This window comes from Diadema antillarum, unplaced genomic scaffold (assembly GCF_040938485.1).
Source record: "Diadema antillarum isolate AM-2024a unplaced genomic scaffold, OU_Dant_1.0 scf00000133, whole genome shotgun sequence".
NCBI classification, from domain to species: domain Eukaryota; kingdom Metazoa; phylum Echinodermata; class Echinoidea; order Diadematoida; family Diadematidae; genus Diadema; species Diadema antillarum.
The window spans coordinates 311,151-379,964 of NW_027271022.1; the positions used below are offsets into that span (position 1 = coordinate 311,151).

At 38.0% G+C, this 68,814-nt stretch overlaps 1 protein-coding gene across 1 annotated transcript; it reads right to left on the bottom strand.

The window, feature by feature from the left end:
- Positions 1-24,891: 24,891 nt before the first annotated feature.
- On the bottom strand, positions 24,892-57,028 carry LOC139720754 (centromere/kinetochore protein zw10 homolog). The gene is made up of 21 exons (XM_071632106.1): positions 56,924-57,028; positions 51,968-52,164; positions 50,947-51,054; positions 50,042-50,122; positions 47,788-47,853; positions 46,041-46,176; positions 40,748-40,825; positions 39,807-39,886; positions 38,476-38,653; positions 37,341-37,420; positions 37,032-37,095; positions 34,538-34,611; positions 33,513-33,608; positions 32,033-32,169; positions 31,502-31,580; positions 30,208-30,393; positions 29,717-29,821; positions 28,619-28,750; positions 27,676-27,768; positions 26,534-26,644; positions 24,892-25,297 (listed from the first exon to the last, which is right to left on the bottom strand). Exons 1-21 carry the CDS (start codon positions 56,958-56,960, stop codon positions 25,187-25,189), a joined length of 2,229 nt encoding a protein of 742 aa, XP_071488207.1. The 5' UTR covers positions 56,961-57,028; the 3' UTR covers positions 24,892-25,186.
- Positions 57,029-68,814: the final 11,786 nt, after the last annotated feature.

The window sequence follows — 68,814 nt, forward strand, 5'->3', positions numbered from 1 at the left end:
TCTGATGCCTTGTGTATTGTTTCAATGTGGAATGAAAATTTTTCCATATACATGTGTCACATTATCCAAAATCCTCCATTATGACCGACAACATTTCACTGGATTTTATACTAGAGTGGCGTGTTCTACCACCCTGGTAATCCAAGGGGCTGATGACTGTATTAAAATCAATCCCCTCCCACAATTAACGATGAACCAAATTATATTTTCATCTTCACCAAACACTTCTAATAAAAAATTGGGATCGTTATTATTCGGAGCATATACATTTACCAAAATTACAGATAAACCATTCAACAGTGCATCAGTTATCAAAAATCTATCATTAGGGTCCCTAAGAGTTGACCTTGACAGATCCAGAATTTCTTATTAATGTGGCAACCCCCTTCTCTTTAGATGAAAATCTTGAGAACCAAGCAGATTCCCCCTAATGACATTTCCAATAATTCTCATCATTTTTTTTTTCTGAGTGTGTATCCTGCAAAGACATAATATTGCTATTAATACTTTTCATAATATTAAAAACCTTCCTTCCTTTCACATGGTCTTGCAATCCACGGCAATTAAAAGAGCGCAATTTCAATTACATTTTGCTACCAAATGAACTCCATGGTCACAATATCTGAAAATTACTGCTTTACAAACACAGAAGTACCTGTGCATTTAAATCCCCAACAGAATGTATCCTGTAACCTCATAAAGCATACAATATCCGTGTACGAAATACTACAGCTGCCATTATACAAACGTAGCATATCAAAATCAGTGTCATAATGAATTAAAAGAAAAAAAAGAGATGAAAAAAGACATATTGAGACAAACATAATATATAATACAGGAGGGAAAGCACAAGATGAGATATAGGACCTAAAATCAAAACTCGGTCCTGAATGCGTGCGCTGAAAACCCCCACTGAGATCACGACAAAACATTGAGGCACCAAAAGACTGTCCAGAGAGTAGAGACTCACATGTTGTTGATCAAACAATATCAGTAACAAATCAATGTAGTGCAGTAACGTTGGTTGAAGCTAAAATAAAGTTAAAATAAACGGCCTCAGGGAATGATACTATACAAGTGAAAGTCAACATCCGTTTACACCTCTTGGGGAGTATTCAGAGGGAAAAAAAAGGAATTAACGTGCTGAGTTAACCAACAAAGTGCAGCTTTCCATCTCGATCCCTGAAGGCCACTCTGTCTGGAAAGAGGAAGAAGGGCCTCTTCCCCTCATCTCTCAAGCGCTAGATGAGATCCAACTTGTTTCTCCGATTTTGTAGAACACGCTTGAAAAAAATCTTCTGACACAAAGATCTTCTTCCCCTTAAAATTGCTCTCCTTCAGTTTGACAATGCATGCCTTCCGTACTTTCTCCTTCACGGTGTATGATGTGAAGGCCACCTGTTTGGCTCTCGGACATGTTTTCTGATCTGGAGACGGGTTCTTTGGTGAGGTTGGTGTGCGATGGCATCTCTCGAATGTAGACTCATCTGGAGATAAGCCCACAAATCCATGGAGGAAATCCTGTAGTACCTCGTTGCAGTTTTTTCTAGGGCTTTCCGGCACACCATGAAAAACAAGGTTATTGCGCCGGGATCTGTTCTCTAAGTCATCTATCTTGGCAATCATGTCTTCTCTCTCTGATTTAAGCTTTTTCACTTCTACAATCACATCATTAAGATGGATAGTGCATGCAGTGATTATCTCTTCATTCTCAGACACTTTCAGATTCACTTCATATTCTCCTAATTGCACATTTGTTGACCACATACAAAACCGTAGTCATGGTCAAACCATGGAGCTACAAGTAGCTCCATGGTCAAACGGACCCCTTGCTAGAAATAATGCATAGCAAAAATCACAAACATTAAGGGAACCACATTCCGTCGAGCAATAATGCATGTTCACGCGGGCACGTTTGTTATCGCGATGATTTTTTGTTGCTCTTTTCTTTTATTTAAAAAGGGAAGACTGACTTTATTTGCAAATGCAATGTATCACAATCCACAGACCTTCTCCCTTTTTTCATAACGCTTAGAGTTTATTCGTTCGTGTTCCAGGTCCCCAAGAACCTACCGGTGCTCCCGGTCGCGATTCTTCTGGTTCCCCTGGTGCCCCGTCAAGAGAGAGGGGTAAGTCTGTACACATTGGTTCGTATTTTCTGTTAGCTTATAATGCAGGGGCGTCACCAGCTTTTTTTCAGGGGGGGGGGGGTGCGTTTTGACACTAAATGTAACGAGATTTTTTGGACAGACATTATTTTGGAATATAGGAAGCTCTCAATCCCTAGACTTTTACTGTGTTTTGAGGGAAATCAAGCGGGGGAAAGGGCACCGGCGTAGCTAGAATATCATCTGGGGGGTTGTTAGTATGCGAGGGAGCGAGCAAGGGGGGGGGGGGGGGAGGAGGGTGTGGAAGTGCCTGTTGTCCCCCCCCCCCTCCTCCCACGGTGAGAACTTTTTGCATTTTCATGTTGTAAATATACATTTTTTGCGTGTTTTATCGACTTGAAACAGTCCCACTTGTTTAAGGTATCAATACATTTTGAAGTAAATTGTTATTCAACAATTTGCCTATAAATGGTATATAAATAAACTTCTAGTAATAATTCTTACACTGATGTCATGAACGCTACCGAGCCCGAGCACCCCCCCCCCCACCCCCTCCGCAGTTACGCCACTGCTTTTAGGTGAAATAATTCATGATTTCTTGAAGTGTTATATCTGCGATAATATGTGGGTAGAAATTAGATAAGAAGAATTTTTTTTTACCCATTCATGCGGAGAGGCAACCCGATTATCAGGTAATTTTAATGTGCATTGGAACTGATTTTGACATTACTATCCCATTAAACTTTCAACTTTCAACTTTATTTTCACCTCCATCAAAATGAACAAAGAAATTATGTACATTGCATATACACGGGATATTTGTGATACAGAACAAAATTTGAAAAGGTACATAAGAAAATTATGAAAATGAAAAGTAGATGCGATTACATCTTTGTTAAATACATAAAGCGTATAATGCAAGTCAACTAAGGATGAGGATGGAAGTGGAGGGTCCCACTAAGAAGCAAAGCTTGTACGATATGGGACCCTCAGAAAATACACAAAATAAACGGAGTACCCGTTTAAGCGATACCCGATTACGCGGAGAGTACTGTAATACGATTCACCGAGGAGAACACATTTTCAACTATCGTGAATATTAGATTGAATGACAAAAATATAATGGTGCACTTGAAAACTGTATATAAGTCCATGATGTGTGCATCATTTGCTAGCAGTCTAAGCAGTGTTTAAGCCATTGCTTCTTCTCTCTCTCTCTCTCTCTCTCTCTCTTCCTATCTTTACTTGAGCTACAAGAGGTGCCGCATTACTTATCAGATTAGTGAGAAAAAATCCTAATGAGCGCAAAGTGTGGTATGCACAACTTTTAGTATATATACACGTACTGACTGGCAGTTATTATCTAGAGAATCTAGGGTTCATAGGTCAAAGGTCGAGGTCAAAGGTCAAGTGCAACACTTCAAATTTTTACTATTTTCCTCATACATGTATTTATGTAATGCCAGCTTTTTTTTTTTTACACTTGGTGTATGCATGTATAACCTAGATTATCGGGAAATTTTCTTTTTCTCCTTATTTTTTTTTTTTTTTGGGGGGGGGTTTGCCTCAAAGGTCAAAAGGTCAAAGATCAAGGGAAAGTGCTGAACTAACTTTTTCCTCCATATCTCAGAAGTTGCTCAAGTTATCTTGAAACTTACTACATATTTATGCATGTTCCGCCTGACAGTGATTATCCTATGAATTTTAGGGTCAAAGGCCAAAAGAAAATGGTAACAGTGTACTTTTCAATACAGAAATTACACTTTTTCTCCATACCTTGAAAATTACAGTATTCATACACTTACGAATGGGTCAAAGTCAAGTTAAAGTCCTTGAATCCCCAAATACATGCTCTCCTATTCAGCTAATTAAACCTAGGTAAAGGAAGGTGAACATTCAACACATTTGTGACAAACATGTGATTTCAATATTTTGCCAATATTGTGAAAATGTAATTATACATTGTCCACATGTACTATAGACCTATTAGGAGAATCATGCATTATGGCGGAGGCATAGCAGTCGCCTTAGCGACATTTCTAGTTGATGTTAAAACTTTCATGATAGTTTCTCTATTTGTTTCGTCCCTGCAGGTCTGAACGCTCAGCCTGACCAAGAGGCTGTGTTTAAGAGGGAGTGTGATGAATGTCCACAGCTAATGCAGCAGATGCGGATGTGTACTGGTAAGTTGGGCATAATAATTATTCCAAATATATAATCAAACATTAGCTGTATGCTACTGTAACTGGTATTACACTGTTTGCAACTCGGGAATGAGACGATGGAGGGTGGATGTTCTTCTACTGTCATGTGTGTGTGTGGGGGGGGGGGGATTAAAAGGATAGTAAAAACTATTTTTTCTCTGTTACTTTCTAATGTTTGGAGTGTTAGTACAAGAGGTCGAAGTGAATAAAAGACACATCAGGGAGTTTCGATGGGAGACGCAGGATGGGAGACGCAGGATATGCAACCAACCTGGAACGACCGCGTTCTTCGGTCCGTCGCCCATTCGTAAATGTGCGACGCAGTAGTTAGTTTGGTGGGCTGTCCCAGGTGCAGATGTGCGTATGACATACAAGTTTGTAGTAATTCTTCGACTTCGTAATGAGAAATGTATGACTGACAACAGACAGACCTTAAGCACTTTTGTCTGTGACCGCGAGCTCAAACTTCATTACAATAATTTGATATCATACAGAAGTTAATCGGGGAGCAAATTACGGGTATTTCGCGTAATTTGTGAGCACGGCAACTGTCAAATGTGCGTACTACGTCTTAAACAGCATTGTTCCGTCAGCTATGTCGGTGATTCTCGAACTTATTTTGGCCTACTATACCGTTAGAGAATCGAGATGACGTAGGACTTCAAGCTCGTAACTATGCCAACGGCAGAAATTTGCATCCGACACGCAAAATTATCGTCTGCGTCCTTAAAAGTAAAACATAGTTGTGGTACGCCTGTAGGATTGTCGAATTTCGTTCCAAAATGTGCAGGTAGGGCCTATGCCTAAGAAATGTGTGGAATAACCAAAGAGATTATAAAATCTTTTTTTGGAATAACGCTGTTAACATACAAAATGAACGTGCGCCTATATGTATAAAATATGGCGATTACGAACTGAGTGCATTATTGTCTGAAATAGGGCCGAGTTGACTCTGAGACCGAGTTAGCCTCGATCGTTCTGGAATAAAAGTCGGTATACCGGCGACCTTTATTACCTCCACCAAGGGGGGAGGTTACTGTATATTTTCGTTACCGTTGGTTTGTTACCTCCGCCAGGGGAGGAGGTTATGTTTTCGTTACCGTTGGTTTGTTCGTTCGTTCGTTCGTAACTTGTCTGTGCGCAAAATGCTAGTGAAGTATTGAACGGATTGAAGTGAAACTTGCAGGAAAGGTTGAGAATGACACAAGTACCAAACGATTAACTTTCGGTAATAATCCGAGACTTTTTGGGGAATTTATGACGGATTTTTGATATTTTGGCAGGTAGGGTCAATGAACTTGGGAGTTCAGGCTGGGCGTATTTGAGGTTTGTATGCACGCCAGCGTTGCCAGGTCCCAACAGAGCAAAATCACCAAAAGGCTTGTAAAAAATCACCAAACGCCATCAAATATCACCAAATTTGGAAAAGCGTAGGTAAAGCTTCAATTTCAAGACAAAATTATATCAATAAACCTTTATCAAACACTGCGCGAGTCTCGGTGCAATTTTCGGCGCACCGTAGTCACACACACTAAGTGCAAAATGTGTACGATGTGTATGGATATATGACTATGAGTGTTTGTGTGTGTCGCTGTGACCAAAAAAAAAAAAAAAGGGGGGGGGGCACATGTTATGTTTCTGCAGGAAATAAGGGGAAAACTTTGGGCAAAATGCATTTTCGTTTTCAATTAGTGTGATCATTTTTTATGGGTCTAAAAATCACCAAAAAGTTATCAAAAATCACCAAATTTTGATTTGGTTACCAGGCTAAAATTTTGTCACCAAACAACTTCAAAAATCACCAAATTTCACCCTTTTTGGTTCCCGAAATCACCATCTGGCAACACTGATGCACGCACTAAAGTGCGTGCCCTAGTTTCTGTTATAAAATGGGTTCAAGAACGTACCTTACGAAAAAGTCCTGTGGTACTCCTGTGGTAATTACCACAGGACGGTACCACAGGACAGTACCACAGGGCAGTACCACAGGACAGTACCACAGGACAGTACCACAGGAATTGTCCTGTGGTATTTTGGGACATACCACAGGACAGTACCACAGGAATTCCTGTGGTATTTTGGGACGTACCACAGGGCAGTACCACAGGAAAGTACAGGACCGGTACCACAGAACAGTACCACAGGAAAGTACCACAGGAATTCCTGTGGTATTTTGGGACGTACCACAGGGCAGTACCACAAGAATTCCCGTGGTATTTTGGGACGTACCACAGGGCAGTACCACAGGACTAGTACCACAGGAACTGTCCTGTGGTATTTTGGGACAGTACCACAGGACAGTACCACAGGTCGATCATTACCACACAGCATTACCACAGGGCAGTACCACACAGCATTTCCATGGTACCACAGGAGAGTACCACACAGGATAGATCGAAAAAAAAAATCTGGGAGAATTTTAGCCACATATCAAGGAATATTCCTGATAGGTGAGTGATGGATTTCAGGACAAACATGGCCGTACTTAATAACCTGTCCTACTCCTAACATATAACCTCAAACGAGAGTCCAATGGCCAAGTGCCAATCTAGTCCTATAATAGATCTATATAGTCATATTCTATTCCTAGGTAGCCATTGACCGTATCAGTACATATATATATGGCCGCCTATCCGTAAAGCATTAAGGCATGGTTACTAACTCGATTATGCTTTATTATCAAGATATGAAATTACACTTTCATAACAATATCTATGATATTGGGAATGACATAACATAATTAGACAATCTTTCATAAAGTTCAAAGTAAGTTCCATCATTAATACTTTCACTTTTTAAGTCATATATGTATTTTCTAAAATCTAGAGTGCTTTTTATGAATATTCATGAGCTATGTAAAATTTGTACCACAGGAGTACCACAGGAGTACCACAGGAGTACCACAGAAGTCCTTATGAAATTTCTCATGCTTTACATCAGCACTTTCACTAAATAGGTAATACTGTACATAGGAGTATAGGACAGGATAAGTAATGGCAAATCAATTGCTATAATTCACAGCATAACTCATCTATCAATTGATTGAGGAATATTAATATGTACTTTTTTGTTTGTATTTTTGTTATGAATTTCAGTTGATTCTGCCTTACAATTTTCCTGTGTGGTACTCCTGTGTGGTACTGCTGTTTGATATTCTCTTGATGTGATAGTCCTCTGGTATAAAATGCTAAGAAAAAAAAAGAATATCCTGTAGCATTTTTCTGTGGTACTTACGAATTTAATTTGCTGTGCGGTACTTCTGTGTGGAATAGCACCATATTATGATTTTCCTGTGGGATTTTGGACAGTTCCTGTGGTACTCTCCTGTGGTATACATCGAAAATTACCACAGGAATTCCTGTCGTACTGTCCTGTGGTACGTCCGAAAATTTCACAGGACAATTCGTGTGGTATTGTCCTGTGGTACGTCCCAAAATACCACACGACAAGTCATGTGGTACTGTCCTGTGGTATACTATCCTGTGGTACTTTCCTGTGGTACTGTCCTGTGGTACTGTCCTGTGGTACGTCCCAAAATACCACAGGACAAGTCGTGTGGTACTGTCCTGTGGTACTATCCTGTGGTACTGTCCTGTGGTACTGCCCTGTGGTACTGTCCTGTGGTACTGCCCTGTGGTACTGTCCTGTGGTACGTCCCAAAATACCACAGGACAATTCCTGTGGTACTGTCCTGTGGTATGTCCCAAAATACCACAGGACAAGTCGTGTGGTCCTGTCCTGTGGTACTTTCCTGTGGTACTGCCCTGTGGTCCTGTCCTGTGGTACGTCCCAAAATACCACAGGACAAGTCGTGTGGAACTGTCCTGTGGTACTATCCTGTGGTACTGTCCTGTGGTACTGCCCTGTGGTATGTCCCAAAATACCACAGGACAAGTCGTGTGGTACTGTCCTGTGGTACTTTCCTGTGGTACTGCCCTGTGGTACTGTCCTGTGGTACGTCCCAAAATACCACAGGACAAGTTGTGTGGTACTGTCCTGTTGTACTATCCTGTGGTACTGTCCTGTGGTACTGCCCTGTGGTACGTCCCAAAATACCACAGGACAAGTCGTGTGGTACTGTCCTGTGGTACTATCCTGTGGTACTTTCATGTGGTACTGTCCTGTGGTACTGCTCTGTGGTACTGTCCTGTGGTACTGCCCTGTGGTACTGTCCTGTGGTACTGTCCTGTGTTACTGCCCTTTGGTACTGTCCTGTGGTACTGTCCTGTGGTACGTCCCAAAATACCACAGGACAAGTCGTGAGGTACTGTCCTGTGGTACTATCCTGTGGTACTGTCCTGTCTTACGTCCCAAAATACCACAGGACAATTCCTGTGGTACTGTCCTGTGGTACTATCCTGTGATACTTTCCTGTGGTACTGTCCTGTGGAACTGCCCTGTGGTACTGTCCTGTGGTACATCCTAAAATACCACAGAACAAGTCGTGTGGTACTGTCCTGTGGTACTATCCTGTGGTACTTACCTGTTGTACTCTCCTGTGGTACGTCCCAAAATACCACAGGACAATTCATGTGGTACTGTCCTGTGGTACTGACCTGTGGTACTTTCCTGTGGTAATGCCCTGTGGTACTGCCCTGTGGTAATGTCCTGTGGTACTGCCCTGTGGTACATCCCAGAGTACCACACGAGCCTGTGATACAGTACCACACAGTTCCTGTGTTAACATATATTTGTGTGGTACATTGTGTGGTACCAACCAGTACCACAGGGAGTACCACATGAGCCTGTAAAACAGTACCACACAGTTCCTGTGGTAACATTTATTTATGTGGTACATTGTGTGGTACTGACAAGTACTACAGTGAGTACCCTACAAGCCTGTGGTACAGTACCACACAGTTCCTGTGGTAACATTACAAGTGTGTGGTACATTGTGTGGTACCGACAAGTACCACAGGGAGTAGACTTTTTTGTTAGGCAATAGGAAGCGCTGAAATGAGTCACGTGGGCTTTGATTACTTAAGTACCATTGCACTGCAGTACCAGTGCGCACTCAATCAGTTGTTACAAGTGCGTCGCGCGCTACTATACGCGCTGTCAATCCTGTAAACAACTTCCAGTTCGGGCTGCCGGCCGGCCGGCCTTTCTTGTGTGCATGGTGGCGTACGTATACAGTACTCTTATACGTACAGTACTTCCATGTGCGGGATTTCCGAGTGCGACGTGCTTGACTCGACTCTCTCGAGCGAGTGCTACATGTAACTGATTGGTATTGACCCACAAAGGTAAGTCAAAAATGCTGTTAGTTTTCGACCCATTTTATAAAACAATTGATGCATAGGATTATTTCGTGGCGTTAGTGGAGATGCAGCTCACTCTCGGGTATTTACAATGTAGTGCAACATGCACTCGGCTTCGCCTCGTGCATGTTTCACAATTGTAAATACCCTCGAGTGCGCTACGCCTCCACTAACGCACTCTATCCTGTGCATCATAAATTTGTATACTAGGGCGAGGCGCGCCGCGCATCTGAGGGTTTATGACGTATCAAAGGCTTCTATATTGGGGATCTCGGGCATTTTTTCAGTGGGTCGAAATCACTTATCTCCATATGGAAGAGCAAGATCATCGATGGAAAGTAAGTGCTTGGCGGAGGTCTGCGCATTCGGAGTGCTTTTCTGGTTAGTGAGTTCGTTCGTTCGTTCGTTTGTTTGTCCGTGTGCAAAATAACTCAAAAAATAGTTAACGGATCTGGATGAAACTTGCAGGAAAGGTTTAGAATGACACAAGTAACGAACGATTAACTTTTGGTAGTGATTCGAGAATTTTTTGGGAATTTATGAAGGATTTTTGATATTTTGGCAGGTAGGGTCAATGAACTTGGGAGTTCAGGCTGAGCGTATGCACCTGAGGTTTGCATGCGCGCACTAAAGTGCGTGCTCTAGTTTCTGCTAGGGCGAGGCGCGCGGTGCAGCTGAGGGTTTATGACGTAACAAAGGCTTCCAAATTGGGAAATCGGGCGACTTTCAGCACACAAAGTACGTATGGATGGAAATCACTGATAGTGGGGCAGATATGTGAAAAAGATGCTCACATCCGGCGGAAAGTATGAAATTTTGCATATAGGGGTATTTTGAGGCGCTGATTTCAAAAATTGCCGGATCCAAGAGGTCTGACAATGGGGTCGGCTGCCATTTTGAATTCCAATATGGCCGCCGTCAAGATCCCTATCTTCAGTTCTGAATGACATTAGCCATTGGAATTTGATGTATTAAAGCATGGTGATATGATGACTTCAATAACAGACTTATTTTATATGTCTGACAAGCTGCACGGCAGCCAATTTGAATTTTTATACATATTTGCCATGTTGGAGTGTTGAAAATCTCTATCTCGGGTTTGTAAATTTAGGCTACCTGATTGAGCGCGCGTTTGTAACTGATAGAGTGCGCACTGCTGTATTTACATTGTGACGTCAGTGAAAGGTGCATTATGCTTCCTTTTTGCTGCACTTTTTGACATGCCCGTGAATGTTAGTCATGATGTTTGTCTTCGTAGTCACATTGGAATTCAAAATAGCAGGCATTGCGTTTGTCAGACACATCACATCAGCTAAAATTTTAACTCAGTATGTTAAAATACTTGTTTACCCCTAATTTCAGGGTCACTCACCACTGAGAAATCGAGATAGGGATTTTGAATATTTCGTCGAGGCGGCCATATTGGTATTCAAAATGGCGGTCATTCGATGTTTGCCAGACACTCCAAATCAACCTGTCATCAAATTCAATGTGTCAAAACGCTCTTGTGTACGAAATTTTAGTGCCACAGGTCATTCACAACTGAAGATAGGGATCTTTGAATTTGTTTTGTGATGTCGGCCATATTGGAATTCAAAATGGCGGCCAACCCCGTGATCAGATCTCTTGGATCCGACAATATTTGAAATCAGCACCCCAAAATACCCCTATATGCAAATTTTCATACTTTCCGCCGGATGTGAGCATTTCGACCAATTTTTGTTACATATCTGCCCTACTATGATATCTCTATGGAAGAACAAGATCAGTGGTGGAAATGAGCTGCATGCTTGGCAGAGGTCTGCGCTCTCAGAGTGCTTTTCTAGCTATTATTATTATTTTTTAATCTTAAAACTCCAAAATAACTCATCGTCCCGGCAAATCGCGTCAGTCAGGTAAGTTTCTTGGTAGACTCTTTCGATACATGTATATTGCAAGCAAATATGAAATGGTGCAAGACGGGTTTGGCATAATCGTGATATAGTCCCCACCGCTGCGTGTCCCATCCATCGTAACGCCGTGATCCATGTGTATGGGTATATGAGCGTAGTAGTCCATGGGCCAAGACCCGAAAATGGGTTATTGGTACCACCTGAGGGGGCAAAACCTTTTTGGTGTCGTTTTGTTTGTCGGACATAGATATGCTTATCAAGCTATGATAGCATTTCCAAATGAGTTATATTATAATAAATTAATTTTTAACCAATTTGGTCTCGTTTTTATATCCCTATACTTCTGAATCGAAACTGACCGGTGTTCTGGCAGTGCACTTAGTCTTTATTCAAGGCAGCGAAGGGAATATCCAAAGGGTTATGATGTTCACAGCTGTCATACGGTACGCTTAGTCTTTATCTAGAACAATGTTTCGTTATCATATCTAAAGTTCCTAATAAAAGGGATTATCTATGCTGTTTTTCATACTATTCTCTCGACAAATACATCAGTTTTAAACAAAAATCACTCTATTCATTTACAATATTATTACCTCCGCCAAGGGAGGTTTATGTTTTCGTTACCGTTGGTTTGTTTGTTCGTTCGTTCGTTCGTTAGTTAGTTAGTTAGTTTGTTAGTTAGTTTGTCCGTGTGCAAAATAACTCAAAAAGTAGTTAACGGATTGGGATGAAACTTGCAGGAAAGGTTGAGAATGACACAAGTAGCAAACTTTTGGTAGTGGTCCGAGAATTTTCTTTTGGGAATTTATGAAGGATTTTTGATATTTTGGCAGGTAGGGTCAATGAACTTGGGAGTTCAGGCTGCGCGTATTTGAGGTTTGCCTGCGCGCACTAAAGTGCGTGCTGTAGTTTCTGTTGGGGTATATAAAGGCGCGCCGTGCAACTGAGGGTATATGACGTAACAAAGGCTTCTATTTGGGAAATCAAGCAACTTTCAGCACACAATGCTGTAAGTACGTATGGGTGGAACAAGATCAGTGGTGAAAATGATTTGCATGCTTGGCGGAGGTCTGCGCTCTCAGAGTGCTTCTCTTGTTTATTATAGTGTATTGTGTACCGGTACACTGTTTTTGCATTATCTTTCATTGTTGGATGGAAATAAAGCGACATTAGCATGGTATTAGCGTTTTCAACGTAGCGCTTTCACCGGAAAATTATAAATAATTTAAAAATACGGTAAAACTCACGAGGAATTGCTTTTTTTGTTGTTGTTGTTTTTCGATAAAGGGATATACACCGTATTATAAGCTTTGGATATATCCTTCGCCGTCTTGAATAAGAGTAAGCGCTGTGGACATCATAACCTTTGGATATTCCCTTCGCTGCCTTGAATAAAGACTAAGCGCTCCACGTTTACAACGGAACACCTGTGAACATACAGAGAAGACAGTGCTCTTCTTTGTATAACGGTTAGTTTCGATTCAGAAGTACAGGGATCTACAACAACGAGACTAAGTTGGTTAAAAATTAATTTATCATGACTAAGCTACTCATTTGGAAATGCTATCACAGCTTGATAAGCATATCTATGCCAGACAAACAAAATGACACCAAAAAGGTTTTGCCACTTCAGGTGGTACCAATATCTGGCCTGGCTCATGGAATATAGGTGTCGGTGCTTGTGCGTGTAGGGCCTTCATGTTTTTCTATATTATGAAATCAGTGGTTACATTTTCTTTATTCCGAAGATTTCATTATTCCAGAAGATTCCAGAAAATAAAATAAGGTTACTTTTTCCGAATGTTCGTTATTCTAAAATTATGGCTGGTTATGCCAAACAAGATTAACGATAACTATAACAAAAAGAGAGAGGTATTTTCTCTGTGGGGTATTCAAAGCCACAGGGAATAATTATGTAGAGGTGGGAAAGGTTTATTTGCAATGGGAGTACGGCGTATACTGGAGTAGAATAACGGCCAGGTTCAAATTTGTCGTTGGTATAATTCTCTGCCACTCAGTGAATGCCTTTTTTTCATTTTTGTTGTTTGTTCTTCATTATTTTCTGTCTTTTTTTCTTTCTTTTTCGACTTCAGAACTGCAAACGCCTCAGCGTAATGAGGGGCTATGTTTGAATGAGAGCCTGTTAATGTTTCCATTCGTTATGTTTGCGTGATAAACATGATAAATACCCTTCGGTCAATTATCCTAAATGAGTGAACAGTTCACCATGAGGCACATTTTGTTTATTAGTTCTCTCTCCCTCCACCTATCTATTTTTAAATCTATCTATCTCTATTTCTTTCCCTCCACAGGGTTCTGCGCTTGGTACGCTGATATGTCTAAGCGTGACCACGGGGTTGAGTTTGAAAGACAGCTTGGTAAGTCAGCGCACATTAATTTTGTACGTCCTTCCTCATGACCAATACAAAAAATATATTTTTTATGTGTCTATTGTATTTCTCTCAATATGTGATTTTGGTTACATTGGTTCTAATTTCTATTTACGTGTATTTGTTCGACTAGATATGACTTTTATTATAAATGCTTTGGTTATGGTGGCAGCCGCTCATAAAACTTTGTTTTCTTGCTGTCTCCATCACATTCTATTACATTTGTATTGTCAATTTAAATCTATATACACTGTATCTACCTTGTCTGAATGTTTTCATATGTTTGAATGAAACAAACACAAATTGATTTGAACTTTTTCATTTTTTTTTCTCATTTTCAAATGAGATTTAAACTAATGTAGTAGACCTATATCATATACTTAGCCGGGACTATGCTAAGAGGCACTCTAAAAACAAATGCACCTTTTGTGCCTATTCAAAACTATTTTGGCTTTATAAGTTTGAATGACCAAGAATGCCTATTTTGTAATGCCCATTTTTGAATTCCCATTTACTTAAAATTGCTTCTTATCTGAATTAAAAGAGACTTAGAGAAGAGACTTAATTTTCTTTTGCACGGATAATATCAAATTCGAATGAGGAAAAATCATTAATGTTCAATGGACATTTCTAAGCTTTAACGAGTGCTTTCAGTCTGACTTTGGATGAACCATGCATTTGAAAAATTTCTTGCACGGAAAACAAATTCCACTAAAAGAAGATGGAATAAAAAGTTAATGTCTAAATTATAAAAGTGGGATTATATCGTGTAAAGATTTCTTTTGGAAAGATAACACATTTGAATGACATGTTTGAATGTTGAATTTGAATATTCAAACATAAATTCCTATGATCATTATCTGGATTCGTTGACTCCTTAATATCGAATTTGAATGAGCAATGAATTCGTTAAGATTTAATAATACAATAACCGTATGAATGAGAAAGGTGCAATATTTCCCTGAAAAACCTATAAATATTCTCAAGTCCATGATGTGTGCATATTTTGCTGGCAGTTTAAACAGTGTTAAATCTATTCTTATTTCATCTCTCTCCCTCTCTTTACTTAAGCTTCAAGAGGTGCCGCATTAGTGATCAGATCAGTGAAAAAATCGTATTGAGCGTAAAATAGGTTACACACAATTATTTTTATTATTATTTATATTTATTTATTTATACATTATAGCAGTAAACACTCTTCAGACCATTAACCCCAAAGAATATGCAATGCATCATTTTGTCGGCAGCTGTAACAGTTGAAGCCATTCCCTTTTCTTTTTCTCTTTATCACTTTAGCTTTTTGAGCTGCCACAGCACTTGTCAGATCGATTAAAAAAATCTTGATGAGCGTGAAATGGGATGCGTTCAATTCTTTGTTGAAAATGTGATAAATTTCAGTGATTACGTGCTATCATTGATTCCGTTTGTGCAGGTGAGAACGATGCCATGTCTAAACGTGACCAAGAGGTTGCGGATGAAAGAGAGCTTGGTAAGTCTGTACACATTGGTTCGTATTTTCTGGTAACTTATAATGCAAACTGAAACAAAAATGAAATTGGTAGGGTAGGCCTTATATCTCTTTGAGCTGTTTGAGTGAGAGCCTGGTAATTGTTCTCTTATTGTATATTTGGTGTGTCTTGGTGATTATTTCAAATATATCTTCTATAAAACTTGCACATCGTATGTTTAATACAACGTTTACAAATCATAAACGTGATGATGTAGGATGTGTGCTCTTCCACTCGGAAGGGGGAGTGGATGGGACTATAATGGGGCTGCAGAAAAACGTTCTTTGTGAATATATTCATCTGCGTGTTTTTTGTGTGTGTGTATGTGTGTGTGTGGGGGGGGGGGTGGCAAATGCATGCATGTGTGTGTAGGTATCATACATAATATATGTATTTACTGGGCCCTGTTTCATAAAGTTGTTCGTAAAGTTACGAACGACTTACGAGCGACTGGTGATCAGTTCTTGTGGTGAATTATTAAAATTCTGGGAAGCATAGCACATCGCAACTGATCACCAGTCGCTCGTAAGTTGTTCGTAACTTTACGAACAGCTTTATGAAACACCCCCTGTTGTGATTTTCTTTTTCAACATCGTTCTGTTGGGTATACACGGCTCAACAAATAATGCCTGCAGATTGAGCAATGTTAGGTTAACCTGACTTTGCATTATTTGTACTTTGAAAATAATTGTTTATAGGAGGAAGTACAGTTATTATGTGTTTGAGTTATCCTATGTGTTGCAAGCCTTGCTTTCACTGTTATGCCATTATTTTCCATACTTATTTCTCTCTCAACCTTTAAAACATGCATAGGTGTTTTAATTTTCAATATCATTGTTTTGTGCATGCTTTGTATTCTGTTACACTCTTTGTTGGTTTTAAAAGTAAAATTGAATTGAAGAAGGTGAATAAGAGCGTATCCGGGCAATTACCCCCTGAGGGCAATTATACCCCGGGTAAATACTGGTTAGTGGTAAGGTTAGAGTAAAGATTAGGGATAGGGTTAGGAGTTTGGGTTAGGGTTAGGATTAGGTTCAGGATTAGGATTAGGATTAGGATTAGAGCCAGGGGAAGGGTTCGGGGTAATTGCCCAGGGGGTAATTGCCCTAGACCCGAATAAGAGAGCTAACAGGGAGCAACATCATGGTCATTGCCTGCGATGCATGTGCAGGGTCTGTGTCAGTATTTGGATACACGTCTACTACATTTGGCATGGGAAATAACATGACTATATCAATGTTATGATGAATGTTTCACAGCCCTGGAGTATCTGAAGGAACTCCTCGAGAGGAGCGGGCTGTACGAAAAGTGATCAGGTCAGTAAGCTTATATGGCTGCCGTGTAACGTTTTTGTTTGTTTGTTTGTTTTTGCGATCACACAAAGTATGACAGACCGAACTTCGAGCCATGATTTTTATGCCAAACTAGTAAGGCCCGTAACAAGAAGAGGGGGGGGGGGGGGAAGGGGTCATAGGGTTCCGCGGACCCCCCCCCCCCCGTTTGCCAGCAGTGAAAAAAATTGTAAATGACATAAAATAAAATGAAATAAAATGAAAAGAAATAAAAAAAAACAATGAGTCGCTGAACCCCTCCTCGTTTGCTAGCAGCAAAATGTAATGACAATAATGAAATAAGTAAATGAATGTATGAATGAAAAAATAAGAGAAACGAAAAGAAGGAGTAATGAAAGGGGCTTTTTTTTTTTGCTTGTCAGCCGATGAAACCCGGAAGTGAAGCTTCTTTTTTTTATGTCAGCCGATGAAATGGCACGAGATATGAAAAAAAAATGCATGTGTTCTCCAAGTTAGTAAACACGGTAAATGGGGAAAATGAGAGAGCGTGGTTTAATTTTCAATCATTTCAATCGTACTATTTTGTACTTCCTCTCTTACTCCAGCTGATCCACCTCGCTCCATCAAACCAGGAGGCCAAATCGTTTCAGCCTTGAAAATCCTTTAAAATCTGCCATTGGCAATCCAATCAAAATATCAAGTTTCATAGCACGCATTTTCTTTCTTGAAGAGATTCTCTAATTTGTATTTTGCTCTACACCGCTCTTTATTTCGTTCATCAATATCAAGCTCAAAGTGGTCATACCGTGACCAACGGCAAGCGGGAGCCAGATAACTTTCCATCCTTTTTAAATTCAGTATTTATGACAAGTATTTTTCAGAAAATTATGAAACGACAAGGAAAATACATTGTCAAAGTATGCATCACCTACATTACGATGTGTTTCTTTTCTTTTTCTCTCAATCCCTACCTCAGCTTCAAGTGGTGCTGGGTGAAGAGAGTTTGTACACAACCGGAAGCGTATGGATTCTACACGACCTACTCAGCGCATTCACACTTATAAATCACTCCAATTATATTCCTCTCTTTAATGTAAACGATTGAAATTTAGAAATGATCCGATGGTATGTAGGCCCTACACTTGTTTATAAGATTTAATGACTTTTGCTTATTCCGAATTTCATTTTAAAGTAATGATAATAATAATACTGCATTTATAAAGCGCATAGTGTACAGTCATGCTTCTCTATGCGCTGTACAGTTCAGATACAAAATACAAACAAAAGACTAACAGATGTAACAATCAACATAATAGATACAATAATTAACAAAAGGGGTAATGAATATTCATCCTAATCAAGGAAGATGGAAGAGGTGGGTTTTAAGACTGGATTTCAAAAAGAGAGATGAGCAACATTATAATTTTTTCCAACTAAAAATATTACATGTACCTACACATGTAGGTCCTATGTCTAAAAATTTTGATTTATTTCGGAGAAATCCGGTATGAGACTCATAATTGCTTGAAAGTAATCTAGCACATAGACTTATTGAGATTGGTAAGATAGAAAATTGAAATCACCTTCCTTTTGAATTGGCTTAATTTTGGCAACTTTTAATGAAGTGAAAACCCCCCTTCTCGAGAGATAGATTAGAAATACTGCACGGTCGTTTAGCAAGATATTGCATTGATCGATTCGACTCCAAACAACAACTTTTATCACTAGACTCTTGTCATGATTTTGAAGGTTTGAAAAAAAAAATGATTATATATATATATATATATATATATATATATATATATATATATATATGCATAGGCCTATTAGCTTAGCGGGTTTCATGTAAGAGGAATCGGGATACTTTCCAGCAGGTGAATAATCATATTTTACTGGGTGTTCATTGTATTAAACACTTTATGTACCAAGTATTCTGATGGAAAAATAGATAAATGCAATTCAAAATTTCTCGAGGGTTGTATAGACCCTACCTTTTATATCATGTTTTAAGATGTAAATATTGCACTTTGGCCCTAGTCTTACTAGTATTCAGAATGTTTTATATACACGTCATGTCCTTTTCTATCCTTACCTACTTTACAGAAACGGTTTTTATGGTTCTGTAGGTGCAACAGTTGTTTTCGTTGACGTATAGAAGTGGAAAGTATATTTTTGTACGAATTGATTTAAAGCAGGTTCCCACAATCACTGACGTTCTTTATGTATGTATGTATCGTACGATATGTTATTCTTTCTACAAATTTCTCTAAACTCTTTTGTAAACCATGGCTTTTATAACGTCTTTTTGATGTATTATCTCTTGGCGCTTGGTATAAGAGAAACACTCATTGTAGGTAGTGGTCATAAATTGTTCAGAAACATATCAAATCTTCCATCAACAACATTTCATTAATATCCTATTCTATAGACTGCTCCAAACTATAAGATTTATCAATACTATCATCATGTTTGTAACACTAATTCTAGTGGAATGCATTCATTGTGGAATACATCACATAATTACATAATTACAAACATCAGTCGCAGTTCATACCATTACTTTGTTTTATTATCAACATTATTAGTAAAAATGTTATCAATAAGAGCAGTAGTTTTTGTTTCATTTTTATTTTATTTGCATGGGTTTGAAAACCAGTAATGTACAAGAGAAGATGTTCAAAGTTCAAATGAAACTACTGGGTTGTATACGAGAAGTGGCTGAAAGATACATGCATCATGATAAAATCCCCTTTCATAAAGCACTATGGTATTTTCACGACTTATTATTGCAGGTAGTATTTTTCCGATACACATGAAAAAAAGTCATAAACATTTCTCCCAGGGTACCTATTAGCGGTGACAAAAACAATATCATCTGCTTTAAAGTACACTTTGATTAAAATCGTTTCCATTCAGGTGCTTAAAAACGTTTAGATCTTTATGTTTGGTTCGTAAATCTTGTCCTTTGAGACAACCAACTCCGCCATATACTTCCATTATTTTTCCCCGTTATTTTCCATGAACTTATAGCTAGGTACGTGAATAGCTTTGATTTCTGTCAACCAGGTTTCTGACAAGCTATACATGAAAATAGGAGAGAAATACTTATGTCGATAAAGGACAAGATAATTAGATAATTGTCATTTACTTGAAATAAAAAGGTTTATCTTTTTCGTTTGTTAAATAATAACGATGGAAATAAAATTCAACGTAATAATCATATTTTCATTTTAACATTCTGTTTTACCAGCCTCCTCAGTGAATGACATATGCATACTGCCATGAATAAACACACATCAAATAAACGTAATGTGTAATTTCATCAAGATAAACATATAATTCAAGAAATCTGTGTTGCTCTTCAGTGTACGGTGAAATGTAGTAGAACTGATGATGTAAGAGTGTAATACTGGTGACATAGAATTGACGACTGGATGGTTACTACGTGTATAAGTGTGATAGCATTGGTTACTGATTACTTTGTTCATTGTGTAATGACAATGTGCCGATGTTGACGATGACAAGTGATGCCCATCCTTATGCTACGAGTGAGTTGAATATCAATACTGTAGTTACTTGACTTCTCATAATACATGTACAATGTATAAAGTTTCAGTGACTGCATGCTTCCATAAATATAAACAAGCTAACACACATAGGCCTACATACACAAACACTGCTTACCCACATACACACACACACATTGATACAACCATACATACGCTCAAAGACATATAACCACACACTTGCACCAACACTCTGTGCTACATGTATATACAATGCACACACACACACACACACACACACACACACACACACACACACACACACACACACACACACACACACACACACACATACACACACACACACACACGCACACACACACTCATTGTATAAATGTATAATCATTTGTATCAAGTACTACACACGATTATCACCACACATCAAAGGAAAGACAAACACATGGTATCTTTATATGACAAAGCTTTCGGGTAGATTTGCAAACTTGCAGTATTATTTACATCTCATTTGTGCTTTTTCAAACACTTGCGAACATCCATATCAAGCAAAAAAATGTTTTGTCAAAATAAGTTTGCCTTTCTTTTCAAAAGCAAAAACAAAGGATAAACAACTGGTTAAAAGCTCATTTTCCATCACTCTTCAGGAAGTGGAGGCCACTGTTGATAATTGTGACAGTCACAACAGCTCACTTCTAGGTAGAACTACAGGTTGGGATTTGAACAAAGGAAATAAGATCAGAGCACAACAGGATCACTTGGCAAATTGTACCCAATAGGTTAGCACTGGAGCTAATAAACACTTGCCATCTCAAAGGAAGAGCTCCTCTTTTTATGATGCTTGCGTGACAATTAATCAGAATCTGAGATATTGACCAGATTACAGAATCAATCCTCTGGTTTCAGAAATGATAATGGAAGACTGCAATGCACAAATAATTTTAAGAGTTAGTGCAACATTTCATATACATAAAACAATCCTGACAGTACTTCAGACATGAACACGCCACAAAATGAAAAGAGGAACAATACATATCTGACATAAAACATGAACAGCAGAACAGAGCACTGCATCTGGCATGGTAGGTTTCCGACAAAACATTTGACATACACAATATGTACATCCGATCTCATGATTTCATGTTGGATTTGGACTTCTCATACATCAACTCGTGAGGAGAAAAAAAAAGAAAGAAAGAAGAAAACCTGTATTGGCAAGAAAGTCCTATATGTCATGTATAAAATATCAATCACTAGGAACATGGAGCAATTTAATGATGACTAAAATACCATTCACTTCTCTTTTGTGATGTTGTGTGTACTAAATTTGTAAGTTTAAGCAACTTTGTACCATTAGTCAACCTCCCTCCGGCAGAGCTGATGGTTGTGTCAAGGGAACCTGGATGTTGAAAGCAGCTCACGCCAAAGATTATCACTACGGGATATTCGTATTTATAAAATTGCACGAAATCACACAATGCGAACATGCATACACTTTAAACAGGCACGGCTAGCCTCTACACCATTATAGTTGCCTGAGCATACCAAATAGTTTTCTTTTGTGTTATCAACACTTCTTTGCAGCCAAACAATATGGTCTGTATAGTTATAGAAGCTGCTAATTTTGGGACCTGAATTTTTACTTCTCTGGAAAGAGAGTTTCATTATAATCACGTTCATTATAGCGGGATTCATATCTGTATTCTTACTGCCCATTGAATGCATGGTGACCAATTGACGTGTTGTGGAGCTTCAGTATACTGTAAAACATGATATTTTCATGGCATGAATTTTTCGCGAATTGGAACCGACAGCCTTTTTTGTGGCATGAAATTTTCGCGAAGTGCCACTGGCGTTCAATGCATATAGTGTAAACAAGGACTTTCGCGTGCATTTTAATTTCGCGAATCTTGGCGCTCGCGAAATGCGCGAAATTAAAGTGCACGCGAAAATTCCTCGTTTTACAGTAGTTGCCACACCCAAATCTTTCCCCCCCCAAAAAAAAACAAAAGAAAAAGAAAAAACAAAAACAACAAAACCGTCAAACAAACAAACAAAAACAAAACAAAACAAAACATAACAACAAAACAAGCCCAGTCAAGGTACCCTCAAAGGCAGGATTAGTATCAAAAGATGTATGGCACATCACTAGCTTTAATCATTCACTTGCCCCAGGCAAGCAGAAAAATTAAATTGGATCTGTAGTATCTTATATGCATATTAGGGCAATTACGAGAGTCCACTGTATCCCCCCCCCCCCCCCCCCCCCAGCTAAATAGTGGTTAGTGACAAGGTTAAAGTAAAGATTAGGGTTAGAGTTTGGGTTAGGGTTAAGATTAGGTTAAGAATTAGGGTTAGGGTTATGTAGGGTCAGGGAAAGGGTCTGGGGTAATTGCCCAGGGTGTAATTGCCCTAGACCCCATATATGCACAAGACTATGCTCTCTTAGCCTGGTGGAGTACATGCAGAGTAGTTTTGACTCAATAACAGCATCAGATCCAAATGCTTCAGTACTTCTTCACATGATTTTAGCTTTTGGTTTGGAGGAGATTTATCAGTGGTGTGTGTTTGAACAAAACTTGATAGTCACCATGAATACAGTGTACTGTATTCAAAATAATTACTAATATTTAAACTGTGTGTCACATCTCGTCAGCTGCTGAGGTCTTCCACCTTATACTTCAGTACATGACACTGTACTAAGATGAGCTTGTACATGTTACATGACTTTTAATACATGACAACATTCATCCAAGAAATACAGTACGAGTGCAAAGATAAGTGGTATCTCCCATCTGTCCTCAGGAATACCTGGTATGGGTTTATTGTATGTCACATGAAGGTCAGCTAATCACACTAATATTGTATTTGTGGAAAAGTGAGCAAAGAAAATGGGATTCCATCTGGATCATTCGAACCCGAGATCTCCAGATTGCAAGCCTGGCACTCTACCGACTGAGCTATAGAAAGCATTAGTACAGTGTTGACTCCAGAAACCCATACATAGTATTTCTCAATGCTTGAACGGTCAGAAGCTATACATGTACATGTAGCAGTGTGTATGAACTTGACATAATCCCGAAGGAAAATGCAACTTGGGGATAAATGCGAGGGATTCACAGAAGTGATGCAGCTTTTTGAGTATGTAACAAAAGAAACTAACGTATTTGGTACACTTGGATGTACAATATATACAGATAAATTGCTTGCAAAATTTTAATATGTTATACAAATGAGCATAATTTCAAAGTAAGTTGGAAGACATTTCAAGCTAAATAATGACTGATAATGCAACAATGGCCACTCTATTTTCCCCATGAGTGTCTGATAAAAACAGAAGCTCATGACTTTTTGCAAAACCCAAGAACTTTATATCTTTGTCGAACTTTCTTGTTTTCTTTCTTTCCCTCACTATTCCCTAACTTGCCTACATGTACAATCTGACAACTCCATGAAAACTCTGATATAGTACTGTCACTACACCCAAGTTTGTCTCGATGAAATGATATTCACATGCAGAATATCACACAGACAGCAGCCATTTTCATCAGCCCATGACGTGCCCGAACTCGACAACTTGTCATCATATGATAGTTCCAGCTTTGCCACAGAATATACATCGGCTGTGCCCTGTATGAATTTGTAAGATTTAATACTTCGTAAATGACAATTGACCATGCTACACTTGATCAAAAAAAAAAATAAAGACAAAATAGGCAAGCTGTTCAAGGTACTGAAAATAAGTTGGTATGTATATTCCATAAATGTCTGCTCAAGCTCTTAGAAAAAACCTTTGAGGTAAAACTGATAGCACCCTGAAATTTAGAGAGCATAAACCAGTACACCTGTATCTATTGAAGTCAATTCTTTTCTTTTTTTTTATGGTTTGGCACATGTAAAGGCTGACTTCTACAATATACGTACAGTACATAACAAATCATTTCTCACTAATCTTCCCAATATTCATTTTCCTTTCATCCTACAACCGTTAGGATGTCTCTTTACCCAATGAGGTCGGGCTAATTTAGCTGTAACACACATTGCTCATTGACAGCTACCCAAGTATACTTGGAACTAGTTAACTCTTTATGTGCCATGGTGGAAACCCCCTATGTGCCACGTTATTCTGCGACACGAAGGTAATCATGCTTTGAGAAAGACTTCTGTTTTTCCAATCTATATAACTTCTACAAATTTCTGTTAAGCTGGTCATAATAGTGAGCAAAGTTGAAGAGGAATGCCAAGCTTTGCTTTGATATAAATTGTATGACAAATCTATTTCTATTTATTTTCTTAATGACCAGTTGCTACATTACTGTAAAGGCATGACTTTTGCACATGAAACCGTGAGAGAAACTAAGAATTTACACGCAAATTTAGTTTGGAACACCGTTTGATAGTCAATCACCACATAGAATGCAAGCTGTATGTAAAAGGAACAAAAGCGCGAGAAATGCTTTGATTGTACCGCGGGATTAGGCGATTTATCGATCGGTTTAAGCGGATTAGTGCATTTGAGCAGAATATGCGAAGTTGGCACGTCGTCGATTGAGTGGGACGCGCGAACATGGCACATAAAGAGTTAATGAAAGAATTAAAAAAAACAACAAAAAACCTGAACACATCATTTGCTGTAACTAACTTTTAATATGATAAGAGATATTCTAAGTAAGACATTACATGACTGAATGGTTATTAAAGACCTGCTTCTTTGAGCTATATTCTTTTATACACAATCTCTTGTTCACTTTAACTCCATGCTACTATTGAACCAGTATGACACAGTGGAGATTACAACAAAAATGGTTGGATATCTTTTACATCACGGCATTGTGGTGAGAATCTTTGGGTTGGTGTTTGTCCTTACACACTTACAAAAATCCAAAAATTATTTCATCTGCTGAGATGTGATGGAGGCTTGCCAAAAGGTCAGATGAAAAGAAAATGAGAGAGAGAAAGAAAAATGTCATCTTGGGAGGCTTCCCTTAGTCCCATCCCTGTCTGCCTGTGTTATGTTTGCTTGATCTTGCTGAGTGCATTGGCTCTCCTGTCTGTGTTCTGGAACAGGGCCCTGATGAGGCTCTTGACGGTAGTGGCAGGGAAGACGAGTGCTAGAGGACCCTGAAACAACAGACGAACAGAGAACCTGATGAAAATAACTTAAAATAACATTACAAAGATCAATCTTAAACAAGTACTGACTATCTCACTTGATTGTGCAGAGCCGTACAGATGTTTCTGCATGTTATCAAACTTCTCATTCAAAAGCCCATCTCTCCTCATGCTCTCTCAAACTATGCACTTGCAATTGTTTCGATATCTCTTTCAAAGATTATGCCCTTCAAATACACACAAGAAAATACACTCATTAATCCATTGAAGACTAGTCCATGAGTATACTCAGGCAGGTGTCCATGGGAAACTTGTAATAGCAGAATCCGCTTGTTCTCAATGGGCTAAACTGATTTCAACTGCTACATTTGCATTTACTTGTACCCAGTATCTATGTGAGCCATGAGTCTAGACAAACATAAGAAAAATATTGGAAATTCTTTCAATAGCAAGAATAACCAATATGTAACAAAGCCTCAGTTTAAAAACAATTGACAATTAATGGATATACTGTAAAACATGATATATTCGCGGCATGAAATTTTCGCGAATTGGAGCTGACAGCCCTTTTCGTGGCATGAAATTTTCGTGAATTGCCACTGGTGTTCAATGCATGTAGTGTAGACAAAAACTTTCGCGTGCATTTTAATTTCGCGAATTTTGGCGCTCGCGAAATTCGCGAAATTAAAATGCACGCGAAAATTTCTCGTTTTACAGTAATACAGTTTCTTCCCATAATCAATGTCGCATATCTATAGTATGTCCCCAAAAATTACAATTGAATTTTTGCATTAATAACACCCAAAATCATTAAACTGTGCAAATGCTACCTTAGGGTCTTAAATCTAACAATTTTGCAGAAACCCCATTAAGTTTGGTTAAACGGTTACATAGTAATGTGGATTGTTGTAAAGCATGTCATCAGTCTGATTCTTCCAAATTTAGCACTTGGATGCTCTTGGAATTGCATATTAATGTGTAAACACAGTAGACAGAACTTGGAGGGAAGAGATTCCTGGCACGCTCTACAACATTCCTCATTTCTCTTTGACCAGTAAAGCAAATCGAATGGGGTTTACTGTACGACGTGGGCTACGAGATATAGTTTCATACCCTGTAATTCTATTTGGACTGATTCTCTACTTTTAAAGTGATCATTGTGGAAGGTCCCATTATAATTTTGTTTTGGGGGACAGACAGTAGTGTGAAAGTTGTTGCAATAATGTCAGGTGAATTATCTCATACCTTGCCATCTGCCCATCTGTCCACTATAGCCTGCATGCTAGCCTCCAGGATGAAGAGAAGCTCTGTGAAGGCAGTCCACTCCTTCACCACCACTTCCACTGTCACTGGTTCCTATGGCAACAACAAAGTGTTCTATTCTTAAGGACAAGTTCATGCAGCAATAATAGTAGATAGAACATGTCAGTGAAAGGCACAGTGGCCCATTGGAGCAAACTGGCAAGTAATTTCAATTGAGATGTCTGATTTCAACAAGTGAAAATATCATTCTTTAACCTTAACCAGGCCGGGCTTTTTGAGGTGTTCTGTGGCCGGGGGAGGGTTGATTCAACCCCCCACCCCCCCAGATCTCGGCCGTCGATTGCGCAATCGCCATGAAAATTGGCACATGCATTACCTGCGACGTAATCTACCAAACTGTACAAAAAGAAATGGAAATTTTCATTACATCAATTAATTATGCTAATATACGCATAAAATCATACATTTTGCTCTAAATCAGAAAGTAAAGCTCCTAGAATCCTATTTTTTGGTTAGGTTAATAACATTCTTTGTAGCATTCCTAACAATGTGCTTGAAAAAAAAATCTGGTATCAAAATCAATTTCTTATGTATTTTATTGTTTTATGAATTTCTAATGTATTTCTTTGTTTTTTGACCTTTTGTTTTACTTTTTTTTGTTGCAAAATTTATGACAGAACCTATTTCTAGCATAATCATGCTGAAATTAATTGATTTCAGCCTATGGAAGTGAAAATAATCATATCTTTATGAATAAGGTGAGAAAACTCCATTTGCATAGACTTTATACACAAAATCAAGTTTTTGAGCCATTTTTGGTCTGACAGGCATGTATAAAAGGACGGGCGCGAAACTTGAAAGTAAAAAGTCAGCGAATGGCGCGGTCAAAAAATTTCGTTGATTCAAACCCCCCGCCCTTTTAGGGTTAATGACTTACACCTCATCACGTCACATTTCCTATTCTTCAGTCTTGCTGAAAGGTGAGCCAAAAATTTTGATAATATTTCCAACACATTTATCTCAAACGTGTTTGCTGCCAACTTCTGCCAATGCCACCTCTCTCCACGATGACCCCGAAATGACTACTGACCAAGAGAAACAAATCACAGAGTGTTGACTATTACCTGAGATCCAGTTGGTGTGAGGAGGTCTGGTGTTCCATCCTTGAGTTTGACAAGGATGAGGTGCAATTGGAAGGCATCATCTGCCGATATGTCCTGAGGGTGGAAGGAAGAATGAATGAGGGAATGAGAGAAGGAGGGATGAGAGAAGGACAGATGAGAGACGGCAGGAAGGAGAAGGGAAGAGTGATGGGAAGGGAGAGGAGGAATATGAAGGAGGAGGAGAGGAAGAGAGGGGAAGGGAGGAGGAAAAAGGGATGAGGAAAAAGGGGAGGGATGATGGTAGAAGGAAGAGGGAGAAGGAGGAACGATAAGGGGTGAGGAACAGGATGGAGAAGGGAAGAGTGATGAAGGGAGGGAGACGAGGGGGTGGGGAAAAGGAGAGATAAAGGAGGAGGGATGAAGAATGAAGAGGATGAGAGAGAAGAGATGGAAAGTGGTAAAGAGGATGAATGTGGGTAAAGTTTGATAGTAAAACTTTTGACTCTTGAAAACAATTCAGATACTTGGTACACTAAAACAGCATGTGGAGGATAAAGATTGTTTCCGTGGTAGCTTGGAATCATAGGCCAAGGACCAGCTCTACTAAAGCTAATAGTTTATTCTGTTTAATCCACTACCATAACACATCTTAGATATACTTCCAGGTACAATTCATTGATTCACTCATCAATCTCCAGGTTCCTCTTATAGTACTTTGGAGGATGCTTAGCAAAGTCCTAAGGAAACACAGAGTGGGTGTCCTTTTTCCCAACATGTACAAAAAAAAAAAAACATACTTCAGAAAGTTACCTTTTGACTTATCTATTTTCTATACTTCTGGTGTATCTCTCAACTATACAAAACAGTCTAATTTGAAAATATCAATTAAATCAATTGCGCCCTACATGTTCAATGCTTCCAAACTTGCAAACTACAAAAGTTTTGGCATTGCGTTTTGGCTTACCTCTAAAACACAAATCTGCTCTACTATATGCATCAGGACTGTGTTGATAAGCGTTGCCATGGTTTTGGTGTAGACACTTGCTGGGAGCACCTCACCCCACACTGCCTTGAGATGATTCAGACGATGCAGAACCTATCATGGATTATGAAATATGCCAAATGACAATACCCTTGGTGTCTGTATTCACATTATGACGGGTGATTACCTGTTTGTGGTGTATATCTTTTGTTTTGCTTTGCTTTTTCACATCCACAGCAAAATGCATTGATTGATGAAGTCATTGCATCTTCATTGATTCATAAATTTAGGGCATTAATGTATTGATACCTGTAGCTTCTTAACAACAAACAGTACTCAAACATTTTCGTCCTATAGATGCCGATGAATTTCTCAATATGTGCTATTCGATAAAGTCATTGCAACTTCCTTCAATCAGAATCACTGCATGAATGTTGCATACTTCCTGTTGTCTTACTGCAGGTCACTCATTTTGAGGAAACAGATTTTATCTTTCTCAATAAATCCACTTTTTCATATCTGCTTAATGTCGATCACATGCTCAATTCACCTTGCCCTGTGATCCTTTATCTGTGAGACAGCACATCCAAGATCATTAACGATTTCCTTTCATCAAAACAGAATGAGCCATTTCTGGCTCTATCTATGAGATGGTAGATCACAAGGAGCTTATAGCTCTCAACACTGGCACTGCTTCCCACAAACTTTGTATAAAGCAAGTTGATCGAATGTTGTTATACCTCATTCACCTCACCACAAAATCAGTATGATTTCAGAATCTAGTAATTCTCACTCTTGATGAAATACACATCATATGAATATATACCTGTTCCTACATGCACAATTGCTATTAAACTCATATATATCTACTTTTCTCTGGTTAAAATCCTTTCAGAAGTGTTAATGCCAGCCACATTAACAGCTCTGCATGCCCTAAACTTCAAAAAAAAAAAAAAAATGCCTAAAATACGTATAAACAACACACAACGTGATGCAGACAGTATCATTGACTACACCCTTCATTCCCACTACTCTTCTCTTTGCTCAGCACACATCCTGTGTCTGGCATCATCCCCATACCTGTTTGATGGCCTGGTTTGAAGAGGTCACATTTTCACTCTCCGCTACTCTCGCAAAACCACCAGCTCCCGACAAGGACTCCAGTAAGAGATCTCGCTGTGACCTCTGCAAGAAAGACAAGGCAGCAAAGCTTGATTACAATGTACGTCTGCTATCACGGCAATGTGTGTTTTTTAATTCATACAACCAGAATTGTTTTGTGTGGTTTATGGACAGATCCATTTCGATTTCAGTATCTGTATCAGACAGATAGACAAATAGATAGATAGATAAGCAGGTAGATGGACAGATAAATGGATAGTGAAAAGGAAAAGGAAAGAGAAGTAATGAAAGAAAAATAGACAGTAAGCCACACAAATTGATGAATTTACATTTTAGCTGCTGGTACTTACATGGATAAATCATAGATAGGCATATAAAGATTGATACAGTAGATAAAGAGAGAGTGAGAGAGAGAGAAAAAAGAGAAACTGAAATATCAGAGGACATACCATTTGGGCAAGGAAGTGTGATACTGCCTCCTGTCTGAAGACGGGTACCAGATCCACGAAGGTTGATGCACCGTCTGAGAGAGGGGATGGGAAGGTGTGTCGGTAGCGGTGTCCCAGAGTGAGGAGATGGTGGCTGATGTACATACAGTTATTGTGATGGAGGCCGGCCACCTGGGGTAGCTGAGACTGTGGAAGGGTGGAACGAGCAAGATGGATGGGTGGAGATTAACCCTTTAGGGTGCCCAGGCACATAGCTTGACCTGCCAAGCTGTTTTAAAGGGATTACCTTTTATTACGGTTGCTTTGTTTTACTCTGTTTTTTGGACGTCTCAGCTACTCCACAACCAATATTCATCAAATAAACTTTGAATGCCTCTTAAAACGGCATGTTCTGTACTATTTCATAGGTGGTTTCTTGGTATCTCGCACAAAGACAAGAGCCCAATTCTCTTCTTTACCAATACTATACCATCCCTTTAACATCATTCAGTAACCCATCAAAACATTACCTGATGGTAGATTAGCAAGCCCATGCAGGTGTAGCAATATGTCTCAGACTAAAAGAGAGACCATGGTGACAAAATAGAGATTTGGGGATTAGGTAATCTCTATTCACTGACAGTCAATTTTTAGACATCTGCTCGGGACAGAAACAGTTACTCTGGAATACTTGCCAATTGGTGAACAAATTAAGGCGTAAGGGTGGGAAGTATCTTTGCAATTTACTCTAAGATATTGAGTTAAAAGCTGACGATGATATCATAATCATGCTTCAACGATGCAAACTTGTTTCGACACAATGCTGATTCATAATAGAGAAATATTCTGTTCTACATCTGAATTACAATCAAATGGGTCATTCTAAGAAAACTAGGGAGTTAAAAGTAAGTGGTAAATTGTCTTGCTTTGAACTATTAAACACTCTGATACATACGTACCACAACCCCCCTATAAAGCAATACTCACATTTTTGCAAGACCATTCCCCTCTCTCTTCTGTGTTTATTCCTTTTTGTTTGTTGTACATACCAAGTGTTGTGGTATTTTGCAGAATATGCTGCATGCAGTATGCCACATTATTTTAACTACAAATTTTGGAAGTATGAAAACAACAGAACCTTGAGAGTTCAACAATCTAAATTCTGGACATAGCTTTGGTTCACACAAACCTTGGGTATATGTGTGAGTGTATGTACAGCGTATGTATGTATGTATGTATGTATGCATGTATGTACAATATCTGTATATATATGTGTGTGTGTGTGTCTATTAGTCTGCCTACATGGACTACTCACCAAGCTGCCTTTGTGATAGTGAGGGACTGCCTCACAGAAGAGCTCCAACATGTTCCTGACAGTGTAGAATAACTGGAAACTGGAATGAGACACAAAAACAGAGACCGAATCATAATCTGATGATGCAGTCAGCGTGAAAACGACACATGCATACAGGAATTGATTATCTGGTTGCTGAAGAAACATCTCTGCAGGGGGCGATAGGAGAACATACAAAAGACAAAATCAGGATGTTAAAGGAGTTCTTCAACATCACATCTGTCACTGTATAAAACTGACCCCGTATCTCCCAACACTGAAATTCAAAATACTGGAATAGACGAGAGTTGCTAAGATATTGCATGCATATGGATTTTTACCCATATCCTATAAATCACTACTAGCAGTGCTCACAAAAATATAAAATACAAGGTTGAATGAAGATCCTTCCTTTGAAAAAAAAGAAGAAGTGAGAATATCTTGTATATGGAATAGGAATGGTTGGAAGGCTTGTGTATCCATACAGTGGACAAGAGTCCATTGGTCACCTACCAGAGTTCCTTGCTGGACGAGGCCTCATGCAGTGTCTCATAGCACAGGTTGACCAGTCTCTGGACACTCTGACTGATGGAACATCGTGGGAAGGCAGCTATGCCAGGGCCGAGGGGGTTCTTCTCATCGGGGGAGCCCTGCATATGGATGCATAACATGACTATATTTTGTTAAAAATGCACCAGGAAATTTCATACATGCAGAAGTATAACATACATGTACATAATAATTCTCATTAGGCAAAATGATAAAATAGAAAAGAAATTTTCATAATTTCGAGGCAATTTTTAAACTGGAAAAATCTCTACTCCCATTATGACTAGGATTAGCACTTAACCCTATTCTAACTGGGGGGGGGGGGGGGGGTCAAATTGACCCCCCCTCGACGTTTCGCGCCACGATTTCGCAACGCGTTGTTTCACAACTTTTTTCATTGAAGTCTCCCGCATATTTTGAGACCAAATTTGCGACGTCCGGGTACACCGTTTTGAAGTTACGTAATGTTTTGCATATGCATGTCAACTAAAAAACAGCTAAAATTCATGATAATGTGTGAAATCCAATGCAAATTGTGTTTTTTGGTTAAATTGATATAAATTAGATTATTTCAACTTTTAACAAGTGAAATTAATCAATTCTAGTTTAGATAAGCCTGAAAAAGTGCCTGCAACAAATTTTGGCAAAAAAACAATAGAAAACAAAAGATCGAAAAAACAATAAAATACATAAGAAATTAACAAAGCAATAAAAAACAAAAGAAATTGATTTCGATTGTGCTATTTTCTTAAACAAAAATTGTTTGATGTGTCTTGAGGAATTCTGACACAAAAATTTAGCAATCCTCCAGTCTTTTTAATGGAGTTATAGGTGAAAATATGATTTCATGCACAAATTTGCATAATTAATTCATTAAAAATAGAAGGGCAATATTTTTCCATTATATGACCATGTAATCTTGTAGTTGACATCCAGCTCTATCTTCAGGCAAAATTTCGCGGCGATCGCGCGATCGGCGGCCGAGATCTGAAGGGGGGGTCAAATTGACCCCCCCACAGTAAAAACTTAGTCTCAAATAGCCCAGTTAGAATAGGGTTAAGCCAAAACCATCACACACAATGCACAAACAAAAACATTTTTGCATTTGAACAAACTGACTGTCACCTTGAAAAAACTGATAAATATCATTATTTCATCAGCAAAGAACATCTAGCTTCATAAAGTTAATGATAAATCTTTTATAACGCAACTGATTGAGAAATTGCCCTTTATTGACATAAGCACATGCCGATTATACCATGATCTTGAGTAATAGCAATTTGATGGTTTGAGTAATAGCCATTCGAGTATGTACAGCCATAATTTTTATCATGGCAATTATTCAATAATAAAACTGCCAATCAGTTGCAACACCCAGCTTGCTGATTGAATTGTGACTTCTTTGGGACCCAGTAGAAGAAGTAGAAGAAAGTGAGAATCATACCGCCTCCTCTGCCGCTGGCTTCGTCTGCCCAACCTCCACCATGTTGTGAAGCTCCTGCTGCAGCAGTCTCCTGGCTTCAACCAGCAACTCTTGGCACTAGCAGAGGAAGACAAGACAGAGAACAGTGTGAGTCAATTGGGGATTAATATATACATCACATGACTGTTGTTACAGGAGACCAGGGACTTTTAACCCTAACTGCACTGCATGTATTTCTCTGTTTTTTTCGACCTTTTGTTTTTGTTGTTTTTTTCAGCAAAATTTGTGGCAGACCCTTTTTGAAGCATAATACTACTAAAACAAATTGATTTTAGCCATTGAGAGTAAAAATAAGCATATTTATATGAACCATGTGATAAAACTCAATTTGTATTGACTTTGTACACAAAATCACATTTTTGAGCCATTTTCGGTCTCAGGTGCATGTACAAAAAGTTATGTAACTTCAATACCGTACCCCCGGGCGTCACAAATTTGGTGTCAAAATGTGCGGGAAACTCGAAAGAAAAAAGTCATAGAGCATCGCGCCGAGAGCATTGCATGTTGCTGAGTAATTGCACGAAATGTCGAGGGGGGGGGACCCTTTTAGGCCCCCCCCCCCCAGTCTTTTTAGGGTTAAATGACCACAACTGGGGTGATTATGCTATGCAAAATACTGCCATAGTATCAAGGCATAGGTAAAGAAACTTCACCAAGCCTGTGCTTTTTGTGATCTGGCTTACATTTGTACATGAATTAATAAAATCATGAAAATATAGTTATTCATTGGCTGAAAAACTTACAACATCCCAATCAATTTCAAAATATGAGCTCACAAGTATGCATTTATTTTCAACTAGAAATGTACATGTACAGGCATTGCATATGATTTTGATATTACACTACATAAGTGATGCACTAACTCCAGTAGTGGCGAGACAATTTAAACAGTCACAATATACTGTGATATAGGATGCAAGAACTTCTTCTTTTTTTCTTTCTTTCTCAATAATAGAAAAGAGGAAAGAGCAACAATGGGTCAATACCCGTTTATTAGCGAAGTGGATGTTGACATTCTTGCCGAAGTCTGTGAGTGGATTTCCTTGATCTGGTATGAATCCTGAAGGTGAAAACAAACACACATACAATCAAACTACACGCAAATACAGAGTTCAAGAGACGGTCCCTTTATATTGAAAGAACCTCTGACACTACATAACTCATCAGCGATCCTCTCAGAGTTGGGTTTTATGCCTTCAGCATGTCAGGTAATCACTGGACATCGATCAAAACCACAAATTTTTGTTTGAATACAAATTTGACCTTTACAAGCTTTGAGTGGGGATGACTCCAAGAAGTACTTGACAACTACTGGTACTACAATCCAGAGTAAAGTACAGTCATACCACTTCAGCAGCACTGCAGCAATCACTCAGCAGTCAGAAGTTTGGCTGTGGTAGCTGCAAATGATCAACGGCACTATGGCAAAAGGCTGTATAAATGTGGTTGTTATAGATTTTTCTATGGGAGAAGGGCAGTCGTGATTTGGCAAAAAGGTGTATGTCTGAAAAATATCATGTTTTTGGTTTTTACCATTTGGGGGGTTTTCGATGCCGAAATTTTCATGTGACCAACTTTCATAAGTCATTAAGCCTTTGTTTCCGAGATATTTGGGGCTATCTCTGTATCATTTTATCAGTTTTCCTGCTTTTGATTTGGCAAAAAGGTGTATCTCTATACATACACCTTTTTGCCAACTTATATGCACGATTTCTCACGGTGTATGTGACGATACACCTTTTTGCCAAAATAGCATGGGTTGCAGTCCCTGTAAACGTGGTTTGGCAAAAAGGTGTATGTCTCTAAAAGTGCTAATTCTGAAGTATTTTTTAAAGTTTGAAGCAAGAAAATTATCAGAAAATGAAATTTGAAGTGTATACTAAATCCTGGAATTAAATCCCTGAGCGCTGCACAGTTTAGATGGCTTCTACGGTCAAGGACACTGCCAAAACTTTAAAGTTGATTTTCTCGGCTTTGTAGTCGCTGTAAAACGGCAGACATACACCTTTTTGCCAAAATACGACACCGGTTGTGATTTGGCAAAAAGGTGTTTGCCTGAAAAATATCATGGTTTTGGTTTTTACCATTTGGGGGATTTTCGATGCCGAAATTTTCATGTGACCAACTTTCGTAAGTCATTGAGCCTTTGTTTCTGAGATATTTGGGGCTATCTCTGTATCATTTTATCAGTTTTCCTGATTTTGATTTGGCAAAGAGGTGTACCTCTATACATACACCTTTTTGCCAACTTAAATGCACGATTTCTCACAGTGTATGTGAAGATACACCTTTTTGCAAAAATAGCATGGGTTGCAGTCCCTGTAAATGTGGTTTGGCAAAAAAGGTGTATGTCTCTAAAAGTGCTAATTCTGAAGTATTTTTTACAGTTTGATGCAAGAAAATTATCTGGAAATGAAATTTGAAGTGTATACTAAATCCTGGAATTAAATCCCTGAGCGCTGCACAGTTTAGATGGCTTCTACGGTCAAGGAAACTGCCAAAACTTTAAAGTCGATTTTCTCGGCTTTGTAGTCGCAGTCTGTAAAACGGCAGACATACACCTTTTTGCCAAAACACGACCGAGGGGGAGGGGGAGGGGGAGGTCTTCACAGGCCAACTCTCAGATGTGTGAGCTTTTGTTTCTCAGATGACAGGGGACATCCTGAGTCATCTTTACATTTTGGGGGTAAATTTGATGGCAAATAGGTGTATCTCTAGCTACACCCTTTTTTCCATATACAGAGCTGGCAAGTGAAGGGATTTGTATGGTTATCTGCATATACACCCTTTTGCTATAAAGAGAATACTGCAATACTTGTTGGGTTCTGCTAGCAGAAAGTTGTAGCAAGATAAAAGAGACTGTCATCTTGGTAAGGAATGGTTTGAAAACCATATTAAAAATATCTCCTCACAATGGGATTCCAAAAACTGAGAAGTGATCAAATTGCTATGCTCTAAGGAAGCCTACATTTGTAACAGTTTGTCTCATGAAAAAACAAAACAAAAACAAAAACAAAAAACAAAACAAAATAAAACAAACAAACAAACATTCCAGTTTAATATTTAAATCATCAAAAACAAAAATGGACACTACCTATTTCACATGTAAAAGTGGATAGGGGACCATTTAGGTAAGGCTGGTAAATGTAATGCACTCTAGTACTGATTGCCCATTGATGTCTACTTCAATCTGAAAATTCTCACCCAGTGACTAAACTTAATAAAAATAGAGAAATGCAGCAAAGGCATTTAATCACAATCTGTTACATAACCTCAGATGTCATCACTACTCATTGCCTGAGATATTTTTTTTTTTTAAAGAGAGAGAGAAAAGTTCATGCAACATATGATATATTTGACATAATTTTCTGATAATACTTACAATCCTATGAAACTCTGTATTCTTTTTTCCTTCTTCACATGTCTTCCCAACCCTCCCCCCACCCAACTCTCTGTATCTGTCAAAACACTTCAGCTTACCTAGTTCTTGCAAAGACTGCTCAAACTTTTGAGTTGCTTGAAAGATGTCTTTGTATTCATCCAGCTGTAATGGCAGAAAACAAGAGGAATGCATTTAGAAATGAGCTGGGCAGGAAAGATTTGAGAGGACAATAATATACTGAAAACAGAATGTGACTGTATGTTATTCTTGAAAGATGAAGAAATTTTCTTTATAGAGATTCAATTCTGAGGTCTTTCTCAGCAGACAACAAATGGCTAGTACAAAAGACAAGACATCATGATTGTATGATGAGGATGAGGGCTTGGAATGCAATTCAGGATGAATACCTGTTTATTTGTGGCTGGGATGGACGGAGTTAAGCAATCTTTGATGATGGCTTCTGACATCGTTGGCCAGATGAGAGAACCTATGGGAGGGTGGAGGAAGAAAAAGTGTTATTTACATCTTGCTATACACTGATGGGCCTAGATTGGCCAAAACAACAGGTGAATAGTAGAGGAATTGTAAATCTGAACTATTTTAGCTGTAGCAAACTTGTTGTCTTGACACTTGAAACATGCATATTGGTGTGTCTGGACCAACATTACATGGCCACCAAGGAAGCTACATTGTACGTAGTACATGCTTATGAGCAAGCTACCATAGGCCCAACTAGCTTTAAGTCCCCTCCAAATGACTAGGAAATAAAGTGCCTTTCCTAGGGGCATCATCATTGCTGCAAGCATCTGAAAGCAGAGGCCTTACGATTAAGAGTTCATGGTTTTATATACATACTACTGTTAAAGTGGAAACTTAAGCAGTGTGGAAAATTTTGCACATATTATGCAACCAGACGTGAGAGTGAAAATTACAGCGCATGAATGTTTTTTGCATGCCAAATTTTCTATTAGTACTTAATGTCCTGATTCGGCGGATTAAAAGCACACAAAATTCATCTTAGCTGACCGAGCATGAAAAATCACTCACGCGAAAATTTCCGCTTTTACAGTGAGCCAAAATGGTTCAACAAAAAAACTTCCCTTCATCTGTCTCTGCTTTTGATCTCCATGATGTTCAATTGAGCAAGAAGAGAAGCTTGTAGAATATCAAAACTACAAAGGAGACATGGTACTCATGAAGAAAGAAAGAAAGAAAGAAAGAAAGAAAGAAAGAAAGAAAGAAAGAAAGAAAGAAACAGGCATCTCCCTTTCCTGTAGTACTTTGGAAAGGGCACAGTGAATAATTACTCCCAACAAATGCTCACAGGAAAGTGAATATTGTACAAACATAATTATTCTATCTGTCTTTCTTTTTTTTTCGGGGGGGGGGGGGGGTGAGGGAGGAGGGATATAGCAGGCATTTGAGAGAACAATAATATTCATGAAGTATCAAAATGGGAAACTGCTTTGGGAAGCCATTCCGCACTCCTCCCCCCCCCAAAAAAAAAAAAAAAAAAAAAAAAGGAACACATTTTTCCTTTACCCAGCATGCTCATGAGGCTGACGCTTTGCATCTCTTCCTCTCTGTCCCCCTGCCTGACCATGTGACCCAGGAAAGGTGTGGAGAGAGCCTTCAAAACCTTGAGCACGCCCTCGTAGACGGATTCTGGAGCAGGGTGGGAGGATTTGCCTTTCATGGTCACTATCCTGACTTCTGTTTTCTGAGGAAAAAAGGAACAAGAATGAATGAGAGAGAGAGAGAGAGAGAAGATCAGAACGACTTCAGAGTCTACGACTTCAGTCATAATCATGTACACTTCTTCACAAAGCACAAACACACATGTATATAAAGTTGATGATAACGGTTAAAAGGAGTACAGAAAATACAGTCTGATCTCATTGCTGAAGCTGAGCAGCTTTTTTCACTCTTTGCACTTAAACAGAGTTCAAATATTAAGCAACGTTTATCACTTCCAACAAATGTCATGTGAGTAATGCGTCTATTGTGTTCACTGAACAAAAATATCAACATAGAACTACTCAGACATGCCACCATCATGTACAACTTGGACGACTCTACTCGCAAATAATTGCAAGTCTCGGTTTCATTTCAGAATGGCTGGAAGGACATAAAATCATGTAACCCTGCAAAGAAGAAAGTAAGGTTTGTGCAGGAACTGATTGAAGACATACCATGGTACTGTAAAACGAGGAATGTTCGCGTGCATTTTAATTTCGTGAATTTCATGAGCGCCAAGATTCGCGAAATTAAAATGCACGCGAAAGTTCTTGTCTACACTATATGCATTGACTGCCAGTGGCAATTCGCGAAAATTTCATGTCGCAAAAAAGGCCGTTGGCTCAAATTCGCGAAAAATTCATGCCGCGAATATATCATGTTTTACAGTAAGTTACAGAATCAAATCAAATGGTCACAAACACTTGAGAACTACAGATAATTATCTCCCACTCACAACTGTAAGTCACACTCACAACTTTACGTCTAATACACAAAATGAGCACATTTGTTATAATTTGTATTTCACACAGTTTGCAAACAAGTTTTCATCTAACGAGTGTGCACGTGTCCACTCCAGAATGTCCCATTATCTGTGAGGTAGTCCTTTCAGTGGATAATAAATCATTTAGTATGCTAGCACTGTCTTCCTTTCTAGATTTCAGCTGCTAAACTATCTTTGCATCTTCGACCATAGGCATTTTTTTTTATATAGAGTATATAGAGGGCATGTTCCCACAATGGGATTCTGAGTTTTTGTATGAGGATAAAGACTACAGATTCTTTTGGTTTTGATGCATGAAATATGTTTTATTTATTCAGTCAGGTACATGTACATGAAAGTGTAGACTGTTTACCTGTTTGCTGGTGTCTACAATGACTTCAGTATCTGGCCTCTTTATAATGGGGAACATCACATACTCAAGGAACTGCTTACCTGCACACAGAAAATACAGAGATTACATTTGAAATTGATAAAGGGACAACTACACAAACAAATGGGTCTATATTCATCTATCCAAAACAGTCTGGTGTCCCTAGACCACAGTTACACGTAACAGTGCTGAACTCATCACAGTGGTGTTCTTTACTCTGAAGCATTGGGAGAGCGTAGTATTTTGCAACCAGTCAACTGAAATCTTTTGAGACCCTAGTTTCCATTAAAGCAGCATTCAAAAAAAAAAAAAAAAAAAATCTGTGCACTGGAATATGCAATTTCTTGCTTTGGAATACCTCTGTCATAGTGTTTCTTGATTCTCATTGTTTCTTTTGGAACCAGATCAGCTAGATCTTGCTGTTTGATTAGTTGTTTGTTTCTAACAGACTCTCCAGGAGGGGTTATAACCTGCTTTAATATTTTGCCCAAGGTCTATGTAATGCATATCATACTGCAATGCAGAATACTGTCCATTTGTCAACCAGTATGTTACGGCATAAATCACATATAGGTAGTTCAATTTCGAAAATATTACTTCACAAACATTGAATAAGTGTATAGGACTTTCAAATGATTGAAATTAATTGCATAATGATTAAAAAAAATAATTGTCAAATGCAACTGCATTTACTTTAGGTTAGTTTTATTTTGCAAAGTATGCAAGACTTGATACAACTGAGTATGGCATTTCTTTTTTATTTAGTTATTGCACAAGAATGGTCATTGTATTATTTTCCATTTTAACAGTTGTCAATGTGCATGACCTTGATGACTGCCAAGACAGTTTTTCTTCTGCTGAGTGACAACTTGAACATCGTGTACATTAACTGCAAACAAAGCTTTGGGAAGCCACGGACTTACTGAATCCTTCAAGTTTGCGTGCGAGGCAACGTGTGGTCTGCATAGCTTGCAGCGTGCTGGCAAACTTGTCGTTGAGATCTGGACAAAACACAGAGGGTGATAGAGAGGGCGTGGTTATGACTGTGTATCTTCAATTTGGGCTTATATGACTACAAGGCCAAACAAACACTAGTAGGCAGATCTACATACATGTAGATGCAACATCATTTGAATTGCTGGGGTGCATTTCACAGACAAATCTGCAACAATTTACACTTTTTTAATACAATCATTGCAAGAGGGAGATGGAGTATAGGATAGATAATATTGATTGTCAGGTGGATAGAGGTACAGATTAATAAGAAGCTAGAAAGATGAATGAATAGATAAATGGGAAAGAGAAATATTTACAAACTAGAAATGTCGCTATGGCGACTGGTATGCCTCCACCATAATGCATGATTCTCCTTTTAAAGAGGTCTATAGTACGTATTGACAATGTGTGACGATAGTTTAACATAATTAGCAAAATATCAAAATGACATGACTGTCACAAATGGGCAATTCCACGGTAACTAGGACACAGGTGCCAAAAATTCAAAATGATATTTGTTTCAAACACCATACATTTTCAGACAGTACTTGAGTTGAAGTTTTAAGAATCATTATGTTTTTCAATAAAAGTGGCCATTTTGATTTTCAAAATGGCTGCCAAAATATGCCTATAACTCAATGGTAAGAAAGAGTGTATTGTCGCATAACTTACTCTCTGTATATCCACTTTATTAGTACACTAAACAACAATCTTTCATATGTATGCAGTTACCAGAGAAGTCTTTTACCACACGATAGAAAAAAAAGCTGGTAGCTTTAAACAATTTGATAAAAACTGTTAATTACTTTGATAATGATGGAAGTAACGTCAGTTACCAAAAAACAAGGAATTTTTAAGTTCATTCATCAAAGGAAGTGAGCTGTATGATGTAACTTGGGATTTCTAATGTATGCCCATATGCCTTTATTTTAATACCAGAAGTAAGGATACTTGGCATACTGGAGAGTCAAAATGAACACTACAAAATGTGTAACGTCAGTTACCGAAACGTCATACACGAGTATGTAACGTCAGTTACCATGACAGTAATTATAACTGAGGCAAATTTTTTGACTTTTGGCCATTTCAATACATCTGGGAAGTCAACTTACAACAAAGAGCAGGAATCCCTTTCATAGGAAATGATGTCATTACCATGGTATGTCCATGGAAATTTTTTTTTTTTTAAATTTCTAAATTCATTTATTCATTCATTTACCATGATTATCTTTTTTTTTTCTTTTTTTTTTTTTTTGGGGGGGGGGGGGGGCTTGAGCTTTCGATTTTTGATTCAGCACAAGTTTAAGGTTAAATCATCTGGAAGTTTAGTTTGCCACATGCAGTATACGCACTCAAATTAGTACATTCCCAGTCCTACGGGATGATAAAGCTACCAAAGTTTGTAGGCCTAATCAGTGACATGATTCCCTGTTAACCACATTTTCTACAAAAAAAAAAAAACCAAACTTCTGCACAGCTGTATAGCAACAGTTTAACAATCTCCACCAATTTTTGCTTTTGCTGGCATTTTTCTTTTTTTTTTTCAGGAAGCTTAGTCAAGTTTCTACCTCAAGACAAATGCACAAACAGATATTTCTTCTCTTGCACTTAAATGTGTGGTGTAGTTAACATGGCTCATCTTGTATTATGGTACATAAGGCATGTACTCATTATTGTTTGAAACTTAACACTGATGTTGCTCAAAGTGAGAGAGGATTCTATAGGGTTTAAAAAATATTGTTCATACAGTGTGTATTTGTTGATTACTTTATTCTATTCATGCAGGGACATTTTGTAATACAACACATGATAATTATGAACAGGAAGAGTCTTTTATATCGATTTTAGTATTCTTTCGTTGCAAAGTCCAATTTCTTGGTATCTGGAATTTATTTGCAAGCCGTGATATATCAGTGAAAAGGAAAAGAAAACAGTTAAATTACTTCAAGCTAGGAATAAAACAATAATGCTCTTTTGACCAAAAAAGCATTTATTTTCCTTCTTCACAGAGAAATATTAAAAGTGCGACACTTTTCATTTAAATCAATTGATGATGGACATCATCAGGAGTAAAATAAAGAAAAGAAGGAGAAATATATCACAATAGATTTCATACATATTTATGCATATTTATGAGTTGATACATGTTTTTTTCCCCATGACCTGGAAGATAATTTGATATTTTTTTCAAGCACAAAAATATCCATGTTTTGTGTAGTACTACAAGGTATTATGGGTGGAGCACTCTATGTACAATTTGTAGATAAAAACTTTCCTGTTCATTAAAAAAACAAACAAACAAACAAAAAAGCCCTTAGCCACGTCAATATATTTATACTTGGAACTGCTTAATCTATTAATGGCTCTGTGTAATCATAAATGTTGAATGAAAATTAAATCTTCAGACAAATGTCAAGAAATATCCTCTTGTGCATTTACATTATTTTAGCCCAACTGTGCTATGGCATGGGGGGGGGGGGGTGCCCCCTATAAAGGGCCCACCCAATATTATTTGTGTCTTTAGATTTTGTTTTAATTTGTTGCTGTAGTTGCCTGGGATTGTCACTGGTACATTGCAGCAGTATAATAACCTGTTAAATAAATTAGTTCTCTGTAAACCCCACAGCAAAGTATGTGTAACGTCAGTTACGTAACGTCAGTTACTGACATGTTTACCTTTAAGTTTTCATAGAACACAAAGAAAATGGACTACTGTTTCATTTCATTGTGTATTTGTGACTGATAAACCAAGGTATGACTCCATATCAACCAAATCATTCTGAATGGTCAGAATTATGAAATATCACATAGCTATTCCCAATCATGATTTTGCATGTGTAAACCCTATGGCAAATGTAAGCGTAACGTCAGTTACGTAACGTCAGTTACCGGTATGCCTTCACTGAAATTGGCGTGGTGCTAAAAGGAAATATCTAAAGTGCACATTATTTTGCACACCTGTTCCTAAGAACCTAGGTGTATTGCCATATTAAACACATAAAGGCTAAAAGTCAGGGACATGAGATATTTCCATTTTCATCTACACCATAATTTCCCATGTCCTTTTTCCGTAACGTCAGTTACCGACACATTTTCACTTGCTATGTGATAAGAAATGCAGTTTGAGAGAAAAACTTTCCACCTATTTCTTCATTCTCATGAACTTATTCATCAATGCTAATTGCAAGCCCAAGGTGCTTTCATTCACAAAACTACAAGGTAAACAATCTCATGAAAATCCTTACGTGTAACGTTAGTTACCGTGGAATTGCCCAAATGTGTTAAACGTTCGCTTTCCTTGAACTAAGTTTAATTGGATGAATGGCTACATTTTCTAAGAGAGTATATATTTGGAGATTTGGGAATTTTTACTTGACTTTTGCCTCTTTACAAGTTTTATATGCATTGAGTAATTTTCAAGGGATGGAGAAAAAGTATAATTTCAGTATTAAATAGCAAATTGTTAGCATTTTAACCTGGCCTTTGACCCTTGCCCGTTGACCCTATGACCCTAATATTCCCAAGAAAATCACTGTTGGGCAGAACATGCATAAATATGTACTAAGTTTCATGATGATACCTTGAAGCCACTTCCTAGATATGGAAGAAGTGAAATTTACCACTTTCACATGACCTGAGACATTTTGATATTTGACCTTCTTGGCAAAAGACTCCCAGAGAATCTCTATTGTGTAATACATGTATACACTAAGTTTCAAGAAAAAATCCTGCTGGCATTGTATAAATATGAGGGGAAAAAGTACAATTTTGAGGAGTTAATCTTGACCTTTGACCCCCATGACCCCCAAAATCCCCTAGATAATCACTTCCAGTCAGTACACGCATATGTACTAAGTTCCATGAAGATACCTTGAACCACTTCTGAAATATGGAGAACTATCGCTACGGCGACTGATATGCCTCCGCCATAATGCATGGTTCTCCTAATAGGTCTATAGTACAATGTCTTGACAATGTGTGATGACAGTTTCACACAATTGGCAAAATATTAAAATGACAGGTTTGACTCAAATGTGCTGAATGTTCACTTTCCTAGAACTAGGTTCAATTGGATGAATGATTAAAATGTCAGAGTGCAGGTATTTGGGGAACTGATGATTTTTACTTGACTTTTGACCCTTTTATAAGTTCATGCATTGAGTAATTTTCAAGGTATTGAGAAAAAGTTTAATTTAAGTATCAAATGGGAAAATAGCATTATCTAAACCTGGCCTTTGACCTTTGACCTCACAGTTCCAAAGAGAATCACTGTTAGGTTGAACATGCATAAATATGTAAGTTTCATGATGACACCTTGAGTTACTTTTGAGATATGGAGGAAAAAGTGCGATTCAGCGCTTTCATTTGACCTTTGACCTTTTGACCTTTGACCGTTTGGCAAGAAACTTCCCACAGAATATATATTGGGTAATACATGTATACATCAAGTTAAAAACAAAACAAAACCTTCAGGCATTGCATAAATATAAGGAAAGTAGTGATATTTGAAGGAGTTGACCTTGACCTTTGACCCCCTGACCTTTGAACCATGACCCCCAACTTCCCTAGATAATCACTGCCCATTGGAACAAGCATATATACTAAGTTCCATGAAGATACCTTGAACCATTTGCGAGATATGGAGAAAAACATGAATTTTCAACCTTTTTTTCACAAAATAATCTGTGACCTTTGACCTTTGACCCCGTGACCCTAAAATCCAAACAAAGTATTATCCCCCCAGGATATACCCTCATACCAAGTTTGATGTAAAACCACCACACGGTTCTTGAGATATCGACAAAAACAAAACGGGATGGACGACCCGAAAACATAATGCCTCCGGCCACTTCGTTGGCGGAGGCATAAAAAAAAATGACATTTTAAAATTTTCACTCGGCCTTTGAACTTTGACCTCATGACCCAAAACTCTATCCAGAGAATCTTCATTTGGTAATACATGTATACACTAAGTTTACAGAAAATACCTTCAGGTATTGCAGAGATATGGGGGAAATAGTGAAATTTTGAGCACTTGACCTTGACCTTTTTACCTTTGACCTTGAGCATGTGCACCCAAAAGCTGATAGTTCAGTTACGCTGTCCACAAAATCGATTACGGACGGATGGACGGACGGACGGAAGGACGGACAACCCGAAAACATAATGCCTCCGGCAACACTTCATGGCAGAGGCATAAAAAGTGATGGAGATACTTACTGACATTAAGCTGTGAATGGCCTTCCACCTTGGCATCTTTCTTCTGCCCCTTTTGAGATGGTTTAAACTGGATTGTCTTCGACCATGACTCTCCAAGGTGGTAATACAATGTCTCTCTAAGAATCCTCTCTTCACTCTGTTAAAATAAAGAATATAATCATTATCATCTTATTTCTTATTCCCTCTTGACCTAGATGCATGAATAATGCATCTGGCATTGCTAGGGTGATAATTACAGAAAGGCCCTCTGGAAGAACAGCATTTACACTGCAGGGACGAAACTTTGAAAATCCAAAGAACTATGAAAACATTAATGCAAAGAAGACTTCAGTACCAGTACTTCAGAAAAAATTTACAATCAGGACTCACAAAATATGAATGACACCATAGCTATATCATCCCATATCATTCATATACTAGTCATGTACTATTATCACAAGATTTGTGACATAAAAAAGCTGCTGCATACAGCTTTCAGTTCCAGCAAGTCAAAGCCCTTTCAAGTCAAAGATTGATATGAAAGAAAACTGAACTTTGAGTAAAAAAAAATCACTAGTTTGTTCTAGACAATGAGAGCAGGCCGGGAGCCAAATGCCAACAATTAAAAGACACGGGGACCAGTCATGCTAAAATGAGGCGAGAGAGAGAGAAAATTGATGGGGACCATAGTCTCTCTCATCTCCCATCACAAAACATGGGTATCAGTGGCAACACCCAAACTCTAAGGAGGACAGCACAATGCATTAGGGCAATGGAAAAGATATCTAAATAAAGGATGCAAGAAAGAAGACAAAAAAGAAGGCACAATGTACTATGAGGTGGGTAATTCCATGAAGTTGGGGCAGTGTCCATGTAGCATCGTGATATTTGAAAAATACATTTCAGCATAACTCAATATCAATGATGCTATACATTTATTGTTTGTAGGCTTTACATTTGCATTGAGGCCACACATTTTCCTGGAAATTTTGTGCCATTCAGACTCAATTTTGATGAAGTTATTAAACAATATGTAACAGTGTCCTGTAGCATCGGGACGTGTCCATGTAGCATCGTGATATTTTAAGATTTGGTCCTAAGAGACAAATTATGGCAATTAGCTTGACCAAAATTTCATGCAATATGCATATTTACTAGATTAGTCAGATAGCTTAATATCTCAAATTTCCTGTACACAGTTTCAATTTTAAAAGAAAATTACAAAATGTATCACGATGCTACGCGGTGTCCTTTTTTGTTACATTTGGTGGACACCGCGTAGCATAGTGACATATTGTGTAAATTTTCTTGTAAAAGTAAAACTGTGGAAAGGAAAGTTAAGATATTTAGCTATCTGACTAATCTAGTAATTATGCATATTATATCAAATTTTGGTCAAGCTAATTGCATTAATTTGTCTTTTAGGACCAGATTTTAACTATCACGATGCTACATGGACACGTCACGATGCTACAGGACACCGTTACATTTTTTAAAGATAACTTCATCAAAATTGAGTCTGAATGGCACAAAATTTCCAGGAAAATGTATGGTCTCAATACAAATGTAAAGCCTATAAACAATATATGTATAGCATAATTAGTATTGAGTTATGCTAAAATGTAACACTTTGTGCCCCAACTTCACGGAATTACCCAGGTAGAAGACATTTTAGTTTCTGGCAGATGGAAGATTGATCGGCTTGTACCGAATTACAGCACCACTGTCAAAGAGCACTTCAGCACAGATCTTTCATTCAAAGTCTTACCGTCAGGGCTTGCACAATCTTCATATCACTCAATCCAGACCGGAACAGAAAGTTGAGATGTCTTTCCTGGTTGTAAAAGAAAGAAGAAAAGAATCCTAATAGCAATGGAAGATTACTTTGAAATCCTCTGTCTGCAAATACAAAATGAAAGCATTGGAGTTGAGCGCATATATGTGACCCTGCATCACAAAACCAACAAAAAGTCGCCAGACATGAAAGGCAGATTGTGAAAGAGCAGACTCTAAGCTTTAAAATGATGTACAACTCAATTCATATGGACTCTCCTATCGTACTGAAATATTGGAGAGAAAGCACACACTTTGGAAAAGTGTGAACTGAGAAAAGTACAGGGTCTATTCAAGCGTTGAATCTTTTACCAAACCATGTTGGCTGTGCTATGAATGGGACAAAAAAACAGGATGTAAACCACCGTAGCAAATACAATGAAGGGATTATCAAATTCAGCTGAAATCGAGCATGCTGTATAGACACATTCTATCTGTCCATATTTTGAATGCTGAATTTGAAGGTGGTAGCACTTTCCTTTCGAAAGTTATTAGAGTTGAAAGTGAAGGGTGTGCAAAGGATTTCAAGAAATGAAAAGGGACCTCTACCTGATCACACTACTCTACAAAAAAGGGTAGTACAAAAACTGCTGAAAACACACTTTCCCATTCATTTTATGACCCCAAACTTAAGAATAATGTAGAAGAAGAATAGCTCTTTCAGATTATATGAAATACTCGCTTCAACTTTTTGGAGTCCTCACGTAAAATCAAGGGGTGCGACTTTTTGTTGGTTTTGTGATGCATGATCACATATATTCATGGGACTCACAAGATTATTCCAGCTGTAACTCACTTTCACATTCCTGTCAAATATGACAGGAAAAATCAGACATAAGCTCTATATCCTATCTACTCTGAAAAAAAAAAAAGAACTAAATCCCACAAATCACTGAGCTAAAAATCAATCTGAACAACACACTCTTGTTCTACAATGCTGTGGTCTATGACTTTTTCTTCCAGAAGAGACTATATGTACATGTAGATTGCCTTTCTTCTACACACATTATGAACCAACAGCACAGAACAAACTAGAAAAACACTCTGAGAGCGCAGACCTCCGCCAAGCAGTTACTTTCCACCGATGATCTTGCTCTTCCCAAAGAGATTTTTTACTCCTCTCTACAAATGGGGAAAAGCTCTTTGGGCTCTTCCATAGAGATTAGTGATTTCCACCCATAGGTCTATACATGCTGAAAAATTGCCTGATTTCCCAATATAGAAGCCTTTGTTACGTCATAAACCCTCAGCTGCACAGCGCGCCTCGGCCTTGCAGAAACTAGAGCACGCACCTTAGTGCGCGCATGCAAACCTCAAATACGCGGAGCCTGACCTCCCAAGTTCATTGACCCTACCTGCCAATATATCAAAAATCCTTCATAATTTCCCCAAAAAGTATCGGATCACTACCAAAAGCTAATCGTTTCTTACTTGTGTCATTCTAAACCTTTCCTGCAAGTTTCATTCAAATCTGTTAACTACTTTTTGAGTTATTTTGCACACGGACAAACAAATGAACGAACGAACGAACGAACGAACGAACGAACAAACCAACGGTACCGCAAACATAACCTCCTCTTTTGGCGGAGGTAATGAACTGGTTTCTTAAACAAGCTGTTCACAAACCATCCCAATTGGACTGCCCTGATCCTATGAGGAGCATGTTTTAGAACGGTTGCAATCAACAATACCCTTGACTTCATGCAACAGACAAGATGTATTGCTGCATATTTTCCATATAGTTTGCATGCACTATGGGGACTTTAAAAATCCTGATATGAAGCTCAGGATACATAAGTGTCATAGCCCATGAATATTGTCCATGGATGCATATTGTTTCAATTTGAACCAATGATATTGATAATACCTAGCACTTAAAAGGCATAATACCTAAAGTATCCTTCCCTTTGTCCTTTACAATCACAACAATGTCACAACCAGATACAACATAGAGAAACACAGCACATGAGCAAACTACCAATTACATTGTCCAACAGGACTTGTAACATACATTATGCATATGAGTTTAGCTCTAAGTGTCATGGCAACATGATCAGAATTATAAAATATGACTTGAGCAACATTTTTCAAGCAATGCTCAGCAAAAAATTTAAAAAAAGAAGAAAAAACTGAATAATATAATGATTATCTAAGACAACACAAAATCTGGTAATACACATTATACTCACCAGAGAATCAAGAAGACTGGCAGCTTGAATGAATTCTTCAGTTTTTAGCACAGAGTGAAACTCCTTTAGATTCTTGTGAACCTGTAGATGGAAAGTTCCACAAGTGTAATAAAGACAAGTTTCATAAACACTAATTAATACAGTGCAGAATCTTCTGACAAATTAACAACAAAGTAGTTCAGGATGGACATTACTACTCACACCAGCAATAGAAGAATTAATTCCTCTCTCCTTCATTAATGTTGTTTATTTTAATTATCTATTCAGTATTCTTTACCCCAGGTAGCCCCATCAGTGGTTTATACACTTGTATTCTTGGGGGCTCCGCAGGGGGAATAGGTTATACAGCAGCTGTACATGTACATGCTATTTCAACAAGATACATTACAGAGAAATAACTCATAAGTTCCCTTGAATTCAGCACATCAGAAATGAATGTGTCTTTACAAAGTCTTAGTTGCTACATTCTGATTTATCTGACAGATCTTATACGATTCTGGATGACAGCTTTAAAATGTATAAAACATAAGTACACAGGTCAAATTTTACAGCTTTACATTATTTTTTTTCTTCCAAACTTCATGGTATAATTTGCATATTCTGGCTTTTCAAACTTGAGAGAGAATTTCATGGATGAAAAAACCCCCCCAAACAATATGTCGTGTTACCTACAATGACAAAGCTGTAATTATGTTTTACTTTTGTAATCTAATGTACATATGCGTAGCATGTTTGACAAGGTACAATGCCACTCTAACAAGCTGATTTGCGTGATTTCTTCTACTGGTATTTCATGTCAAGGTGCAAATATAAGCAGACAAGGCATGACCTGAGTTCATTTGCAGGACGTCGGATGGTGGACTTACAGGAGTCTTATCAAACACACAGATATACATTGGCCTCACCTCACACAGACTGACAAGGACTGCTATGGTAGCATTTGACTTGTCCATCTCTTTGGTCAGCTCCTGGACATCACTCGTTGATGTCCTCAGCTTCACACTTATATCCCCCTGAGATCAAGGATGGAAGGATGCAAGTCACAGGAGCAACATATTATTATTAGTCCTGAATGTCATTTGTCATTTGAAATAAATATCACCGCAAAATTGCCTATATCAATTTAAAAAGAAAGTTATCATTGTTTATATACATTCTTTGTTCACTTATTTATTTATTTTTTTTTTAATGGCTCATTGGTCCAAGTTGGTTTGATAATGATGTTTCAGCAAAGTCAAATATCATTATGTAGTGAAATACAGTAAGAAATCAAAGGATGACAAATGTTTTGAACTTACAATAAATTAATATAATTTATAAGCTGTTATTTTCGCAAGTACAAATACTTTTGTGAATGAGAGCATGGACATTTTCGCAAGATGTTAAACCACTACTCAACACACATGTGCTATCATCATCTTAGTGTCTGCCCATTATATGCTAATACCTGCTCCAATCTGTTATATGCTTGCTTCATAAGATACGCTTTTTTCCATTCACTGTTAAGAGAAGCTTTATCCCTGTTTTTTTCTTAAATTTCGTCTTGTACAATGTACATTATCACTGGGATAAGTAAAAAATAAAAAGAGGGGGGGGGGGAAGCAATCAAAAAACCCTGCAATAATGTGTAAATTTATGTTTTGTATTGGAACCTCTGCACAGAATTCTTACAAAAATATTGATCTGAATGATTTCCAACGTACAACCCTATAAAGCTTCATCTGAAAAAAAAAAAAATAGTCCACATGTGTACATACATTGCTATCCTGCAGAAAACCATAATATCATATTGACAAAGCTTCGCGGAGAAAAGCTCTTGAAGTACATTACAACTTTGGTATACAAGCAATCTTGTGCAAGATGGAGACCCAAGTGATGTCTCGCTCTATTTGTTTGATTTTGTTGTTGTTGTTGCTTTAAAATCACCTGTAACTTGTTGCTGAGATCTTGCATTTCAGCATCCAGGCTCTTGACCCGGGCGTGGAGCTTTCCAATGTTGTCCATAGAGGGAGTAAGGTCCACATAGCGCTGACGTTGAGCCAGGTTAATCTCAGTTTTCAACTCATTGATCTGCGTAGAGACCTTATCAATGCGTGTGGCTAGGTCTTCCTTCTCTAATAAACCTGTCAAATGGGACAAAAAATAAATAAAAATAAAATAAAATAAAAATGTTCTTCTGTAGACAATCTGCATCAGGCCAGTTTAGCCTTCACTGAATATGTGGTCATTGTGTGCTGCCATTGTAAGTCAGAAAGATTATTACTAAATGAAAATAATAACTTTTCACTACACACAAGAGAAAAGAACATGATGTGTTGGATTAGCAATGGTAGTATTATATCATCAGAGATGCCGCTAATATACCTTCATATCCATGTATATACAACACGTATCTTGAATTCCACTATGGTACACCAAATTGCACCACTATCACAGGAGTTACTTCATAGCTCATTTCCAATATCAAACAAAAATTGAAACCAAATCAGTTTTCGAAGCATTGACATTGACTTTCATGTCACTGTTAAAAACACTCTTCACCAATTTTGTAAGCAGTCATGACATTTGCTGCCTTTACAATCTGAAACTGAAGTTAGCCATCTAAAATCATGCGATGTACATTTGTTTTAATCAGGAGCTAAAAATCAATGATTATGGCAAGTAGAAAGAAGTCGGTTGAGAAATGTGCACAAGCATGTGTGTGTGTATCCATCCATGTCTGTGTGTGTTCGTGTATGCTTTAGAAACTGCATTTCTTATATAAAACTTTTTTTCTAACGTGCTATGATGAAGCATTCTGTACATGTCCATTGATTTTTAGCTCCCAGTTTAATACTTGAAAGATATGATGCAATAAAATTAAATAAAAAACGGCCAACCTCAGTTTCAGAATGTGTAGGCAGCATGTAAATCTATAAAACAGCAATTGCTTGCGAAAAGCAAATTGTTTCGAGGAATGACATGAAAGTTGACATATGTGTCAATGCTTCTAAAAACCTTTGGGCTCAAATTTATGTGAGTGATAGAAATAAGCTATATATCTATAAAGTATTTTTAGTGATTTTCTGGGCATGCAGAATTTGAGATATCTACTGTGGATACAAAAGAAAAATCACTGGCCCTATGATTAGGAGAGACAGCTTTTTATTCCTATTTCACCAGGTCCATATGCATACGTACGGGACCTGGTATACCTGGGTTCCCGTGGCGTCAACCCATAAATACAAGAACGGAACAAGGTACAAAATTCATCTTTATTGCAAGTATTATGCTGACCAGAAAAATGACCTCAATGGAAAGATTAGAGTTGAAATCTTCTCTCAACATGCAACATCATGTCCCCATATGGGTGTACGTACTCAAGCAGCTCGAGTACAGATTCATTCCATGAATTTGAATAATTATGCAGTACCCGCTGCATTCTATAAGGATTAGAACCAACACTTGCTGAGATCAGGAGGTTGTAGGTTCAAATCCTGCTCGAGTACGTATGCAGATGATTTTTCATTATGGCTACTACTAAAACACTGTCAATTCAGTGCTTATTTACGTCAATGTATCAGGGCAATTTGTCAATCTGTTGCAGTGAAAAACATCTCGATGGAAGAATTTCATGAATTTGAAAAATCTGAATGCAATTAAGGATTGGGGCTGTTCATGTTGTGTGTGTGTGTGTTCACGTGCGCACACGTGCGTGTGTGTAAGGGTGTGTGTGTGTGTGTGTGTTTATGAGTGTGAATAAAAGAAGATTGTAAAAAATGTGATCATAAGACAAGTGTAGGGTAAAAGAACATAATACTAAGTAAAGCCTATATGAAAGAAAGATATTATTCAGATGGGTGAAGTTCAGATGCGAATTTCTTCACTTTGTCTCCCTCTATAAATCAAATTTGTTAAGATCGCATCTGCTGATCTGTAAATTAACAAACATGTCCGAAAAAAAAAAGGAACCAGTGGGACCAGGCTGTCCCTGGTTGCCGGCAGTGACACAATGAACATGGAACAAATACCCAAGCTCCGAAATTCCGACATTGTTATGTTAAGCACCATATTTGTTACCAAGACTACATTTAAGATGAAAACTTTATCTATTTAGCTACCGCTTTCAGCTATTAATATTGACGTAATATACATGTACATATTTCACAATTTACCAAAAATGACACCTTTTTTAATCCTGTACGCCGCAAAAATCATAGAAATCGCAGAAATGATTCAAAATGTCGGCGCAGCACTGGGCAAAGGGGGCGCTGTCGACCCCGCGGATCCTAGCAGCGCAATTTGCATCATTCAAAGCTGGGAAAGATTTATTTTGAATCGCTCAGCGATGCAATGATCACAGCATTCAGGGTTCAGATTGGACTTTTTTTGCTCAGTGTATGTTGCGTGAGGGCTCACTATGGATTGAAATACTATGCTCATAGTCCAAGCATCTCAATTCACGTGACCGATTCGTAGAATTTGTGATAAGAATGTAGAAATTTTCAACGGTTTTGTTGTTGTGTGGCCGTGTTCGAGAGGTTTAGTAGATATGTGTATCATACACCGTCAGACCACGGCATCTGGTCGGGCTAGTCAAAGATCCCAGATCTCTTGTAGACTACAATGAGTCTGACCACGTACAGTTCTATTTAGGTTAATTTACTGAATAACAAGGGTGAATTTGTGCCGATAGAGATCTATTTGGAGATCTAGGGTAACATCCCCAGTATTCTGTCACTTAAGCTTTTTTGCAATATTTTTCAAACTAAAATAATACATACACAGGGGTCGCACTTAACTTTTTTTTTAACTAGCCAGGCGGACTACTTAGAATCAATTTTGACACTGAAGCAATATTTTGGCTAGCCAGACGGACTAGTTACTTCAGAATTTTATGATTTTTAGCTAGTCTGACATGATTTTGGGTGGCCAATGGCCAGCGGACCATCGCCAATTTCGAACCCTGATACATACATCATATCTACAGCAATGTACGTAAAATATATCAAATTTCTTTAATCTCAATTTTCATTTTGTTAAATATCACACAGAATTTCACAAAATCCCAAAATATATCACCTTGAAAATTCCCCAGTATTCGGTCACGCGATATGCGCGTTCAAAGTCAATGCATGTTCAAGGCAGCTGAAAAATGTGCGCGCACGGGCGCTACCTTGTTGGCGCAAAATTGCATCGGGGACGTTGCGGCACCCGTTGGTGACCGAATACTGGGGAATCGGCACTTGCATTCAACCCTTGTACATCGAGACAATGTATCGGCACGTACAGAAATATTGTTTTTCTTTTGCGTTTTCGAAGATACCATCACACTCCAAGCTTGCGATAAGCAAAAGATCCCGCGAGAGAACGGCCTATTTCTCGATTTTTAGTGCTTTTTCGGCGACCCGCATTCTTAAAACTGGGCCTTATCCGCATGCGCTTTTGGAAAGTTGCGCCAATTCTGCACTTTTGACAGTAAAATTTGGGATTTTGGATAGATTTTTGAAGGGGGCTACGGGAGTTTCCTGTTGTGAATGAGTGTGTAAGAATGTGAATTGATGTGATTTGCGTGTGTTGTGACAGTTGAACTTACTGGCTGGTGACTAGTGATAAGTGACCGAATACCAGTGGCAGTAAACAGTATGGTAGGTGTTCAACACACCGACCGGGTCCATATCAACCGACCGCGCACTATAATGGCATTGCGCATACAGAAAGAAAATGTACGCACGGGACTACGCGCAACGGTGTTTGATTCTTTACTGGGCTATGCTACCGAGTAAAATGAGGCGAAAACAAATAAGTATTCCCTCTAAATTAACGAAATTTAGCAAAATCGAATAAGATTTATCGTGTAACTACATATAACTAGGCCGGCAGTGGCCTACCTTTGCTGACTCGTTGTTAGATGTAAAGTATCCTTCCGTAATAAATTTGACGATTTTGACCGCAAAATTGTCACCGCCGCTTGTACGATCGTGCACACACGTTACACATACACATGACATAATTATTTTGTCGCCCGCTACGACTGTACAAGTTGAAGCAGAAACGAGAAATGAATGTGAAAAAACAAACCGACTCATCTAATTTATTTCAATTACGATGAAAAGTTTCCTAATGAAAATCAATTCAAATTCATCAAACAGTCCTTCAAAAGTAATATCGAAGGATTCAAAATATATTCAAATATTATTGGGGAAAAAAATGATGGCTAGAAAAAAAACAGCGGCCTGTCGAAAAAACGCATTTAAGTGCCCTTTATATGTATTGTCAGGGTGGTCGGTTGAAATGAACAGGGCAACTGAGTGCGGAAAAAATGACACACCATGCGTTCGAAGCCGCCATCTAGAACGTACCTCAGATCGCATTTTCAGTGCGCGCTTGTGAATCCGGAGTATTTTCTCCACACGTGAGTAAAATTTCAGGCAAATTGTGAGATTTTTCACGTTTCTATTGATAGAAAAACATTAGGTGGCCGGTATTATGAACACCCAACCATACTCAGTAGCTGACCGACCCTGCCCCTGGTGCTCTTCTTACCCTATTTGGAGATCATTACAAGAAACAGGTGCGAAGCTGCGAAGGTACACTTGCGCCAAAATGGGGTCTCAAAGTGTTTCGCACCGAGCCAGCACAGGTGCGAAGGTACACTTGCGCCTAGATCTGTTTCTACGTTAAGTTTACTGCCAGTAAATTTTTACCACTCACTGTACACACACACACCAAAAAGTCAAGTCAGAGTCACAACATGAAATGCAATAGGTGGGACCGGAATATTCCTACGAGTTGAATGTTTATTATCAACGGTACGTCACACACAGTGAAGCAAATTACGGTTATATTGGTTGAAACAGGGATGCCCTAAAAACAACACACAGTACGTTACGGCTACATTACCTGTGTTCATCAGCACTTCCGTCACTAAGGATGCCATAACTGCAGATATCTTGTCGTACAACAGCAGGGAAACACTTTGTGACACGTTTATGTGTCATAAATTAGAATTCGACGCACCGTATCGAAACTACAACACTAATAGCGCGGGCTGCATGCATAGGTCTACGTCTATAGCGCATGCAGCATAATACCGCGCTATCATGCACGTTTACGTTTTATATAAGCGCACGTTTACGAGAGCGCGGGGCGAGCGAGGAGGTATTGCGCTTGGCGATTCTACCCTCTTTTTGGTGCACTGGGACCTAGCAAGACTCAATGTCTTTCTACATGTCTCAGTACACTAGTTTACAAAAAGACAAAATATCAACATGTATGCATTGAAACGGGAAATAAAATTACTTGAACTTCAAGTGACATGATGATTTTAAAAAAATTTGAAGGGAAGATTCTTTAGTTGCTTGATAATAGATTTAACATTAAATAATTGATTTAACTTATTTACATTAGGCCTTCGGTAATAGTAACATACTTCTTACGCTCATCAATGAAAAACGGACACAAAAAAACATAATGAAATTCATCACCCTGCCCATAAAGGACCCTACACAACGAACGTATTTCAAGAGGTAGATCATGAGATGAATAGGCCCTAACGACATTAGCAACTGGCAGATTATGATTACCACATCGAAATGTAAATAAAGATATCCTATCTCCTACATTGTACCTCCAAATTTAACAGATATTTTTCTATGATACCAGCTTCTTGTTAAAAAAAAAAAAATCTGAATTTGAAACATAAACGATTTCCATTAACTTCCTCATTCCAGTTTTGATAATATATATAATGTAATCTACGGTCCACTGATGACTTTACAAATGCATACCATAATTGTCTAAGATATCTTTTATTTTTAAGACCCATCTGGAATGAAAATCACAATTTTCATGAAGTTTTCGTAACATGTTGTAGACGGTGTAAGAGAGTTTAGATATTTGACATTGGCTAACCTTTGCACAAAAATTAACCATGCATGTGTACCCATCTCCACACTATACTTGCGAGGGCAAATGTGCCAGCTTCGCTGTACACCATGCGTTTAGCAGTGCCACGATGTTTTAAGCAAACCTTTAAAGAAAGTTCCTATGAAATATCGCAATACTGTATCCCCACACTTCACTGCCATAAAATAAAATCGGAGCAACAAGCTGATCAAAAAGTTTACACTGAATATCCACAGGTAAGCACAGTTCTTTAGATTGCTAAGTAAAGCAAGCACAGCTTATCTCGCTTGATTAACCTGTTTATTGATAGCTTTATTGATGGAACCATTATGATTGAAAGTAGTTCCGAGGTATTGTAATTATCAACAACCTTAAGGTGAATATCGCCAAGAGTAAACTTGGGGTATCTGCGCACTTCAAGTTCCACGAGAAAATACAACAATCTTTGTTTTACTTCTGTTAACAGACAGTTTCCAAAGCTCATCAGAGTACTGGTGTATAGTTGATAAAGCAGTTTGCAGTTCGTCAGCAGACTCAACCATAGCCATCGTATCGTCACAGCATAAAGGATCGCATAAAGACGTAGAAATACTTTAATGTCATCATTACTGAGATTTTTCCTAATCTCAGAAGCACACATATCAAGACCCTTATAATGCCTATACTAAATATACGCAAAATCATTCAAATATATTACAAACAGTAAAGGAGACAAATTTTCTTCATGCCTAACTCCTATGCTACAAGCTAAAGAATTGGACAAAGTATATATACCCCAACCTTTTAAAAAAATTTTGCATTGAAATACATATTATAAACAACCCTAATGATATTACCATTAATACCCTTAGAAAAGAGTTTTTACTACAGGGATGACCTATCAATTGAATCAAAATCTTTCTGAAAGTCTTTAAGCGCACAATAAATTCTCTTACCACGATGCAAATAATACAAATTAAGAAGACCAAGGAATGTGAAAATATGATCCATTGTGCTATAGCTTCCTCTGAATCCAGCTTGTTCTTCACCAATAATCCCAGCACAATTCATAAATTCAGTATAAGTCTAGTATTTATGCAAGAAAAAAAAAGGGGGAGGATCTCTCTTTTATACGCTTTATCTTTAGCTCTCTCCAACGAGCTCTCAACGACGGTACTTCTGTGTATGATATTGCCAATACACACCGTATGAACTGGGAAGGCAGTCCTGGCAATGGGCTGTCACCCTCATTGCACTTTAATTGTTGTGTTGGGATCGGTTTATGTTTTGAGAGGTATACTTTTAATCAATGACTTGCAACACAGTTGAGTTTAATTTCAAAGAGCACTTTATTCGAGAGGTGTTTGGGAGCGATCCCCTCTCCTTGAGCTTCAGATTCCAAGTCCTCTTCTCTGCATGATAAAATTCTCCTCATACATTCAATGATACACATTGGTTAGGTACTTATAACATACTATGAATGGGTGAATGGATCATCTTGAGGTGGGGTCTTCATGATAAAGAGAGGTTTTAATTGGGAAAAAACTTTGGTTGTTATAGAAGCAAAGACCGGACTAGTTTTATAAAGGAGGTATATTCTTAGTTTTTGGATTCAACAACAATTCTAAGTAATCAATGGGGGAAGGGCCGGATGTTTGGGTTTGATTTAACTTGGTCGTAAATACAATTAGATGGAGCGAGATGTACAATGTAATATTCGAGGGATGATGAAGGTCGATGACTCACTGGATGAGGTGGAGAGTATATATTGGTAGGGGTCTTTGACTGGCCGGAGGTGAAGATATATCCGGTCATAGTGGAATGGGAGGGGGTATAGCAGGAAGGTAGCCCACCTCCCTAGGTATAGTGATAGCTTTCTGTATCATTCACAACAGCTACAAAGCGATTATCGATGCTTAAACTAAAGCTGTTATAGGCCTTTGAAGAATGTTATTGAATCCCTGCCTGAACCATGAACGAGAATCTTTTACAAAGCTTTACTGTTACTTAGAGAGTCAAAGTGTATAAAAATAGAATATAATCCTACAGTTCTCGAATCACGTCTTAATATCTATATGCAAATTTCTCCTCTTGATTCCTGGGACAGTATGACCACTTCCGTCTGAAGAATGAAGGCAGAGCAGCTGATCATTTTACGAGACATATGTTTTCTCTTCAAGTTTGCCCGAAGTTACATCTTCATTGCTGAAAAGTACGCGTGAAAACTTTGACACGTTTTCTACGTGATTAATTACACGTAGCACATTCCTATTCATTATACCAAATTGGTGACTTTTATTCATAATAGCTTTGAGTTTACATGGGTGTTTCCATGGGTGTTGCTGGTAAAATGGCAGCTCCACGCCTATTTTATTTGCGCATTGAGCGTGTAAATTCGGACGGGGGAGGTAAATATAATTGACGCCTTCGAAAACAACAATACCGACTACATTGAAACATTGAAACAAACATCATTATTTTGCTGCTTTTATTGACATGTTTTATCAACATCTTACAGGGTCATTGGTGGGATTGTGAGAACATGCATTAAGGTATACTAAGTTAGAATTGCCGTTGTGTTGTTTGGATGCACTGCTGGCATTGGATTTTATCATACAATATATAGAATTTCTTAAGATTAAAAAAAAGTATATAGTAGCATATCATAGTATGCATTGTATTACAAGAATATAGTATAGTGAAGAACACATTATCGTGAATAATATACTGGTAATACCATTGCAAGAAGATACAACTTCAGAACTCGAATCTTGGGTGTCTGTGTATGTGTGTGTGTGTGTGTGTGTGTGCGATGTTTGGATGTTGAGGCGGATTGTGTATGTGCACTCGTTTTGTTAGAAACAAACGAAGATCGCAATATATTCTTTCTCCCTCGTAACCCCCTCCTTAAACAGCTTTTCTCTATTAAATTGAATGCAAAAGTAGGACATTGATTACCTGAAAGTAATTGGACGCCCAAAACAGGCTTATCATGGCCTTTGCATGAATTTAAATAAATGGGGAATGCATTCCCTTCTATAGTGCTTAATTTTGATTTTTCGGAAAGGAAATGATAGCGCCCTAAAGAGGATGAAATTGATAGTTCAGATTCCGAATTTGAAAGCGCGATATTTCTGCGAACCTTAGCAGCTGTAACGCGTAAATTTGACTGCACGTTTATGAATTGGAATATAAATCGTATGAAATTGACCAAAAAACAAGACAAAACAAAATAAAACAAAACAAAAAAACTTGATCATATTGACAGACCTCCCTTAGATCCTTACCGGACTCTTGAAAAAAAAAGTGCAGTTATCAAAGTCTTCCATTCCCAATTGTATCGTCTCGGAAGAAGATGACGTATCATAATTAGTCCATGGGCCAAGACCAGATTATTACGATATTGGTACCACTTAAAGGGACAAATTCTGCTTATGCATTTTGAAATGGTATGTATCTGTAGATGATAGCAATTCCAGAGAAGTAGCTTAGTCTCAGTATCAGCCGTTAACCCTCATAACTCCAAATACCTTTTTTTTTTTTTTTTTTTAAGCTCGGTAAACCATGGAGGGCAAAATCCGCTCCCTCTATAATTTCAATATTTTTCGATCAATTGCTCTGAAATGTGGCACAAAACAATGTAAATCAAGATATACTCTACAAAATGGCACCATCAAAACTTTTCTTGGAAACCACAAAGGGGGAGCAATTTGTCAAAATACAAAGAAAATAAAGAGAATTCCATTAAATAATATTAAATTAACTAATTTTAAGACATATGTCGGGGAGTTAAGGCGAAATTGCAACTAGTTTTTGCTGTTGATTTCTATCTAGACATATTAAGACACATTTGAACTTCATTCTAACCTTTTCAGAGCATTTACAGGTCCAAATCTTAAGAAAATGGTGTTTACCACAGAAAAATCAAGACAAAACACAAAAGGGCGCTGTAGCTTTTTCAAACATAATTGAATACTTCCTTTAAAAGTATAAAATTTTATTATTTTATGTTGTGAATACATAAAATGATAAGTAACATGAAACTAAAAAAGGGTCAAAAGTAGTATATACATGTACCCGTTCGCACCCCGTGGAGCAGTGGAGCTGTGGAGCGGTGGAGCTCCACAGCTAATGAATATTAATGAGCTCATGAATAGTAATGATCATGAATATGTATGAATATGTATTTATGTAAATGTACATTCATTATGTATGAGTGTGAGATATAATAGTCTGTGAATGGGAGTGGCAATAGCAATAGTGAATTGTGGAGCAGTGGAGCTCTCTGACCTAGCATATCATATTAGTGAGCTTAAGCCATGAATATGTATGATTATGCATTTATGTTAACATTGTATAAACTATGCGTACGCTGTGGAGCTATGGAGCTGTGGAGTTGTGGAGCGGGAGTGACTCTCTCGCAACATGGCTAGTGTGGAGTGTATGTTGTGGAGTCTATCATTTTTGCACGTAAGTTGATGCGAATATAATTATGCAAATATAACAGTAAGGTGCGAAGAAATGAACATTATCAATAATGAATTGTGGAGCTGTGGAGCTTCAAATTGGCCTAACATATGAATATGAAAGAGCTTAAACCATGAATACGTATGATTATGTATTTATGTAAATATGATTTGTTTATGCGTGTGCGGAGGTGTGGATGGTGACTCTTTGCAACCGATGGCATGGCTTGTGTGGAGTGTTTGTTGTGGAGTCGTATGATTTTACACGATGAATATTATGAAAGGGTAAATTATATCAGCATATGCAAAGATTAAATGTATGACACAGATATGTTTACTTTGTGAATGGGCGTGACAGTAACGCATGTGGGCTTAAGTTTATTTGATACTTGATTGTGGAGCTGTTGAGACTTACATTTTTTTATATTTTTTGCAACGGATTGTATGGCTTACAGTGTGGAGTGCATATTGTGGAGTCGTGTTTTTGTTTTGTTTTTTGCTATGTTTTTATGTTTGTTTGTTTGTTTTCTCGCACGATGATACGAAAGGTTGATATATATGCAAATGCGTATATATATACCGGTAACGTATGAAGTATTAAGTATCATCTATAGTGAATTGTGGAGTAGTGGAACTCCAAGATGACTAATATATGAATATTGATAAGCTTTATTCATGAATATGTATGAATATGCATTTATGTTAATATATGAATTATGTTTGGGCTAAGGAGCTGTGGAGCTATGGAGCTGTGAGGGGTTTCTCTTTTTCAATTGATTGTATAGTTGGTGTTGAGTGTATGTTGTGGAGTCGTATGATTTTGCGCGATGATACGAAAGATTGATATGAATAGAACTATGCAAATTCGTATAACAGTAACGTATGTAGGATAAGTCATCACCAATAGCGAATTGTGAAGCAGCGGAGCTCCAACAAGATGACCTAGCTTATGAATATTAATGTATGCAAATGCGTATCAATTATGTATGATTGTAAGATTAAGCACGCTCAGGTGAGACTTGTGGAGCTGTGGAGAGCGAGACTCTTAAAATGATTTCTATGGTTATTGCGAAGTTAGGTTGTAGAGTCGCATGCTTGCACGATAATACATGCAGAAAATTTCATATCATTACCGATATTCGTGTAAATGTGTAAACACGACGTACAAGTAGGATCATAAGATAGGCCTATGATCACGTACCCGCTGAGCAGCGGAGTCGTGAAGCAGTGAAGTTCCAAGATAATGCAAAATGTATGAATATTCATGAGTTGAGGGTTAAAATAATGTGGAGTTAATGGTGTGATGGGGTTGTGCGCGTTTATATGATGGAAATCTTATGTGACTTTGCTTGACGTAATATCATTACGGTGTGAGTACTTGGCATCGAAAGTGAGAATGAATGAGAACAATAATATTCATCTTTTCATCATTTCATCGTTTCATCGTTTCATCATTTCATCATTTCATCGTTTCATCGTTTCATCATTTCGTCGTTTCATCATTCCATCGTTTCATCATTTCATCGTTTCATCATTTCGTCGTTTCATCATTTCATCGTTTCATCGTTTCATCATTTCGTCGTTTCATCATTTCGTCGTTTCATCATTTCGTTAGTTCATCACGTTCATCATTTTAAAGTATTGTTAAAGAGAGTTAAGTCAGTTTTCTACACAATGTTGGAAAAGCAAACATGTAGACACACAAACTTGTATATAGTGTTTACAAGTGCGAAGTAACAGATTATAGCGTTTTGTACGATAATTGCGGAGTCGTATGTTTACCCGATAATACGGAAATGTGATATCATTCTAGGTATAATCATGTGTAAATATGAACACACGATTTTCGCAAGATAACGATCGAGTTCCCACTGAGCAGTGGAGTTCCAACATGGCGGATGACGCATGAAAGAGTGCTCATAGATGCAATTGAGACATATGAGTTCTTTGTCATGGTCACAACAACGTACAGTGACCCAATGAGGTCTATATGCATGGTGTGATCAATAACTTATGTGTTTCGTAATATAACGAATAAGGGTTCAAACAACTCGAAGTCTTTCAAATATATTCGGGAAAGAATACGCGGAAAAAAAATCACAAGAAAAAAAATGAGTGATTGATGTAATCGACGTTTTGATATTCCCAATGTTCATGATACATCTTTTACTCTACTACAAGTCGCACCTAGCTTCAATAGTTTACAAAAAAAAAAAAATGTATCTTGTAATATCGTGTTATGTATATATAGTTGAACTTTAAAAAAAATCAGCAAACCACACGGTCATTGATATGCAATTATGTTTCGAGACGTAAGCATATCAGACGTTACACAATGATATTGAAGTTGTAAAGTATCGCGACTATCATGTCGTCGTTTATTTGTTAATTTTGTTTGAGAATGTGTTGTACAACATCTTAACATTTTTTTTTTTTTTTTTGGGGGGGGGGTTTCGTTAAAGTTCAGCGATTTGAATAAACAACAACAAAAACAACAACAACAGAAGTCGCACATAGTACATATATTTAAACAAAATGGCGAAATGACAAAATGGCGAAATGATGAAACGGCGAAACGGCGAAACGGCGAGTATGAGTACAATTATTCTTGCCTTTAGAGGACCACGATTGAATTTTACTCTTTTAATAGTTCATACACGCATATTCTACACAGCTACGCAAGGAGACAGAAATACACATTTAGTTTTTCGGTATCATATACACATTAAACGCTTTAATAAACAAAAAAAAACAAGAAGTTGATACAAACTATTTACACAACTATTTACACATTGCAATAGTAGAAATGTTGAAATGAAGAATATCGATAAATAAGTAACATATAACGATGTTATACATACATATAAACAACCATCGAAGCTGTGCATACTGTAACTAAAGAACCTCCAAGGGAAAAGAAATACGCAAAACATAGTCATGAAACGGTAACACGAAAATATTAGTCTGGTTTTGCGCAGCATTATCGAATATTTGAATCGAGACAATGACCATGAACCGACAGATTTCACCTGTTGAGACTCGTCTGCATGAGTCATAACTCTTACGTAAGAAAGGCCAATGCGGAATCCCCCAGTCGAATGACGTCATTGTTAATTTAAGTATCGCTGGCAGGTGGTGAGCAATAGCTTGTGTTATTCGAGCATACTATTCTTTGACAAAAAAAAATGTATAGTGAATTAACTATGTTGAGTAGACCAATAGTTAGAAACAATCGCGTTCAACGGACTTGGTTTTTTTTTTTGTTCTGTTGTTGTTGTTGTTTTTTTTTTCGCTGCTGAGACTGCGATTTTGCACGTAATCTAGTGTTGTGTAATAAAACGATATTTCATCACATCGAATGGAAAACAAACGACAAAAGCGATTGATATGCTACAGAAACATCCAAAAATTTAAGGTACATTGTATACTCGTTCAAGTTTAAATATAAACTCACAACATTTGCCCACTTTCCGTCAAGGACTTTCAGTGTACACAATGGCAAATGAAGTATAGTGCATTGTGTTCAATCGAAATGAGGTTTAACACAGTCTTCTTTTACAATGGAATCACCTTTTCGTATCTTTTTTTTTTTAAAGCTAACAACATCCCCTCTGTTTCCACGTCTATATAGCACGATATAAATTACAATGGACGTACTTACGTATTTTGAAATATCCCAATGATAATCTGTAATATTGCATAGAAATAAAAGAACAGTAAAAGCAATTCTCATTTTAGAATTATATCATACATAACTCAAATCAAATTATTATACATGAACAAATGACTATACACAAAATAGGAAGTGTTCGTTAACACGATGATACGGACACGAATGGGAGTCATGAAACGGCGAAACATAATATATACAGATATACTAGTTTGGTTTTGCGCATCAGCATCGAATATCAGAAGCGAGGCCGTGACTGTGAACCGACAGATTTCACCTTTCGAGACTTGTCTCTATGAGTCATAACTCTTGCGTAATAAAAGTGGACAATGGCGAAATGCCCTGGTCCAATGACGTCATTGTTAATTTAAGCATAATTGGCGGGTGATTTAAATGAGCGCAAATTGGACTTCGAGCTCAGTCAGGTGCTAATCTTTTACGGCGTACACAATAAACCATCTCTCGTCTCTCGTCTTAGCGAGACTCTCCAGGCTCTCAAGTTAGGCCTACCCATGCATACTATCTTTTGAAGTTAAGATGGAAAGTTCGATAAAATATACTTGTGAGCTGTGCTGTGCAATGTTTTCAGCTAGGAGAAATCTTAGGCGTCATCATCGCATACATCATCAGGATCAGCAAGTATTGCACGCATGTAAGGTGTGTGGTCAGACTTTCAAACGAACCGATAGCTTGAAGCGCCATGAGAAATCCCGACACCATCATCAAAATGTCCGAGGACAGGAGGATAAAACGACGGCCGGAGCTAGGAAATACAGTTGTCTGACGTGTAATGCAGAGTTTTCAGTGAGGAGAAACTTAACCCGTCATCATCGCACATTTCATCAGGATCAGCGAGTTTTGTATGTTTGCAATACGTGTGGGAAGGCGTTTGGTCGACTCGATAGTTTAAGACGACATGAGAAGACACAACATCTTTCCAAATGTCATTCGGATGAGGAAAGTCAACGATTGGTTTGTTCAGAATGTAATGCTCATTTTACCGATATCAGAGATCTTGAAGATCATAAGAAAACTCATTATCCAAAAGAAACTTATCTCTGTCACACTTGCGGACGAGTATACAATGAATGCAGAAAATTTGTGAAACACATTAAAAGTCATGGGAAACAATCTTCGTCAACACCAACGTGTAAGCGGAAGTCTCCACGAGAGAATCAGTCAACAAGGCGAAAGAAACGTAAGTATTCTTGTTTGAATTTTCTGCTGTTGAATCAATTCTTCATTATCTCATAATTAAGGTTTCAGTAAAGATTTAGTGTTTATCAACGAAATTACCTTTATCTCCGTTAAAGATGCACTCTAGAGAACTCTCTCTCTCTCTCTCTTCCTGTTTAACAAGTAAATAGATAACCTAAATTGGAGGGAACATCTTTTTAGCAGTCACCTCCATTTCCGACTCTTTCTTTGTTATGATCTATGATCTATTCAGTTACATTTTTGTCCATGCATTTCTTCGTCTAGTATGTGTATTGTCTCATTGTAAACAAATGACGTGCATTTAAATCTCATTCTGATATGTAAAAGTCACGTTGTACTTTATTTCGTAATATGCAATTGTCATATTGTATACTTTCGTCGGAAATGAAATGAAATGAAATAAAATGAATGAATAATAAATGCGCATTTTTTTTTTCGGTAATTAGATCATAATTGATTGTAAGTAGTTTTCATTTGAATGCTATAATGATAAATGTCGATATAATCACCGACTCTACAGTCTCTCAGGCACGAATTAAGACCATTGTTTGTTTGTTTGTTTCTAGCACGGTGCCCTCAGTCTGACCAACAGTCTGACTTCAGTATGGATATCAAGCTACCCCCGCACGTGGACCCAGAGGGATGCGTCGCCAGAATGTACAAAGAACACTGGTACAATATCAAGGACAGGCAATCACAAGGACGAGTACATAGATGGTACAATTTTCACCTCCAATCACTCGACAACACCATCTTGAAAGAAAAGGCTCGAAAAGTGTTTGAACTGCAGTCCACTGCCTTTAAAATTAACGCTTCGTATGGATTTGTTTTGTTTAACAACGAAACGAAAGAGTGTAGGTACTATTACGCGAGTAGAAACACGAAGATTTTCAACGAACCATACGTTATCACAAATCACGCTTCGTTTGAAGGTTTCATTAACACATTCATTCATGAAGATGTTCTTGAATATGCCAGGTCCCTGCGCCCAGATTCCAAATGGGTGGTTCAACATATCACTAACGTCACATTCTACGTATTTTCCCTCATTGATCATCCCATCGGTAGGGGAATGGAGCTCCCACTGTACGTGCTAGATAACAAAGCGATCGTTTCATTGGTCAAGAACCGAAAGACTGGTAAAACGTACGACGACAATTTGTGCCTCTTTCGATGTATCGCCCTTCTTCGTGGTAACAGTTCAAAATGTCTAGAAACAACAACAAAAGAATTGCTACAGAGCTACAAACCAAATGAAGATATTAACAAATTCCCAGGTGTTAAACTCAGCGAACTACGTGACATCGAAGAATTCTTTCAAATCAATATAATTGTTTATCAGTTAGTGCCTGTAGGTGACGAATCAATAGGTGGAGATTGTGGAAAGGAAGTCAACGATGTTTGTACCGCTACTGTTAGTTCGACTGAAACTGAAAAAGATCTATTCAACAGTGAACAGACAGTGGCTGCTACACTCATTCGTCGAGGTCTGGATAAGTTTGCCGAGACACTGTACGTTAATCTTCACGACAGTCACTTCAGTTATATCATTG

Bases quoted from the DNA above. Each gene is read 5' to 3' on its own strand.
- LOC139720754 (XM_071632106.1), bottom strand. From the start codon at position 56,960: ATGGCATCCTTAGTGACGGAAGTGCTGATGAACACAG. The intron at 31,581-32,032 runs GTAGGTGACCAA...GTCTCATTCCAG, and splicing joins TCGTCCAGCAAGGAACTCTG to TTTCCAGTTATTCTACACTG. The intron at 30,394-31,501 runs GTGAGTAGTCCA...ACCCTTCCACAG, and splicing joins ACTATCACAAAGGCAGCTTG to TCTCAGCTACCCCAGGTGGC.